General features: G+C 39.8%; 1 protein-coding gene and 1 long non-coding RNA gene across 2 annotated transcripts; one reads left to right on the top strand and one right to left on the bottom strand.

Moving 5' to 3' along the window:
- Positions 1-47,322: 47,322 nt before the first annotated feature.
- On the bottom strand, positions 47,323-47,730 carry LOC143532255 (uncharacterized). Its single transcript, XR_013135143.1, has 3 exons — positions 47,659-47,730; positions 47,459-47,566; positions 47,323-47,365 (listed from the first exon to the last, which is right to left on the bottom strand). It is a non-coding gene; the product is annotated as an uncharacterized LOC143532255 (long non-coding RNA).
- Positions 47,731-49,752: 2,022 nt separating this feature from the next.
- On the top strand, positions 49,753-57,044 carry LOC143532271 (protein LAZ1-like). The gene is made up of 8 exons (XM_077027362.1): positions 49,753-50,022; positions 50,104-50,160; positions 50,848-50,956; positions 51,056-51,240; positions 52,710-52,798; positions 52,867-53,128; positions 55,081-55,338; positions 56,501-57,044. The coding sequence occupies exons 1-8, from the start codon at positions 49,858-49,860 to the stop codon at positions 56,843-56,845; spliced, it is 1,470 nt and encodes a 489-aa protein (XP_076883477.1). The 5' UTR covers positions 49,753-49,857; the 3' UTR covers positions 56,846-57,044.
- The last annotated feature ends 15,045 nt before the right edge of the window (positions 57,045-72,089 follow it).

The raw sequence follows: 72,089 nt of genomic DNA, 5'->3' as shown, positions 1-72,089 counted from the left end.
TCAGATGTAGACGAAGTATCGGAGGGTATTTCGGGGTCGTGGCCAGGGTGTGAATCAAGAGTCGCTGATGTTTGACCCCTACCTCGCCTAGCATATGTGAAAAGCAGTGGCGGAGATTCTGTCGGTGGGTCAGAATCAGTAGAGATTGGATCGGTAGAAAGAATTGACACAGGAACGGTGGGGATGAACGGAGATGTGGGTATATCGAGGTCAGGAAATGGGTCAGAAACAGGAGTGGAACACTCAGGAAAGTAAGGACAGGACTCATTAAAAGTGACATCGGCACTAGTAAAGTATCGGTGAAGAGATGGGCTATAGCACCGATACCCTTTTTGAACCCGTGAGTAACCAACAAAGATACAACGAAGGGCTCGGGGATCAAGTTTGATTGTTTTCGGACGATGGTCATGAACATAGGCAACGCAACCAAAGACTTTAAGTGCGAGAGGAAAAGGAGTACCGGTGGGACATAGTACAGAAAACGGTGTTTTATCATGAAGAACGGGTGTGGGCATACGGTTAATCAGATATGCAGCTGTGAGAACGACATCTCCCCAAAAACGATGAGGGACACGTGATTGGATCATGAGTGTGCGAGCAACATCCAATAGGTGTCGATTTTTGCGTTCGGACACACCATTTTGTTGAGATGTATATGCACATGATGATTCATGAATAATGCCGTTGTATTTTAAGTACGAGGAAAAGTCAGTGGAAAAATATTCCTTAGCATTATCGGATCGGAAAGTTTTAATGGTGGTGTTAAATTGGTTTTGAACATAAGCATTAAATTCTTGAATATGGAAAAAACTTCACTACGAGATTTCATCAAATAAATCCAAGTAGTGCGGGAATAGTCATCAATAAAGCTAACAAAATATTCAAAACCCAAAGTAGATTTGGTAGGGCAAGGCCCCCATACATCAGAATGCAAAAGTTCAAAACAAAAACTGACTCGATTAAACATTCTAGGGGGATAGGGACACCTGGTATGTTTACCAAGTTGACACGACTCACAATGAAAATTAAAAGACGAAAGTGGTAAATCTGGACGCATTTGCCTCATAACCGCTGTAGAGGGATGACCTAACCGACAGTGGTCCTCCTTGACTGAAGCAGTTGCTGTAGAACATGTAGGACCTGACGGGAAGATTAAGCGGTAGAGGCCTCCAGATTCAAAACCTGTGCCAATCAGACGGTTCGTCCCTAGTTCCTGAAAGATACAGTGAGTAGGATAAAATTTAGCGGAGCAATTGTGTTGTTTAGTAAGTTGGCTTACCGAACAAAGGTTATCGGGAAATTTAGGAACATATAGAATAGACGAGAGATTTAAGTTGGATGAGGTGTTAATGGATCCAACCCCCAGTACAGGACAGGAAGACCCATCAGCTAGTCGAACAGGTTGGTGGGAGACTTTATTAAGGTTGGACAGAATACCCGAGTTCCCAGTCATGTGATGAGTGGCACCCGAATCAATAATCCAAGATGAAGAAAGACTAGGAAGCGTACCTGAATCGGCCGTATTGGCATATGGAACAGGAGCAGGAATCTGAGAGGCTAGAAGCTGCTGGAGACGACAATAGTCTTCTTCGCTAACTGTGTAGGTGGGAGTGGCGGTTGGATCTGAAGTCTCACCAGCGGCAGCCAAACTAGCTTTGGGACGAGGAGGTGGCTGACTTCCAGGAGGGCGGTTCGGGCAGTCCCATTTCGTATGACCTGGTTCCTTGCAATAGTGACAAACAAGACCACCGCCCCGTCCAATACCCTTTTTGTGGGTCATATGAGAACCCCGACCAGTAGATGTATACATAGCCGATGTATCAGTAGGATGTAGAGTTGCACCAGGACCATACATTTCCCGTAACAGGTGAAAGGTTAATGCAACTGAAGATGTAGCAGCGGAGTTGCTCAACAGTAGGGGTCGGGCGCTTGAATACTTAGGTGATATCCCGTCAATGAAGGTCATGACATCCATCTTGGCGTTTCGCTCCTCCTGAATCTTCAAATCAGTAGTGGGTGGAAACATAGTGCGAAGCTCATCTCGGAGTTTGCAGAATCGTGTGAAATAGTTGGTAAATGTAGAATCACCTTGCTCGGCCCGACCATAGGCTTGAACCACAGAATAAGCATGAGAGATAGACTCCTTAGCCGAAAAGGATGAAGAGAGGTGATCCCACATTTCCTTTACGGTGGAAAAGTTTTGAGCAATAGTAAGGATTTGTGTATCCATAGCATTCCATAGGGCCATTAAGATTCCGCTATCATCAATTTTGCATTCTTTGGTAATCGGGTCCGGGGGTGGTTTAGTGAGATGATCGTCTTTGTCCATACTTTCAAGCCCCTTTTGGACAAAGAGACTCCACGAACCCCAATTTTTTGAGTCAAATTTGATCGGAATGCGAAGAACAGCTGAATAATTAATAATACCTGGAGCAATCTGATTTTCTGAAGCCTTTTTATCAGCCATTGGATCTGAAAGTTTCTTATCCGAACGAATACACACGCGAACTGAGACTGAAAACTAAAAGTTCCCGAATTAAAAAACTAACAACACAGGGTGGCGCGGAAGCAAAAAATAAGTAACCTGGAAATATACGGCGGCCGGAGGATGGGGCACGCGCCGTCACGCGGCGGCGCGTGGGTGGCAGCGGCGGTCTTCAGGTGGCGCGTGGGGGCGCGTGCGGCAGTGGATCGGCGTCGGATTTTCAGGGTTTGCTAATCGGAGGGTGGTGGTGACAGTCGGAGAGGCGGTGACGGCGGAATATATCTCAAAAAAGGATTACGAGATCTGGACAGGAGGTAGACGGGTTCGGTTTCAGATCTAGGGCCGGCTGGTTCGGTTCAGATTAAGTGGCGGCTTGGGTTTGGATCGAGAGCCGTAGCTCTGATACCATGTAAAGAAATGGTTGTAGTGAAGTAATGTTTATTAATTGAAGGTGTGAGAAATACATAAACAACTACATCTATTTATACACAAATAAACCCTAGCTATCAACCCATAAAAGGTCCATGGGCTTTAGCCAACTATATGGGCTAAAACCCTAACTAAATACAACTAACAATTAAAAAATGTTTATTTTCCAATTTTATTTGGTATTAAGTTGGTGTTAATATAATCATATTATAAACAAACCAAGCAACCAAAATAGCAAATAAATAATATGTAAATCCTTATGGCCAAAAGGTGATCGGTCTCGCTAGAGCCAATTAGGGAGACCGATCGGGTCAAGGGGTTCACAACACAAAACAACCACAAGGATGGACTTCAAGGTGCATCCCGTCATTTTGTCCGAACTCCCACTAACTCCAAGAAATCCTTGAGCTCGTCCTCGGTTATTATCGCGTCTTCTTTATTACAAATTTATAAACTAACATATTATTGCCCTATTACAAATTTGAACCATCCAATATGGCCAAAAGAAAACCGAAAACTAAAAATAACCGGTTACAATGTTGAACCATCTATATGGCAAAAAAAAAAAACAAACTCAAGATCTAAACACAACCAAACAAACATAGGTCGGGGCCGGATTTATATATTCAAAAATAAATAAATTTCGGGTCGTTTTGACTTGGTCAAATAAAATAAACAAAATTTTGACCAATTCCAAAATTACCCGAAAACTAATCTAGATCTACAAACTTTAAACGATTTAAAGTTTGAGATGTAGATCCGGTTTAAACGAACCGGGATCGACTCGTACGTTATAACCGCGGCTCTGATACCACTGTTGGGTTTCAACGGTGGTTCAGAACGGAAACGGTCAAACTTTTAACCCGTTTTAGTTAATTATTTCATTTAAATAATTATTAATCAATATTAATAATTTATATATATATATATATAAACGAATTCAAAAACGCAGCGGAAAACAAATTAATAAGGCGAACCGGAAACCCGAACTCGGATCCGGTTACAACTATACGAGCACGATATAGAATTAAACCAAACCATAAATAAAGATAAAGGCTTTATACCTCGGTTATCGAAACCGGTTGAGACACCAAGATCTAACGAATCAAGCTAGAAGTTGCACGAGACCCGACACTAAATTCCGGCAACCGGTGACAGCAGGTGGCGGTGGCAGGCGGCGGTGTATGGCGAACAGTAGCGACAGAACAACGACACAAAGCAACGGCGGCTGCGGTGGTGTTCCGGCGATGGCCTGGTTCCGGTTGTGACGCGATTCCGGCGGCGGCGCTGTTCCGGCAGCAGGGTGTGGCGGCTGGTGGTTGTAGAGGTGATTAGGGTTTTAGCTTAACTCTTGATTAAGTTAATAATAACAATAAGATGTTATTATATATTATGTGGGTTAGGGTTTAACCCATAGCAAAACCCAATGGGCTTCAAGGCCTAATCACCAACCAAAAACCCAATTCAATCGTGTCTAGCCCGGTTAATAACTTAAGTGGGTTCGGTGTTCGTTAATCTCGGTGTAACTCTTACCGGGTCACATTCGGGTCGGTCCGCATTGACTTGACCCGAACCGACCATTAAATCCAACAATATTCTCATATACTTAATGGGTAATCTATTCCTAATTGGTTATGTGCACGGATGAACCGATGATCGTATAAAGATCGTCGATGATGTTTTAGACGAATCGCAAGATTGGAAGTTAGAGCGGGGTGGTACTTTGGCATATCTTTGTACACCAGAACATGTTTAATGATGCTTATATTGTGATTGGAACCAAATGGGACCTGACACGCTTTTTTTTTCACGTATATATTTAATGATACTTATATTACCTTTTTATCTTTGCGCGCCTTTTAACAATTTTTTCTTTACCCCTTTTTTACTAGTGTTTTCAAGTTTAATAAATGAAAGAAAATAAAAGAAAGGAAATTAAGGAGAAAAGAAAGGAATGATGAATGATAATATCTAACTAATATGTTTATATTTTAAAGTTGAGGATCTCTTCTCTCCAAACCTCTACAATTTGAAAGGTTGAAAATAAACATCAATTTCCCCTTCTCCTTCATTTTCTCTTATTTGCTTTCCATTTCTTTACCTTAAAAATAACCGTGGAACGTTAGTGGAAGAAAATTTTTGAAGATGAAGTGCCCTTGGTTTCAAAGTTAGTGGAAGACATCGAATGTATGGATTAAAAACAGATCTCCGTTAAAAACTAATCGAAATTGGTCGATTATTCAAATTTGTATACGTATCATCCTTGTAGTTAGGGAATGTATAGTTTGAACAATAATTGAGTTGTAAGGACCGATAGAACTCTTATTAAACAATAAGAAGCTTAACTGTACGTCTACTTTTTTTTTTCTTGTGTATTATACGTAAATTACATATACAAAAGTTACCAAAAATATAGATCAACTATTTACCCATATCTAAAGAACATTTGAAAATAACAACCAATGACTATTTGGAGGTGTCCTGAGTAACTTAATATGGTTATTTTTATGGGTAACCTATTATAAATGAAGCATCTCAAAGTTTGAATTCCTTCTTATTCTCCTAGCTATTCTCTATTTCATATATGTTACTTTAATAGTTAGTTTTATGTAAGGAGGTTAGTGGTTGTTATTGTTACACTAATGATTCATTGTTATCTGTTAATTATATTGGGGGGGGGGGTTGACTATTACTATTAGTTGGGGGTGTCTTTGGTAACTTGTATGGTTATTTATATGGGTTGCCTAATATGAATGAAGCATCACAAAATTTGAATTCCTTCTTATTCTTCTAGCTATTCTCTGTTCTATCGTTCAACTTTACAATATGGCCCGTCACAACAAGGTACACTCTTTACTCGGTCTCCTTGTCAATCATCCATTATCTGTTAATGATATATGATTTCTACAAAATTATATAATATACTAGGTTTTGAGACGGGTATGACGTCACATTAATACCGAGAAAAAGTACACATTTAATCCCATACCGTCTCTACTCCCTAGTGTGTTGGTTTTAATATGTTGTTGGGTTGGGTTCCCTTACAAATAAGGATACGGTTAGGATTAACCGTTCATCCACCAATATTTATTGAACAAGATAATATCATTCATGTTACTTTAACAAATAATCTGTCAATCAAGAACACTTATAAACCAAATAATTAGTCAATCAACAACATAAGCCAAATGAAATTCGTAACGCCATTTGAGACCATTTTCCCTCTTGACTTTTTAATTTGCACCACTTAAGCCTACCACGTGTCAACTTTTGTTCTGCTAGTTTTTTGAGCATAATATTGTTGCGTCTAGATAAATTTTTAATAGTACAATGTTTATCAAAGGAATATCATTCAACTCCAAGATTGAAAAATAATGTATGTCAATGGTATGCTAATTATACTTATTATGCTATTCGCAGTCATGAGGCAAGAGGCGATTATATGGCTACTCTTCCATCATAGTCCCTCTCGGAGAAGATAAGGATTCCCCTGGACCTGGAGGAAATAAAAGAGGCAACAAATATATTTTGTGCAGAAACCCAAATCGCGTATGGTGGGTTTGGCTATGTCTTCAATGGCCAATCCAAAAGGCATTCATGGCACAATTTCCATAAGGAGATCAATTCCAAGTCAAGGGAGGCAAAGAGAGGACGAATTAATTCGTTATGGAGATTCGTTGATTATACATTCATAAACATCACAATATTGTCTTTAAGTTTGATTTTGTATGGAGGATGATGGGGTGGTACTTGTCTAGTTGTCTAGCCTTTTGAATCTAATGGGAGTCTGGATAAACATTTAGATACTGCTCATCTTAACTGCATTCAAAGACTGTGCATCTGCATTGATGCTATGGTCTAAGATACGTGCATGATGATAATTGATAAGGTGGCAATCTAAGAGTTATCCACGCGGACATGAAGACCGCCAACATCCTTTTGGATGAGAAGTGGAAAGCCAAAATTGCTGATTTTGGGTTGTCCAAAGTAATTCCCAAAGATGGCACATTTAGGACTGTCTTATCAGGCGCTTGTGACCTGACGAGCTATATAGATCCTGAATATGGATATGTGTTATCGTTGTCTCCATAATCAGACGTCTACTCCTTTGGGATGTGCTATTTGAAGTTATGTGTGGAAAGCCAATAGATAAGCAAACGTTACAACTGAAGTCATGAAAAGAAAGTATGCAAGTGGTAGTTTAACAACCTGATACATCCGAACTTACATGCACAAATGATTTTGTGTTCCTTACTCCTTAGGACGTTATCAACCATTGCCTATCATTGCTTAAGTAGTCGCAAAGAAGCTCGGCCTACAACGAAAGATATTGTGGATCAACTACAAAAAGCCTTGGGTTATGAGCTAATTGTAAGTTGTTGCATGTGTTATAACTTTCAGCCATTTAATTACTTTTCCTTGGATTATTAATGTGTGTACATGAAATCTAAGTTTATTTTGCCAATTCTTATAAATACTCATTTATAGGTATGTACACCTGATTCCTAGATTTGCACTATTTTGACAGGGATAATCGCGTGAACGTTTGCAACATGTATTCATTGTGTTCTATTGTGAGGGAGAGGATAGAAAAAACCATGGATAACATCGTTGCTCAACTTGACAAAGAAAACGTATCTAATTATCACGATATAAACCCAAATTATGAAGAATGGAGAAAATTAAGTTGTTTCAGAAGCAAGTAAGCCAACTCGACTTGAAGTTTTCACTTCATGTGATTTCCTTTATCTTCATTCTAAAATAATTTCCAGCATTGAAATTCATTTCTCAGCTTTAAAAGTTAAAATACTTCCAGGAGTTTCAAAATTTAAAATTACAGAAAAGCCTTAATAGTATGGAGAAAATCATTTCCTTAAATTACCTACATTTATTATATTAGTTATAGCGTAACTCAATTCCTTTTGTAGCTGACCCGTGACATCATTCATTGTAGGCCAAGCTTCTTTGCGTGTACTTAGGGCATCTCCAATGGGTGTATTGGAATGCCACATGGAGTAGTTTTGAATTACAAACTTGTGAGACAAAGCATTGTATGGGTGTCAGAATGTATGCGTATTGAATTCACAAACTGATTCATCTATTTGAATATGAGCCCAACCACTAAAACAATCATGCATGTTTATATGCATGCAATAATTCAATGTAGTAATTTAATGGATCATTTTTTAGTTTTTTTTAACTTAAAGCTTATAAATTAGTAATGGATAAAACCATATAAATAAAACCCTTTTTTTTCATACATACCTTCATTCACATATATCACACAAACAAATAATCTCTAGTTTAAGGCCAATTTTAGTGACTTGCGATATCAAATGACGAAACCCGTTATAATTATTATCTTTATATATTTATGTTCGGTAGTTTGATTTACCGCACCCGTCTCGAAAAACGTGTCAAAATAAAAAACGTTCGAGTGGTCATTTTGGAACCTACATCTAGCTTCATTTTCTCTTTACCAATTTAACATTCCTTTATACAAACAAAGAGCTCAAGCGACGGTGAAACAATGCATTCTTCTCCTATGCGTGATCTTTTAGACACATACGACTTGAGTAACAAAGAAAAAACCCAGTCACCTCCTCCACCTCCACCCATAATTCCTATTTTGACTCCTTATACAAATGATAATATGTTCATGCAATGCGCCATACAATGTTTTAAGTTTAATTTTAAAGTGTTGTTTTTTCTAGTAATTGTTTTTTTTTATTTAGTGATTTAGTATATATGAAATATAAAATTATTAATTATAAAAGATATAAATTGATTTAGATTAAATAAAGAGAAAAGTAGGTGATGAGTTGGCAGTTTGAAATACAAACTAGGTAATAACCACTGGAGCAGAATTAAAGGTTTTTTGTAGATTAGTTTAAAATCTGATATGACATGCTGAGTTGGCGGTTTGAAACAGAAACTGATGTACAACATTGGAGATGCTCTTAAGCAATGTTTAATAGCAATTCTTGAAAATATCCTAAGGGAATGCAAATTCATCTGTGCAAAAGTCCGGATGTATCCGGGTGCTTAAGCTGCCACTTTTATACTTCCTTTTCGATCATGACCTTTGTTGTAAATGTTTCCTCGTGATCTACCGGCTTTCCACACATGACATCAAATAGCACAATCCCAAATGAGTGCACATTTGATTTTGGAGACAACACCACCACCTCTATATATTCAAGATCTATATAGCCCATCGCTTCACGTGCACCTGATATGACATTGCTAAATGAAGCATACTTACTTTAGACAAACCAAAATCAGTAATCTTGGCTTTCCAGTTTCTGCCCAAAAGGATGTTGACGCTTTTCACATCCCGGTGGATAACTCTTAGACTGCCCCTCATATCATCATGCACAACCATTGGCAGCAATATCCATGTAGATGCAAAGTCGTAGAATCCAAGTCAGAGGAGTATTATCTAAGTGTTCATCCAAACTCTCATTAGACTCAAATGGGTAGACAAGTATCATCTCATCTTCTTCCATGCAAAAACCAACAAGAGAGACAATGTTGTCATGTTTATGAGTGGGCAACAATTCAATCTCCATGCCGAATTCGTTCTCTCCTTCCCCTAAATTGTAGTTGGTCTCTTTACGGCGATTGTGACATGCCTTGTGGATTGGCCTTTGTAAACATAGCCAAACCCACCATACCCGATTTGTGTTTATGCAAAGAAGCTCTTTGTTGCCTCTTTAGTTTCTTCTAAGGGAATCCTTATCTTCTCCCAGAGGGACTATGATGGAAGAGTAGCCATATAATCCCGTTTATGTAGAGTGTTTTAGCAAGTCTCTAATCCTCTAAGGTGTTTTTTTTTCCATTTATATTTGATTGAAAAATTGTTTGTGGAGTTGCATGATATTATCTTATTAAATAAATATAGTCCGGTTGAACGTTTCCTTACAATGTTGTTTATTTGTAAGGGCATTAATTTTTTTGAAATGTTGTTAACAGTAATTATGATATCCAACTGATTGATTATTATTGATGAATAAAGTCTGGAGCAATCCTAACCTTATACAAACACAATTTTGATATAGATCATAACAAACTAAATACAAATATAAAACCGATCTATATCTCCTATAATATCTTGTGATATATTACTTAAAATATATTGCTAATACGCCCCCGCAGTTCGAGCTGTACGCACGCTCAAACTGGACCTAAAACTCTCAAAGAGCGGACGAGGCAGACCCTTCGTAAAGATGTCAGCGTACTGATAAGGTGCAGGAACATGTAACACACGGATATTCCCTAACCGGACTTGTTCACAAACAAAATGGATATCAATCTCCACATGTTTGGTGCGTTGATGTTGAACCGGATTACCCGACAAATAAACTGCGGAGACATTATCACAATAGACCAAGGAAGCATGGTACAAAGGCAGATGTAGCTCCATAAGTAGATTACGAAGCCATGAAAGTTCAGCAACTGCATTAGCTACCCCTCGGTATTCGGCCTCGGCACTAGAACGAGAGATGGTAGGCTGCCGTTTAGAATACCACGATATCAAATTATTACCCAAAATAACACAATATCCAGATGTGGATCTTCGTGAGTTCGGACATCCACCCCAATCGGCATCCGAATAAGCAGTGAGAGACGTAGTGGGAGATACCGATAGGTGTAAGCCATGATCTAACGTGCCACGAACGTAGCGAAGTATCCGTCGCAGAAAAGCCATATGAGGTTCCCGCGGAGTATGCATAAAGAGACAAACCTGTTGAACTGCGTATGTGAGATCAGGACGGGTGAAAGTTAAATATTGCAATGCACCGGCCAAACTGCGATACTTCGTCCCGTCAGCTAAGAGCGGACCATCGTCAGCACTCAGTTTAGAACCTGTTTCAACGGGAGTAGCACATGGTTTACAATTCGTCATATTAGCCCGCTTTAAAATGTCGGCGGCATATTGCGACTGAGATAAAAATAACGCGTCGGATGTTCGTGTTACTGTGATACCAAAAAAATGGTGAAGTGGTCCCATATCTATCATGGAAAATTCTGCGGATAACGTACAATAATGCGGTTAATAAGATCCTGAGAAGAAGCAATAAGAACTATGTCATCCACATATAACAGTAGATATGCCATGTCTTGTCCATTATGTAATACGAACAACGAGTTGACGCAAACACTACTTTTGAACCCTTTCGTTGTGATAAATGTAGAGAACCTGTTATACCAAGCGCGTGGCGCTTGTTTCAACCCATATAACGATCGGCGAAGACGACAAACGTGTCTTGGTGCTGATGGATCAATAAATCCTGCTGGTTGGTGCATATATACTGTTTCACTAAGATCACCATGTAGGAAGGCGTTTTTAACGTCTAGCTGATGAATGGGCCATCCTTTAGATAAACCAAGTGATAAAACAGTACGAATCGTGGCAGGTTTGACCACGGGGCTGAATGTTTCGGTACAGTCAATACCCACAGTTTGCGATTTTCCATTAACTACTAACCGTGCTTTATATCTTTCTAGAGTACCATCTGATTTAAACTTGTGGCGAAACAACCACATACATCATCACTGGACTGTCAGCCGGATAAGGCACCAAATCCCATGTTCCATTATCTTTTAATGCTTTAAATTCGTTGGACATGGCCTGTAACCAGTTGGGATCAGAAAAAGCTTTTTGGTATGATGAGGGGATGGGTGAGATATGAATGCTACCGACAGTATTAAGGTTATACTTTGGGTTTGGTTTGGAGATACCAGCTTTGGATCTAGTGGTCATGGAATGTGTAACAGAACATGGTTGAGCAGGTGGGGTAGTTGGGAGTTGGGTCGAAGGGGTCGGAAGGATCGTGGGGTGATCTAACAATGAGTGGGTCGTGGACTGGGTTTGCGCCGTTGAGGGTGAGGGTGACTCAAGTTCGGCTTCGGTAGGAGAAGTTTGTGGGACAGAATGGTTGGATGGAGGAAACGAAAAAATGGGTGGCGGAGTCTGATCATCAAGAAAGTGGTATTGTGTGGTGTGGATGGGTTCAGTGAACCGGAAAGTGGTTTCGTCAAATATGACGTGGCGGGAAATGTGGACTCGACCTGAGACAGGGTCGAGACATCGGTATCCTCGGAAATTAGGAGGATAACCAAGAAACACACAACGTGTAGAACGAGGTGAAAGTTTGTTTGTTTGTGTAGCGAGAGATTCGGGTAGCAAGCACAACCGAAAACTCGCAGGTGATCATAGGTTGGGTGTCGTTGACATAGTGCAAAGGTTGGTGTGAATAGGTTCAAGCTTTTGGTTGGGAGGATGTTGTGTAAATATGCAGCGGTGTGAAGGGCTTCTACCCAAAAGGCGGGGGGTAAGTGTGCCTGCATAAGGAGAGGGCGAATAATGTCATTCAACCGTCGGATCATACGCTCGGATTTTCCGTTTTGAGGAGAGGTTTGGGGGCAAGAAAAACGGAATACGAGACCATGGGTGGTAGCAAATTTATGAAACTCGTTATTATCGAACTCGCCCCCTAGGTCACATTGGAATGATTTTATTTTTGTATGAAATTGAGTTTCGATAAGTTGGTGAAATTTGTGTAAAGTTCGTGAATGTCTAGATTTATATTTTAGTGGGTATACCCAAACATATCGAGAGTAATTATCTATAAGGACCATATAATATTTATAACCTTGTTTACTTAACATAGGTGATGTCCATAGGTCACAATGAATTATGTCAAACGGTGCAATAGTAATGGAATTAGAATCGAAAAAAGGAAGCCTTTTACTATTAGAAATTTGACACGTATGACATAAACTAGAAGTAGAATCTTTATTACATGAAATAAATAAACGACGAGAAAGTAAATGTAAAACTTGTTTGCCGGGATGACCAAGACGATTGTGCCATGTATCGGTTGAAGAAGCTACTAGGCAGGTGGCAGGCGGAATGGTAGGCGGCGTGAATAAATAGAGATCCCCCATGCTATCATGTCTGGAAAGGAGACTTCCAGTTGCTAGGTCCTTTAAAGAAAAACTATAAGGGTCAAAATCAACGGATACTTGAACAGTGGAAAATTTTCTGACAGCAAGTAAATCTTTGAAAATTTGAGGTGCAAAAAGTATATTTTTAAGTTGAAACGTGCAGTTTGGAAAATGGTAGGAGGTGTTGCCAGTTCCGGTTACAGGTAATGTTTGACCGTTGCCAACGAAAATATTGCCATTAAAATTTAAAGGAAGAGGATGGTGTATCTTACCAGGGTCCGCGGTCATGTGAGACGAGGCGCCCGAGTCCATGACCCAGCTCTAGTCGGGTGCATTCAGATTGACAGCTTGTAGGTCCTGTCCAAGTTCGGTTGGGTTCATCGGATTGTAGTGTTGTTGGGCTAGAAAACCATGAGGTGCAGCTTGGGCGTTGTGGGTCGCACCTTGAGTAAACTGTTGTTGGTTGCCATATTGGGTTGGAACCATTGCTGGTCCAAAGGAATGTAGCTGTTGTGGATGGCCGAACTGGTTTGTGGTTGCAAGGGTTTGTGGTCGCCAAGGACTAGGCCAGCCACCTTGGGCTGGGTGGGGACATGGTGGTGGGCCAGCCCAGTTTGGATAGTTATTTGGGCAAGGTTGGTTTTGGTAATTTTGTGTGCGGCCTCCTCCCCTGTTTCTGTAAGCCCTGCCGCCTCGACGGCCTCCACGCCCACGACTCCTATACCCGGGTTGATAATTTTGACCCATATAACCGGATCCGTTGTAACCATTGTTGTTATTTGACCCGTTATAATTGTTGTTTCCGGACCCATTATAGCCATTGGTATTGGATTGGTCAGACCTGTTCTGGTTTGATGTTACGAGTGCAGTTTGGGCAGGGTCAGGTCTTGCATCTTGACGTTGTTTTTCAGCCTCGATCGTCGTTGTTGCGTTATCCCATGACGTTTCAGATTGGTTTATGATTGTGGCCACCGCATCAAACTCGCGCGGGAGGCCGTTCACGAGTTGTAAAACAAGGCGAGCTTCATCAACTTTGTGGTCCACGTCGTTCAACTGTTCTCCCAAGTCTTGCAATTTTTGGCAATAGTCATCGAGAGACGAGCACGATGCTAAGGTGAGGTTCGTGAACTCTCGCTCTAATTTTGCTGCACGAGCATGTTTGTTACTTAGAAAAATATGTTTTATTTTGTTCCAAACCTGTTGAGCCGTAGCGTCGGTGTCGAGAACTCGAGCGAGATAATGATCAGAGATGGTTCCGTAGATCCATTGCAAAACGATCGCGTCAATTTCTGCCCAAGTTGCATATGTTGAATCGGTCTTTTCGGGTGCAGGCGTGTCGTCTATGTGTTGCAATACTTTATATCCTCTTGCGTGGAGTTTGAACAGCTTAACCCACGCGGAGTAGGTGACTTTCGTTCCATCAAGAACGCGAATTTTGTTTTGAATATTTGTTACCGTATAAACCGGATGCAAGGACTTTGTTTCACCCGTGGATGATGACTCTGGTTTGTCACCTGCCATGTGACTTGATCGAAACCAAGATGGCTGCTATGAGATGAAGGTGATGATTTGATTATGGTTTTTCTTGGATGCTTGGCTCTGATGCCATAACAGTAATTATGATATCCAACTGATTGATTATTATTGATGAATAAAGTCTCCTTATATAGTGGAGCAATCCTAACCTTATACAAACACAATTTTGATATAGATCATAACAAACTAAATACAAATATAAAACCGATCTATATCTCCTATAATATCTTGTGATATATTACTTAATATATATTGCTAATAGTTGTTGCATTGATTAAGGACTTGTACTGTTGTTGCTAGGTTTGGTAAGGATCAGGATTCGTCTAATATGTTGTACTACTAATTTATAGATACCATGGATCATGATTCAGTCCATTCAATCAAGAAATGAACAATAGATATATGATAGAACGAGATGGGATTAGCCCTAAACGAATTGGTATTAATAGATGATTGTTGTTAATTATTTGTAAATTGTAATTAGTTTTAAGTTTACACTGTATATGTACACATAGATGGACTAAACATAAATACATTCACTAAACTAGACTCTTGACTGATTACAAAAACGACCCTAAACTTGCATTTAAACTTGATCACACGGTTAAGGCCAGCATACTTTGCTCACATGTACAAGTGTTTTGTTTTAGAGAAGACAGAAGAATCTAACTCAATCTACAAACACCTAAGACCAAAATATTAGAGTAGGTATGGCCTAAGGGTTTGAGACGTCATACTCATACCCCTCTCAAAACCTAGTATATTATATAATTTGAAAATAAATAATAATAGTATTTTAAATTTGTTAGAAGTTTGAATTTGCAAACAATGTGAAAAGGTAAATAAGGAAATGAAGAAACGTGAAATGAATCTGACCTGATCCAAGACGATGTTCCTCGGTGTTCGAGATAAAACGAACCACAGCTTCATCTTCTTCTCCGGTAGTGAAGAGGTAGGTCCCAGCAGAGCCCAGTTGGACCCGCAAGACTCACCTTGAACAAGGACGTCCGCGCGGTTGGACCCGCAAGACTCACCTTAAACAGGGACGTCTGCGCGGTTGGACCCGCAAGACTCACCTCGAAGAGAGACGTCTGCGCAGTTGAACTCGCAAGACACCTTAGAGGGACGTATGCGCAAAGACCAACTGGATCCGCAGGACCAACCTGTGACATCTGACCCGATCCGACCCGACCCAGGTACCCGTTTCTCTGACCCGAACTCTTTCTTTTATGATTTAATATTTATTTATACTTATATTTTACTTTTTAATAATAATAATATATTTTCCTTCCCGCCTCTATCTCTCTCTTTCTTTCCGCCGTCCCGTCCCTCTCCTTCTCTCTTTCCGCCTTCTTTTCCCTCTTGTCGCCGTCCCGCCCTTAAGCCTTGTTTCCCTCTTTTTCTTCTAACTCTTTTGTTCCTTCCCGCCTAAGGTTGTCTGCGCAGACCCCTTGCAAGGAAGCCTGCGTGAAGACCACCTGTTTCAGCGATACGCGAGACGAACTCTTCTCGCAGCGCGCTAAGAATTGTAATTCTTCTCGCAGCGCGCTAAGAACGGTAGTTCTTCCCGCGACGCGCTAAGGATTTGTAGTTCTTCTCGCAGCACGCTAAGAATCGTAGTTCATCCCTCGACGCGCGAAGAATTATAGTTCTTCCCGCGGCGCGCTAGGAATTTTAGTTCCTCCCGCGGCGCGCTAAGAAATGTGATTCTTCCCGCGGCGCGCTTAGAAATGAAGTTCTTTCCGCGACGCGTTAAGGTTGGTTCTGTCTGCCTTCGCGCTCGCGCTCTCTTGACCTTCTGTGTCTGCCTTCGCGCCTTAGCCTTCTCGCGCTAAACCCTTTGAGTTTTCTTCTGTTTAATCTAGCCGTTGCTTTTGTGTTGTCTTATCTTTTGAGCTGTTGACCTAATCTGCTTTATGTCTGAAAAGTTACTTTCGGCGCAGCATGCGCACCAACCCCATTGGTTGGCAGAAAAAGTGATTGACATTATCTTTTGAGATCTGCTTTTGCCATGCTTGACCAGTACCTTTATCTGACCCGCCCATGCTTTTTACTGTTCCCTGTCAGCTTTATCTTGCCTCTGCAGCTGCCATATCTTTCCATATCTTTTGCTTTTTGATATCTTTTGCTTGATCCTGTTAAAGATCTTTTCCCCTTTCCTAGGGATTATGTCTCCTAGGGTTTTCCTATAAATAATAGTAATATTTTCATAACACTACACACACAAAACACTTAATCTCTCCTGTTCTCTTGCCCCTTGCTCTCTCTGCCGTCTTCCTCTCTGCCTCCGTCTTCCTCCCTGTTCTGCCCTGCTTTTCCGGTAATATATATATATATATAATAATTTACTTATGCAAACTTATAATCAAGACTTAAAACAAATCATTAAAACAATAATCTTATTTATAGGTTAACTTGTGCTTGTTTAAAGTTGGTTCTTGCTTTATCTTACACCGCATCGTTTATCAAGTGAGTAATCTCGTACCTAATCCCTTTTTGCTTTTAATGTTTTGGGATGTTCATGTGTTCATACAAACTTAGAGTCTTAAACTTGTTTATGAACTTTAGTCGCGCAGTATCCCATGTGTTGAGGACGTAGACTTGGCTGTTTATTTGTATGTGTGGATCATTAACCGTCTTGTCGGTCTATTCCGCAGTTTTCATGGTACCATTAGATGAACACGGGAGAACTATCGTTTATGATTTTCTCTTTTGTTTACACATGCACAGTTTGTCTTGTTTGTGAGCTCAATTGTGAGCACTGGCAGTCTTATGAATCTTAGAGTTGGTCCCGATCAGATTACACCCTTGTTGAAAACCAGACATACACATGTTGCGCGCAGATTTATTGATATCTATGTATTGTATTAAACTTGATTTCTCACCAACACGCAAGTGTTTGACGTTTATTTTAACACATGTTCAGGTTTGCAGTAGCTGTTTTGGAGTTCGAGGACACATAGGAAGTTTCTTTATTTTGGACCTAGATTAAAATGTATCAAGACAAGTTATTGCTGTTCGAATATTATGATTTATAATATATTGATTTATGATGATTTATGTTATCTTGTGTTTACCCTGCGCGTGCGCGAATGAATGTATTTATTAAATATTGACACCCAATAGTGTCACGAGTAATGAAACAATATGTGGCGCCCCGATGTATAATCCGCCTTTGGTCGGGGTGTTACAGATTGGTATCAGAGCTCGTTGACTTTAGGATAGGTGGTTAGACGTAACGGCCTAGAATACCTAAGAGTCCCTTCTCGCGCATGAGAGAAATCTCATGTTCGCGCGCTTATTGTTAATTACTCGTTATTTATGAATATGCTCGCGCTTGCGCAGTATATGATTTTATGTTTTATTTCGCGATATTTCGATTTTTGTTGAATTTCGATTTTTATTGATTTTACTTACATATTCGTTTGTTGGGTTTGAAAATCCGAAAAGTCATGGTGATACATGAATAGTTGATTTTCAATTTCCATTTACGATTATGTTCTGAGGTTGGAGACTTGAAAAGTCATGGTGATACATGAATTGTCAACCTCCAATACTCATTTCCTTGTGTATTTTATATTGAAGATTGAAAAGTCATGGTGATACATGAATCGTCAATCTCCAATACTCGTTTGCTCGTATATTTTAAATTGGGAATTCGGAAAGTCATGGTGATACATGAATTGTCGATTCTTGATTCGAATTTGTTACCTTTATTAAGTCTGCATTTAGGGTCATTTATTTTACTTTAACTTTTGACTGTAACTGACTCCGTGAAACCAAGCTTTTCGAGGTTATACTTTGCGCTAAAACCAAGATATTAACTAAATTAAAACTTTTATAGAATGCCTCCGCTATCTCGCCGATTTCAGAGAAGAGAAGCCTCGCGCATGCGTAGACAGCAACGTTCCCAGGAAATGGCCGCCGCAATAGCCAAAGCTTTGAGCCAAAACAATACCAACACCTCTAGTTATAACATTAAATCCTTTAACGCGGGTAACCCTCCAAAGTTCACAGGCCTTGAAGGAGCCACCGTGATGCTCCAGTGGCTTGAGAAAATAGAAAACACTTTCCTCCACACCCAATGCCCCTCAGACAGACGAACCCTATATGCTTCCAGTGTCCTGGAATCCAGAGCGCTTACATGGTGGAATGGAGTAGCTCATGCGCGTGGCGCAGAAGCTGCTTCCAGCATGCTCTGGGAGGAATTTAAGGATCTCTTGACGCGAGAATTCTGCCCTCCCAACGAAGTTAAGCGCCTGGAGGAAGAATTTTGGAACCTGAAGCAATACAGTGGAGAAGCGCGCGAGTACGCGACGCGCTTCCATGAACTAAGCCTGCTTGTCCCTCACCTTGTTACCCCTTCCCGCCGAGCCATAGAGAAATTCCTTGGGGGTCTCCCCATGGAAATTCAAGATTCTGTATGGGCCAGAAACCCAGTAACCCTCTCTGACGCCATCGAGTTGGCCGCTGTGCTCAGCGACAACCATGTCAGAGCAGGAACCCTGTTCCTGCGGGGAACTGAGAAGACCAAACTCACCAAGACTGCCCCTGAACCAACAGAAACCAAACCAGAACCCTCAAACCGTAACAACCTCAAGCGCAGGCGCAAGGCCTATGCGCTTACCAGCCCACCCATAGTCCAGCAACCCGCATACCAACCTCCAGTTTATGCGCCTAACCCTCTGTCAGCCTACCCAACACCTCCTGTAGTCCACAACTATGCCTTAACCAATCCAGCACTCCCTGCCCCGCCAACTAAGAAACCTTACACAGGAAACCATCCCTTTTCCCCAACCTGTAGATTTCACCACCCAACCCAAACCCCGTGTCGACTTTGTACCCGATGTGGCCGCGCTGGTCACCTTGCAGAAAACTGTAGAGTCCTTCTCGCCAATCCAATTGCGCCAACACCACCAGTCTACCCACAGAACCCACAACCAACCTACCAAAACCCACGACCCATATCGTGCTTTAACTGCGGTGATCCCAGTCATTTCCGGAACGCGTGCCCGAGACTACAAGTGCAAATCACACAGGCGAATCCGGTGAACCAGATTTCGAACCAAGTGACGCGTGGACGAGCTTTTAATATAACCGCGCACCAAGCGCAAGCGAATAATGACGTAGTTAATGGTACATTTTTGCTTAACGGATTTTATGCTTCTGTACTTTTTGATACTGGCGCCGATCGAAGTTTTATCTCTCGCGCCTTCGAGCAGAAGCTTGCGCGACCGCGCAACGATTTAAAAGAAGATTTTTCAGTTGAATTGGCTAATGGCGAAACTATTTTAATAAACTCAGTGATTAAAGATTGTACGCTTAACGAAAACGATTTTCTGATTGACCTCATCCCTATGCCTCTTGGAAGCTTTGATGTTATCATTGGTATGGACTGGCTCTCGAAGAATCGCGCCGAAGTTATTTGCGCCAAGAAGTTGATTCGCATTCCTCGAGAAAATGGTGATCTTCATATTTACGGCGAAAAACCCTCCAGTGGTCTTAAACTTATGTCTTGCGCCGAAGCCCAAAGACTCATGCGGAAGAAGTGTATTGCATTCCTAGCCCATGTGGTTAAACCTGCTGAAGAAAAGAAGCTTCGCGATATCCTTGTTGCGCGTGATTTCCCTGAAGTTTTTCCTGATGATCTTCCTGGTATCCCTCCCGCTCGTGAAGTCGAGTTCCGTATTGATCTTGTCCCTGGTGCTTCCCCCGTGGCTAAATCTCCTTATCGTCTTGCACCCGCTGAGATGCAAGAATTGGCCAGCCAACTTCAAGAGTTGACTGCTAAAGGATTCATCCGCCCTAGCTCTTCGCCCTGGGGTGCTCCGGTGTTGTTCGTTAAAAAGAAAGATGGATCGTTTCGCATGTGTATTGATTACCGCGAGTTGAACAAACTCACCATTAAAAACCGGTATCCCTTACCGCGTATTGACGACCTCTTTGATCAACTCCAAGGTGCCTCTTGTTTCTCGAAGATTGATCTCCGCTCTGGCTATCACCAGTTGCGCATCCGCGATGAAGATGTTCCGAAGACTGCTTTTCGAACTCGTTATGGCCATTTTGAATTCTTGGTCATGTCCTTCGGTTTAACCAACGCACCCGCCGTTTTCATGGATCTAATGAACCGGGTGTGTAGGCCTTTCTTGGATAAATTCGTGATTGTGTTTATCGATGACGTTCTGATTTATTCTAAGACCAAGGCCGAGCATGAGCAAAATCTCCGGTTGGTGTTGCAGAAGCTTCGAACCGAGCAGCTCTATGCTAAGCTTTCCAAGTGTGAATTCTGGTCTGATTGTGACATCTGACCCGATCCGACCCGACCCAGGTACCCGTTTCTCTTATCCGATCTCTTTCTTTTGTGATTTAATATTTATTTATACTTATACTTTATTTTTAATAATAATAATATATTTTCCTTCCCGCCTCTTTCTCTCTCTTTCTTTCCGCCGTCCCGTCCCTCTCCTCTCTTTCCGCCTTCTTTTCCCTCTTGTCGCCGTCCCGCCCTTAAGCCTTGTTTCCCTCTTTTTCTTCTAACTCTTTGCTTGTCCTTTGGTTCTTCCCGCCTAAGGATGTCTGCAGCTCCACGCGCCAGACTCCTTACATGGAAGCCTGCGTGAAGACATCTTGTTCCTGCGATGCGTGAAGAGAACTCTTCTCGCAGCGCGCTAAGAATGCATGTTCTTCCCGCAATGCGCTAAGAATGTATGTTCTTCCCGCGATGCGCTTAGAATTCTAGTTCTTCACGCAGCACGCTAAGGATTTGTGATTCTTCCCGCAGTGCGCTAAGGATTGTTGTGCCAGCCTTCGCGCTCGCGCACTCAGCCTTCCCACGCTTAACCCTTGTATCTTCTGTTTATTCTAGCCGTTTGCTTTTGTAAATGTCTTTTCTTCTGAGCTGTTGACCTAACCTATCTAATGTCTGAATAGTTACTTTCGGCGCAGCATGCGTACCAACCCCATTGGTTGACAGAAAAAGTGACTGACATAATCTTTTGAGATCTGCTTTTGCCATGCTTGACCAGTAACTTTATCTGTCCTCTCCCATGCCTTTTTCTGAATCCTGTCAGCCTCTCTTTTTCCCTGCTACCATATCTTTTGATATCTTTACTTTTCAGAACTTTTTACTGTTGATATCTTTTCTTTTACTTTTGGAGATCTTTTCTAGGGTTTATGTCTCCTAGGGTTTCTCTATAAATAATAACATTATTTTTCCTAACACTACACACACAAAACACTTAATCTCTCTTATTCTCTCTTGCTCCTTGCTCTCTCTGCCGCCTCCCTCCTCTCTTTTCTCCTCTCATCTGCCCTGTTTTCCGGTAATATATTATATATAATAATTTACTTATTAATTATGCTAACTTGTAATCAAGACTTAAAACAAATCATTAAAACAATAATCTTATTTATAGGTTAACTTGTGCTTGTTTAACGTTGGTTCTTGCTTTATCTTACACCGCATCGTTTATCAAGTGAGTAATCTCGTACCTAATCCCTTTTTGCTTTTAATGTTTTGGGATGATCATGTGTTCATACAAACTTAGAGTCTTAAACTTGTTTATGAACTTTAGTCGCGCAGTATCCCATGTGTTGAGGACGTAGACTTGGCTGTTTATTTGTATGTGTGGATCATTAACCGTCTTGTCGGTCTATTCCGCAGTTTTCATGGTACCATTAGATGAACACGGGAGAACTATCGTTTATGATTTTCTCTTTTATTTACACATGCACAGTTAGTCTTGTTTGTGAGCTCAATTGTGAGCACTGGCAGTCTTATGAATCTTAGAGTTGGTCCCGATCAGATTACACCCTTGTTGAAAACCAGACATACACATGTTGCGCGCAGATTTATTGTTATATATGTATTATATTAAACTTGATTTCTCACCAACACGCAAGTGTTTGACGTTTATTTTAACACATGTTCAGGTTTGCAGTAGCTGTTTTGGAGCTTGTGGACACATAGGACGTTTTTACTTTTGGACCTAGATTAAAATGTATCAAGACAAGTTATTGCTGTTCGAATATTTTGATTTATAATATATTGATTTATGTTGATTTATATTGTGTTTGCTTTGCGCGTGCGCGAATGAATGTATTTATTAAATATTGACACCCAATAGTGTCACGAGTAATGAAACAATATGTGGCGCCCCGATGTATAATCCGCCTTTGGTCGGGGTGTTACAGATTGGTATCAGAGCTCGTTGACTTTAGGATAGGTGGTTAGACGTAACGGCCTAGAATACCTAAGAGTCCCTTCTCGCGCATGAGAGAAATCTCATGTTTGCGCTCTTATTGTTAATTACTCGTTATTTATGAATATGCTCGCGCTTGCGCAGTGTATGATTTTATGTTTTATTTCGCGATATTTCGATTTTTGTTGAATTTCGATTTTATTGATTTTACTTACATATTCGTTTGTTGGGTTTGAAAATCCGAAAAGTCATGGTGATACATGAATAGTTGATTTTTAATTTCCATTTACGATTATGTTCTGAGGTTGGAGACTTGAAAAGTCATGGTGATACATGAATTGTCAACCTCCAATACTCATTTTCTTGTATATTTTATATTAAGGATTGAAAAGTCATGGTGATACATGAATCGTCAATCTCCAATACTTGTTTGCTCGTATATTTTAAATTGGGAATTCGGAAAGTCATGGTGATACATGAATTGTCGATTTTTGATTCGAATTTGTTACCTTTATTAAGACTGCATTTAAAGTCATTTATTTTACTTTAACTTTTGATAGTATCTAACTCTGCGAAACCAAGCTTTATAAAGTTATACTTTGCGATAAAACCAAGATATTAACTAAAATTAAAACTTTTATAGAATGCCTCCGCTATCTCGCCGATTTCAGAGAAGCCTCGCGCATGCGTAGACAGCAACGTTCCCAGGAAATGGCCGCCGTGATAGCCCAAGCCTTGAGCCAAAACAATACCTCCAGTTATAACATTAAGTCCTTTAACGCGGGTAACCCTCCAAAGTTCACAGGTCTTGAAGGAGCCACCGTGATGCTCCAGTGGCTTGAGAAAATAGAAAACACTTTCCTTCACACCCAATGCCCCTCAGACAGACGAACCCTGTATGCTTCCAGTGTCCTGGAATCCAGAGCGCTTACATGGTGGAATGGAGTAGCTCATGCGCGTGGCGCAGAGGCTGCTTCTAGCATGACATGGGAGGAATTCAAGGAAATTCTTACGCGAGAATTCTGCCCTCCCAACGAAGTTAAGCGCCTGGAGGAGGAATTTTGGAATCTTAAGCAGTACAGCGGTGAAGCGCGCGAGTACGCGACGCGCTTCCATGAACTAAGTTTGCTTGTCCCTCACCTTGTTACCCCTTCCCGCCGAGCCATAGAGAAATTCCTTGGGGGTCTCCCCATGGAAATTCAAGATTCTGTATGGGCCAGAAACCCAGTAACCCTCTCTGACGCCATCGAGTTGGCCGCTGTGCTCAGCGACAACCATGTCAGAGCAGGAACCCTGTTCCTGCGGGGAACTGAGAAGACCAAACCCACCAAAACTGTCCATGAACCCGCAGAAACCAAACCTGAACCCTCAAACCATAACCAGAAACGTAGGCGCAGACAAGCTTACGCGCTTACCAACCCGCCCATAGTCCAGCAACCCGCTTACCAACCTCTAGCATACGCCCCTCAACCCCTGTCAGCCTACCCAACACCTCCTGTAGTCCACAACTATGCCTTAACCAATCCAGCACTCCCTGCCCTGCCACCTAAGAAACCTTATACAGGAAACCATCCCTTTTGCCCAACCTGTAGATTTCACCACCCAACCCAAACCCCGTGTCGACTTTGTAACCGATGTGGCCGTACTGGTCACACTGCTGAAAACTGTAGAGTCCTTCCCGCCAATCCAATTGCGCCACCGTGATGCTCCAAAGTTCACAGGCCTTGAAGGAGCCACCGTGATGCTCCAGTGGCTTGAGAAAATAGAAAACACTTTCCTCCACACCCAATGCCCCTCAGACAGACGAACCCTATATGCTTCCAGTGTCCTGGAATCCAGAGCGCTTACATGGTGGAATGGAGTAGCTCATGCGCGTGGCGCAGAAGCTGCTTCCAGCATGCTCTGGGAGGAATTTAAGGATCTCTTGACGCGAGAATTCTGCCCTCCCAACGAAGTTAAGCGCCTGGAGGAAGAATTTTGGAACCTGAAGCAATACAGTGGAGAAGCGCGCGAGTACGCGACGCGCTTCCATGAACTAAGCCTGCTTGTCCCTCACCTTGTTACCCCTTCCCGCCGAGCCATAGAGAAATTCCTTGGGGGTCTCCCCATGGAAATTCAAGATTCTGTATGGGCCAGAAACCCAGTAACCCTCTCTGACGCCATCGAGTTGGCCGCTGTGCTCAGCGACAACCATGTCAGAGCAGGAACCCTGTTCCTGCGGGGAACTGAGAAGACCAAACTCACCAAGACTGCCCCTGAACCAACAGAAACCAAACCAGAACCCTCAAACCGTAACAACCTCAAGCGCAGGCGCAAGGCCTATGCGCTTACCAGCCCACCCATAGTCCAGCAACCCGCATACCAACCTACAGTTTATGCGCCTAACCCTCTGTCAGCCTACCCAACACCTCCTGTAGTCCACAACTATGCCTTAACCAATCCAGCACTCCCTGCCCCGCCAACTAAGAAACCTTACACAGGAAACCATCCCTTTTCCCCAACCTGTAGATTTCACCACCCAACCCAAACCCCGTGTCGACTTTGTACCCGATGTGGCCGCGCTGGTCACCTTGCAGAAAACTGTAGAGTCCTTCTCGCCAATCCAATTGCGCCAACACCACCAGTCTACCCGCAGAACCCACAATCAATCTACCAAAACCCACGACCCAGATCGTGCTTTAACTGCGGTGATCCCAGTCATTTCCAGAACGCGTGCCCAAGGCTACAAGTGCAAATCACACAAGCGAATCCGGTGAACCAGATTTCAAACCAAGTAACGCGTGGACGAGCTTTTAACATAACCGCGCACCAAGCGCAAGCGAATAATGACGTAGTTAATGGTACATTTTTGCTTAACGGATTTTATGCTTCTGTACTTTTTGATACTGGCGCCGATCGAAGTTTTATTTCTCGCGCCTTCGAGCAGAAGCTTGCGCGACCGCGCGATAACTTAAAAGAAGATTTTTCAGTTGAATTGGCTAACGGTGAAACTGTTTTAATAAACTCAGTGATTAAAGATTGCAAGCTTAACCTTAACGAAAACGATTTTCTGATTGACCTCATCCCCATGCCTCTTGGAAGCTTTGATGTTATTATTGGTATGGACTGGCTCTCGCATAATCGCGCCGAAGTTATTTGCGCCAAGAAGTTGATTCGCATTCCTCGAGAAAATGGTGATCTTCACATCTACGGCGAGAAACCCTCCCGCGGTCTTAAACTTATGTCTTGCGCCGAAGCCCGAAGACTCATGCGGAAGAAGTGTATTGCATTTTTAGCACACGTGGTTAAACCTGCTGAAGAGAAGAAGCTTCGCGATATCCCTGTTGTGCGTGATTTCCCTGAAGTTTTTCCTGATGATCTTCCTGGTATCCCTCCCGGTCGTGAAGTCGAGTTCCGTATTGATCTTGTCCCTGGTGCTTCCCCCGTAGCCAAATCTCCTTACCGTCTTGCGCCCGCTGAGATGCAAGAATTGGCAAGCCAACTTCAAGAGTTGACTGCTAAAGGATTCATTCGCCCTAGCTCTTCGCCCTGGGGTGCTCCGGTGTTGTTCGTTAAAAAGAAAGATGGATCGTTTCGCATGTGTATTGATTACCGCGAGTTGAACAAACTCACCATTAAAAACCGGTATCCCTTACCGCGTATTGACGACCTCTTTGATCAACTCCAAGGTGCCTCTTGTTTCTCGAAGATTGATCTCCGCTCTGGTTATCACCAGTTGCGCATCCGCGATGAAGATGTCCCGAAGACTGCTTTTCGAACTCGTTATGGCCATTTTGAATTCTTGGTCATGTCCTTCGGTCTAACCAACGCACCCGCCGTTTTCATGGATCTAATGAACCGGGTGTGTAGGCCTTTCTTGGATAAATTCGTGATTGTGTTTATCGATGATGTTCTGGTGTATTCTAAGACCAAGGCCGAGCACGAGCAACATCTTCGGTTGGTGTTGCAAAAGCTTAGAGCTGAGCAACTCTATGCTAAGCTTTCCAAGTGTGAATTCTGGTCTGATGAAGTACAGTTTCTTGGTCATGTTGTAAACAAGATGGGTATTCATGTCGACCCATCCAAAATTGAAGCAATCAAGAACTGGATTACGCCATCCTCTCCTTCTGAGATCCGTTCCTTTCTGGGCTTAGCTGGTTATTACCGGCGCTTCATTTCGAACTTCTCAAAGATCGCTTTGCCTTTAACAGCTCTAACGCACAAAGGTAAACCATATATTTGGGGCTCGAAGCAAGAAGAAGCCTTTCTAACGCTCAAGCGTTTGTTGTGTGAAGCTCCTGTTCTTGCGCTACCTGAGGGTAATGATGATTTTGTCGTGTATTGCGATGCATCCAACCAAGGTCTCGGTTGTGTTCTTATGCAACGAGGCAAGGTTATCGCTTACGCATCAAGGCAACTTAAGGTTCATGAAAAGAATTATACAACTCACGACCTCGAACTTGGTGCAGTTGTTTTTGCCTTGAAGATCTGGAGACACTACCTTTATGGCACTAAGTGTATCCTTTACACTGACCATAAAAGCCTTCAGCATATCTTTGATCAAAAGGAACTTAACATGAGACAACGCCGATGGAACGAACTCATCAGCGATTACGATTGTGAGATCCGGTATCATCCTGGTAAGGCTAATGTGGTAGCCGATGCGCTCAGCCGAAAACCCTGCCAGCTTAACTGTATCTTGCCGCGCACCCAGCTTCACTTCGCGCCGATTCAAAGCAACCTTGAATCGCGTATTCGTGACGCGCAGCGCGCATCCATCAGTAATGGTAACCTTCGCGCCGAGTTAGCGTGTGGCGCGGAAGCGCATTTTGTGCCCAATCTGAGTGGAATTCTCTGTTATCTTAATCGCATCTGGGTTCCCTTTGATGAGAATCTTCGCGCTGATATCCTGAGTGAAGCGCACCAATCTCGATATTCCGTTCATCCTGGCGCTGATAAGATGTACAAGGATTTGCGCATAACTTATTGGTGGCCCGGTATGAAAAAGGATATTGCTGTGTTCGTAGCTAAATGTCTGACTTGTTCTAAAGTAAAAGCTGAACACCAACGCCCATCTGGTTTGCTCGAACAACCAGAAATTCCTACGTGGAAATGGGAATGTGTAGCGATGGACTTTATTACCAAGTTACCTTTGACAGCAAGCAAACATGATAGCATTTGGGTAATAGTGGATCGATTGACTAAGTCTGCTCACTTTCTGCCCATTCGTGAAAACTACCGTGTTGAGCAACTCGCGCAGCTTTATGTCAAGGAAATTGTCTGCCGCCATGGTACTCCTTTGAGCATCATATCCGATCGTGATGGCCATTTTATATCTCGCTTTTGGAAATCTCTCCAATCTGCGCTAGGAACTCGCTTGGACATGAGTACGGCATATCATCCTCAGACTGACGGTCAGTCTGAGCGAACTATTCAAACTCTTGAGGATATGCTCCGATCTTGTGTTCTTGATTTTGGAGGAAATTGGGATTCGCACCTGCCTTTGATCGAGTTCTCTTATAATAACAGCTATCATTCCAGTATTGGTATGGCCCCATTTGAAGCACTTTACGGTCGTAAGTGCCGCTCCCCGATTTGTTGGAGCGAAGTGGGTGAAACTCAAATCACAGGACCCGAACTTGTTCAAGAGACAACCGATAAAATCGCCAAGATCCGTGATCATCTGCTGACTGCCAGAAGCCGACAGAAGAGTTACGCAGATCGTAGGCGAAAGCCTCTCGAATTTCAAGTTGGTGATCTTGTTCTCCTCAAAGTGTCGCCTTGGAAAGGTGTTGTCCGCTTTGGGAAGAAGGGTAAGCTTGCTCCTCGTTATGTTGGTCCATTCAAGATTCTCGCGCGTGTGGGAAAAGTTGCCTACAGACTTGACCTGCCGCCCGCGCTCAGTAATGTGCATCCAACGTTCCATGTATCCAATCTCAAGAAGTGTTTAGCTGACGAGAACCTTCACATTCCACTTGATGAAGTTCAAGTTGATGAAACTATGCATTTCGTTGAGAAGCCTGTTGAGATTATGGATCGCGAGGTTAAGCAAACCAAGCGCAGTCGTATCCCTATCGTGAAAGTTCGCTGGGAGTCCAAGCGCGGAGCCGAGTTTACATGGGAAAGGGAAGATCAAATGAAGATCAAGTACCCGCACCTGTTCTCTGCGCAACCTACTTCGAGATAAATTTCGGGACGAAATTTCTTAAAGTAGGGGAGACTGTGACATCTGACCCGATCCGACCCGACCCAGGTACCCGTTTCTCTTATCCGATCTCTTTCTTTTGTGATTTAATATTTATTTATACTTATACTTTATTTTTAATAATAATAATATATTTTCCTTCCCGCCTCTTTCTCTCTCTTTCTTTCCGCCGTCCCGTCCCTCTCCTCTCTTTCCGCCTTCTTTTCCCTCTTGTCGCCGTCCCGCCCTTAAGCCTTGTTTCCCTCTTTTTCTTCTAACTCTTTGCTTGTCCTTTGGTTCTTCCCGCCTAAGGATGTCTGCAGCTCCACGCGCCAGACTCCTTACATGGAAGCCTGCGTGAAGACATCTTGTTCCTGCGATGCGTGAAGAGAACTCTTCTCGCAGCGCGCTAAGAATGCATGTTCTTCCCACAATGCGCTAAGAATGTATGTTCTTCCCGCGATGCGCTTAGAATTCTAGTTCTTCACGCAGCACGCTAAGGATTTGTGATTCTTCCCGCAGTGCGCTAAGGATTGTTGTGCCAGCCTTCGCGCTCGCGCACTCAGCCTTCCCACGCTTAACCCTTGTATCTTCTGTTTATTCTAGCCGTTTGCTTTTGTAAATGTCTTTTCTTCTGAGCTGTTGATCTAACCTATCTAATGTCTGAATAGTTACTTTCGGCGCAGCATGCGTACCAACCCCATTGGTTGACAGAAAAAGTGACTGACATAATCTTTTGAGATCTGCTTTTGCCATGCTTGACCAGTAACTTTATCTGTCCTCTCCCATGCCTTTTTCTGAATCCTGTCAGCCTCTCTTTTTCCCTGCTACCATATCTTTTGATATCTTTACTTTTCAGAACTTTTTACTGTTGATATCTTTTCTTTTACTTTTGGAGATCTTTTCTAGGGTTTATGTCTCCTAGGGTTTCTCTATAAATAATAACATTATTTTTCCTAACACTACACACACAAAACACTTAATCTCTCTTATTCTCTCTTGCTCCTTGCTCTCTCTGCCGCCTCCCTCCTCTCTTTTCTCCTCTCCTCTGCCCTGTTTTCCGGTAATATATTATATATAATAATTTACTTATTAATTATGCTAACTTGTAATCAAGACTTAAAACAAATCATTAAAACAATAATCTTATTTATAGGTTAACTTGTGCTTGTTTAAAGTTGGTTCTTGCTTTATCTTACACCGCATCGTTTATCAAGTGAGTAATCTCGTACCTAATCCCTTTTTGCTTTTAATGTTTTGGGATGATCATGTGTTCATACAAACTTAGAGTCTTAAACTTGTTTATGAACTTTAGTCGCGCAGTATCCCATGTGTTGAGGACGTAGACTTGGCTGTTTATTTGTATGTGTGGATCATTAACCGTCTTGTCGGTCTATTCCGCAGTTTTCATGGTACCATTAGATGAACACGGGAGAACTATCGTTTATGATTTTCTCTTTTATTTACACATGCACAGTTAGTCTTGTTTGTGAGCTCAATTGTGAGCACTGGCAGTCTTATGAATCTTAGAGTTGGTCCCGATCAGATTACACCCTTGTTGAAAACCAGACATACACATGTTGCGCGCAGATTTATTGTTATATATGTATTATATTAAACTTGATTTCTCACCAACACGCAAGTGTTTGACGTTTATTTTAACACATGTTCAGGTTTGCAGTAGCTGTTTTGGAGCTTGTGGACACATAGGACGTTTTTACTTTTGGACCTAGATTAAAATGTATCAAGACAAGTTATTGCTGTTCGAATATTTTGATTTATAATATATTAATTTATGTTGATTTATATTGTGTTTGCTTTGCGCGTGCGCGAATGAATGTATTTATTAAATATTGACACCCAATAGTGTCACGAGTAATGAAACAATATGTGGCGCCCCGATGTATAATCCGCCTTTGGTCGGGGTGTTACACTGATGAAGTACAGTTTCTTGGCCATGTTGTCAACAAGATGGGTATTCATGTCGACCCATCCAAAATTGAAGCAATCAAGAACTGGTTTACGCCATCCTCTCCTTCTGAGATCCGTTCCTTTCTGGGCTTAGCTGGTTACTACCGGCGATTCATTTCGAACTTCTCGAAGATCGCTTTGCCTTTAACAGCTCTAACGCACAAAGGTAAACCGTATATTTGGGGCTCGAAGCAAGAAGAAGCCTTTCTAACGCTCAAGCGTTTGTTGTGTGAAGCTCCTGTTCTTGCGCTACCTGAGGGTAATGATAATTTTGTCGTGTATTGCGATGCATCCAACCAAGGTCTCGGTTGTGTTCTTATGCAACGAGGCAAGGTTATCGCTTACGCATCAAGGCAACTCAAGGTTCATGAAAAGAATTATACAACTCACGATCTCGAACTAGGTGCAGTTGTTTTTGCCTTGAAGATCTGGAGACACTACCTTTATGGTACTAAGTGTATCCTTTACACCGACCATAAAAGCCTTCAGCATATCTTTGATCAAAAGGAACTTAACATGAGGCAACGCCGATGGAACGAACTCATCAGCGATTACGATTGTGAGATCCGGTATCATCCTGGTAAGGCTAATGTGGTAGCCGATGCGCTCAGCCGAAAACCCTGCCAGCTTAACTGTATTTTGCCGCGCACACAGCTTCACTTCGCGCCGATTCAAAGCAACCTTGAATCGCGTATTCTTGACGCGCAGCGCGCATCCATCAGTAATGGTAACCTTCGCGCCGAGTTAGCGTGTGGCGCGGAAGCGCATTTTGTGCCTAATCTGAGTGGAATTCTCTGCTATCTCAATCGCATCTGGATTCCCTTTGATGAGAATCTTCGCGCTGATATCCTGAGTGAAGCACACAAATCTCGGTATTCTATTCATCCTGGCGCTGATAAGATGTACAAGGATTTGCGCATTACTTATTGGTGGCCCGGTATGAAGAAGGATATTGCTGTGTTCGTAGCTAGATGCCTGACTTGTTCTAAAGTAAAAGCTGAACACCAACGCCCATCTGGTTTGCTCGAACAACCAGAAATTCCTACGTGGAAATGGGAATGTGTAGCGATGGACTTTATTACCAAGTTACCTTTGACAGCAAGCAAACATGATAGCATTTGGGTAATAGTGGATCGATTGACTAAGTCTGCTCACTTCCTGCCCATTCGTGAAAACTACTGTGTTGAGCAACTCGCGCAGCTTTATGTCAAGGAAATTGTCTGCCGCCATGGTACTCCTTTGAGCATCATATCCGATCGCGATGGCCGTTTTATATCTCGCTTTTGGAAATCTCTCCAATCTGCGCTAGGAACTCGCTTGGACATGAGTACGGCATATCATCCCCAGACTGACGGTCAGTCTGAGCGAACTATTCAAACTCTTGAGGATATGCTCCGATCTTGTGTTCTTGATTTTGGAGGTAATTGGGATTCGCACCTGCCTTTGATCGAGTTCTCTTATAATAACAGCTATCATTCCAGTATTGGTATGGCCCCATTTGAAGCACTTTACGGTCGTAAGTGCCGCTCCCCGATTTGTTGGAGCGAAGTGGGTGAAACTCAAATCACAGGACCCGAACTTGTTCAAGAGACAACCGATAAAATCGCCAAGATCCGTGATCATCTGCTGACTGCCAGAAGCCGACAGAAGAGTTACGCAGATCGTAGGCGAAAGCCTCTCGAATTTCAAGTTGGTGATCTTGTTCTCCTCAAAGTGTCGCCTTGGAAAGGTGTTGTCCGCTTTGGGAAGAAGGTTAAGCTTGCTCCTCGTTATGTTGGTCCATTCAAGATTCTCGCGCGTGTGGGAAAAGTTGCCTACAGACTTGACCTGCCGCCCGCGCTCAGTAATGTGCATCCAACGTTCCATGTATCCAATCTCAAGAAGTGTTTAGCTGACGAGAACCTTCACATTCCGCTTGATGAAGTTCAAGTTGATGAATCTATGCATTTCGTTGAGAAGCCTGTTGAGATTATGGATCGCGAGGTTAAGCAAACCAAGCGCAGTCGTATCCCTATCGTGAAAGTTCGCTGGGAGTCCAAGCGCGGAGCCGAGTTTACATGGGAAAGGGAAGATCAAATGAAGATCAAGTACCCGCACCTGTTCTCTGCGCAACCTACTTCGAGATAAATTTCGGGACGAAATTTCTTAAAGTAGGGGAGACTGTGACATCTGACCCGATCCGACCCGACCCAGGTACCCGTTTCTCTGACCCGAACTCTTTCTTTTATGATTTAATATTTATTTATACTTATATTTTACTTTTTAATAATAATAATATATTTTCCTTCCCGCCTCTATCTCTCTCTTTCTTTCCGCCGTCCCGTCCCTCTCCTTCTCTCTTTCCGCCTTCTTTTCCCTCTTGTCGCCGTCCCGCCCTTAAGCCTTGTTTCCCTCTTTTTCTTCTAACTCTTTTGTTCCTTCCCGCCTAAGGTTGTCTGCGCAGACCCCTTGCAAGGAAGCCTGCGTGAAGACCACCTGTTTCAGCGATACGCGAGACGAACTCTTCTCGCAGCGCGCTAAGAATTGTAATTCTTCTCGCAGCGCGCTAAGAACGGTAGTTCTTCCCGCGACGCGCTAAGGATTTGTAGTTCTTCTCGCAGCACGCTAAGAATCGTAGTTCATCCCTCGACGCGCGAAGAATTATAGTTCTTCCCGCGGCGCGCTAGGAATTTTAGTTCCTCCCGCGGCGCGCTAAGAAATGTGATTCTTCCCGCGGCGCGCTTAGAAATGAAGTTCTTTCCGCGACGCGTTAAGGTTGGTTCTGTCTGCCTTCGCGCTCGCGCTCTCTTGACCTTCTGTGTCTGCCTTCGCGCCTTAGCCTTCTCGCGCTAAACCCTTTGAGTTTTCTTCTGTTTAATCTAGCCGTTGCTTTTGTGTTGTCTTATCTTTTGAGCTGTTGACCTAATCTGCTTTATGTCTGAAAAGTTACTTTCGGCGCAGCATGCGCACCAACCCCATTGGTTGGCAGAAAAAGTGATTGACATTATCTTTTGAGATCTGCTTTTGCCATGCTTGACCAGTACCTTTATCTGACCCGCCCATGCTTTTTACTGTTCCCTGTCAGCTTTATCTTGCCTCTGCAGCTGCCATATCTTTCCATATCTTTTGCTTTTTGATATCTTTTGCTTGATCCTGTTAAAGATCTTTTCCCCTTTCCTAGGGATTATGTCTCCTAGGGTTTTCCTATAAATAATAGTAATATTTTCATAACACTACACACACAAAACACTTAATCTCTCCTGTTCTCTTGCCCCTTGCTCTCTCTGCCGTCTTCCTCTCTGCCTCCGTCTTCCTCCCTGTTCTGCCCTGCTTTTCCGGTAATATATATATATATATAATAATTTACTTATGCAAACTTATAATCAAGACTTAAAACAAATCATTAAAACAATAATCTTATTTATAGGTTAACTTGTGCTTGTTTAAAGTTGGTTCTTGCTTTATCTTACACCGCATCGTTTATCAAGTGAGTAATCTCGTACCTAATCCCTTTTTGCTTTTAATGTTTTGGGATGTTCATGTGTTCATACAAACTTAGAGTCTTAAACTTGTTTATGAACTTTAGTCGCGCAGTATCCCATGTGTTGAGGACGTAGACTTGGCTGTTTATTTGTATGTGTGGATCATTAACCGTCTTGTCGGTCTATTCCGCAGTTTTCATGGTACCATTAGATGAACACGGGAGAACTATCGTTTATGATTTTCTCTTTTGTTTACACATGCACAGTTTGTCTTGTTTGTGAGCTCAATTGTGAGCACTGGCAGTCTTATGAATCTTAGAGTTGGTCCCGATCAGATTACACCCTTGTTGAAAACCAGACATACACATGTTGCGCGCAGATTTATTGATATCTATGTATTGTATTAAACTTGATTTCTCACCAACACGCAAGTGTTTGACGTTTATTTTAACACATGTTCAGGTTTGCAGTAGCTGTTTTGGAGTTCGAGGACACATAGGAAGTTTCTTTATTTTGGACCTAGATTAAAATGTATCAAGACAAGTTATTGCTGTTCGAATATTATGATTTATAATATATTGATTTATGATGATTTATGTTATCTTGTGTTTACCCTGCGCGTGCGCGAATGAATGTATTTATTAAATATTGACACCCAATAGTGTCACGAGTAATGAAACAATATGTGGCGCCCCGATGTATAATCCGCCTTTGGTCGGGGTGTTACACAACCATGCTCAGAGACGCGACGTCCTTATGCGCAGTACGCAAGCTGTTCCCGCAGGAAAAGCCTCCCAATGGTGACGTACTCCGCCTGTTCCCGCAGCTACGGATACTAGCCATCAGGGAAGGCTACCCGCACAGCAAGGCTACACGCACAAGGCACTAACTCTCAAATAATTCAGTAATGTCACCTGAAGAGGGAATGAGCAAGCCGGGAACACCCCCGCCCAAAGCCGGGAACACTCCCGCCCAAAGCCGGGAATACTCCCGCCCAAATGAGCCAGTCCGTACGATACTGGAGGATCTTTTGTACTGTACCTGCCAAGGTATGGACAAAAGATCTGACCAAAGCTGCGACAGCTCACTGACAACAGTACGACGGGCAGCACGCTCTAGTACTTAAAGTCACTATTAGCCGCTGCCTACTCACCAACCCCTGTCGGGGCACGTCCATAGCCTGCAGTTGGTGGAAAAGGAATAGTACACAGCCGGCCTGGTCACTATCAGCCGCTGCCTACCCACCAACCATCAGCATGGCACGTGCGTAGCCCACAGTTGGTAGAACAGGAATGCTATTCAGCCGGCTGTACCTGCTTGGAAACCTACCTTCGGCTATAAATACTCCAACACCTTGGAACGGTATCATTATCTTATATCTGAACACATTATCTTATGATCTTATATCTTCATATATTATCTGATATCTGCTCTAGTCATTTCTCTTAATATACACTTATATTCAAGAGCAATCTAGTCTGATTCTCACGCCGGAGGGTGGTCACAAGGAGGTACCCCCCTTCTTAGTGACGAGCTCACGGTGTCTGTTTTGCAGGTCATCAGAAGAATAACCATCTTGCCGGACCTAACCCTCGTGGGAAACATCTATTTAACCCCTAGATTATGCGTAATCTGCCCGGGTTCGATCAGTGTTTCTTCAGGTAGCTTGAGATCTGCAATGGCTTTTTTGGGGATGTGGAGGTGACTACTAAGAAATCTCGAGGATCTCTTGTTTACAGACACAAAAATGGTTATGGTGGTGGCTCTTATTGAAAACAACAACAACAACAACCCTTAATAAGGAGGTGGAGACCTCCTTATATAGGGAGCCTCATGGCCACCATCATGGTACCCTAATGGGCCTAGCCCAGTTAGGGTTACCTCCACAAAACCCCCTCAGCCCAATAATATTGTATTAGTCCATATAATAAAATAAGCCAAACATAATAAATTAAGGTCGTAAGCCGGGTTTAGTACCATACCCCTACAGGAAACAATATACCATCAGTCACATGCTTCGAAGATGTTTTACACTTCTACATTCATACCTTATACCTGGAGTTGAATACAATACTCCTAGAATTGTTTTTGAACCAATCAATCCGCAGGAATCAATAAAAGTGGGTAAAAAATAAATATCAAATGGTCTTTAATAAGTGATCAAATTTATTCGGCTATTGCGTTTTTGGACAGTGGGCTATGCCTTTAGGTGTTGGATGGGAATACATGACTTGGCCCATATCTATACTATATATAATAAAGTAAATAAGTGTAAATTAAGACAACCATTTTTAAGTAATTTACAACACTTAAAGCATGAGGTACATATGTTAGTAAGGGTAAACATGTCTTTTAAACACAATCCATTCAACTTACAAGTTTGGTCCCTCATCTTTAACCATATTATGTTTCTAATTTAACTTGTAAACTAACTTTCCACCCATGATTTTTAAACGACTATAGCCTTTTCATATGTTAATATTTTTATAAACAAATTGCACAATAAAAACGAGCATTTTTATTCTCTTTAATTTGAATATGATATTGTTGTAATTTTTTTTTCATATTAAATAAATTAATATGTTACGTAGGGGTGTTCACTGTCGATTTTGATGGTTTTTAAGTTAAACTTGTGACTGTCAATGCTGATTTTTTGTCGTCCAAAACCAAACTCAACCATTGAAAGTTGAAACCGAATCGTTACTAGTGTCCTGGTTCCACTTTGGTTTCACAGTTTAAACTTTAATAATAAATTTAGTTTAAAATAATTAGTAATTTAAATATACCATCAATTTTAACTAAAAACCAACATAATATGATACTTGAGATGATCATAAATAAAAAATGATAATTTTAACCACATAAATGGTAAATATTAATGGAAGATCTAGGACGTGAAATAATAACAACAAAGATTACAAAAGGAATCATATTGCAATTAGGTTAATTTACCGTCTTTTCTGGTTTCATATGGCCGGTTGCCGATATAAACCACGAACTGACCGTTCACTACGGTTTGAAAATGTTGAAACCGACCAACAAACCGAAAGTAAAAGAGAAAAAGAAAAAAGAAGTCAAACCAATGACCGATTTAAACGATTTCAAGGTTTTAACCGAACCATAAACATTTATATTTGTACGTGATTAACAGGTTCAGACACCCACTGCATCGCGCGCACACCCGTCTAGTTTAATTAGAATTTAGATGTGAAATTCGGCAGACCAGTTTCAAAACCATGTAAACAATACTTGCCACATTGCGACTACGTAGTGAGGCGAATTCAATGAGTATCAGCTAAGTTCTTTATGACAATGATACTAAATTCAAATAACTAATTTGTAAACAGCCAATATAGTATTTGCACACATATAGACTATGAGTAAAGCTGACATGAATTCGGTTGGTATCGGTTAGGTTCATTCTGGTTATTTAAATATATATGAAATATAAAAAAAATGTGTTATTAAAGCTATTTTAGATTAAATTAATTGTAAGGGTAGGTGACGACATGGTATTGTGAAAGTTTGTGGAAAAAAAATATTTTTTAAAAAAAGTTTGTAATCTGATATGACGTTGATGTAGACTGATGTGACGGTTTAGCATTGTTGAAGCTCTTAGGCTAAGGGTAGTGGGGCGCGGACCACGGGGCGCGGACGACGTGTCAGCCGCGTACACCACCACCACCCTTGCGTGAACGAGGGCGCGGACGGCTGGGGCGCGCGGTCCACAGGGCTTCAAAGTGCCGTTGGGCATGGGGTGGATCAAAAACTTGGGGGTGGATCAGTCAAGCTCTAATACACCCTCTGGGGCTTGATCTAGAGGTATGATCATGTGTCACGATAGCGCCTACATGTCGTAAATATATTGGATCACTTGGAGGTAGATCAACCCCCACACCTTTAGCCTTAGTTTTAGTGTGTGGGATAGATAAGATATATGAAAGAGAAAAAAGAAAACGAAGAAAGAAAATATGATGGATAAATTGATAAAATTGAGTTAATCGTTATGATTAAATATATTGTTGAATAACTTTTATTTATGGGTGCCACAGTTTTAAATGAATCAGAATTGCTTAAAACAAGTATTTCACAGTTTTTAACGAATCATAATTGCTTAAAACAAGCTAGGAAAAATCATTAATGTAAACATTTTGAAAATAAAAATTCATCATTGTAAAACATGCCTTACTACATTGAAATATCATGTTTAGCGATTTTCCAACTTTTGCAAAGTAAAAAAAAAACAAAACAAAACAAAACGACATACATAGATAAAACATGTAACAAGAAACATGCATAGGTTGTTGGTTCTCTATCTTTGTGGATAAAAATATTTACATCCATGCTTTCTACAACTTCCAAGAGATTACACCCATCGTCCCCATTTCAACACCTCTCTAAATCGTTCCTTTCCAACTCACACCACCAACCCGAGTCAACTCGTGTATTCTATATCCTTCTAGTGATCGATCACCTTCAAACTCGGTTGTTTAACTCGGTCCCCAGCAGTTCAAGTACATGACTTGCCGGATCGAATCATCCGACTGCTTCCTCCTCTCGTCCTTAATTAAGACGCCACGGAGATCCGGGTGGACGTCAACGGCAGAGACCGTTAATGACTTGAGTTTGTGGGCTTGATCTGTGTGGCCGTTAATGACGGCGACACCGGCAGTCATCCACACTCGGTTCATGTAACTCATATTTTTTTTATGGTTTCACACTTCTTCCGGTTTAATGTGTATGTGTTTGGTGTCGCGGTTCGATGAGATGGGAATATGGGTGTATTTATAGTAAGGAGGTAATAATAATATTAATAATAATAAACCGGAAGGGATAAGGCCGGTCTCGATCTAGAAATAATATGTAGCGTAGAGATTGAGGCTTTTGGATGCATATGCTGAGAATTCTCTAATCTACTCATCTCGTAAAATATCGTGTTGCATTATTTATTTTTTATATTTTTTGTTAGATCATAATTAGCAACAGACGTTTGTGCATGTGACGGATGCAGAGAATATTATGTCCCCCGCGGGGGAGGAGAAAAGATGTTACATCACAAAAAACACACGATATATAGGAGGACAATTACAAGATATTTAAAATAAACCATGACCTCCATCATCTCTATACTAATTACTCGTACGTACTAAGGCAACTAACCGAACAATAACTAATCATAATTAAAAACGTGCATGGTGTACTCTAAAAATAAACTACCGGAGAACGTGGGTATTAGATCAAGTTGTAAATACTAACTATAGGAGGTAGTTTTAGGTAAGTATAGGTTGTCCTATATAACCCCGTTTGTAGACCTAAATTATAAATACATTCAAAAATTACACACGCTTAAGGTTTTACTATGACTTGAGAGATCGTAATCGAGGTTGTATGCATATCTGTAGTTAATTAAACTGAAGTCATCAATAACATAAAATATACATTGATCCAAAATTATGTTTTTATTGTAAGTGTTGTAGACATATCAAGTACAATAGAGGGAATTAACTTTTAAGTTTTAACTGTTAATGCAAGTGCGTGTAATCCGTTAAAATGAGTATTATTATAATAATTGTACGTGTGATCCGCTCTTACAAAGTAGTTTCTTGCGTCGACGTATTATATTGACTTGAATGGTAGGATGGCAAGATCACTTAGATCCGATCGTGCAAATGATTAATTTAAAGTATCTGAATTAAAATTCAACTTTTGCATCCTTAATCTTTGTTTGAACCTGTGAATGATGTATGGAATTGTTGAAACTAACCTACGCATCTTATCCTCTTTAAAGTCGCTTGTCGTTTGGCTTGTTTTCTAGGTTCAACTCCACGACAAAAAGATATATATGTTGGAGCTAAAATGTCGAGAATACTATTGTTGAATTTTTCACGATATTATGGATATGGAGTTAAAGTTGCCCCACAATTGTGGGGAGAGACACGTGTAGATCGTATCATCTCATACAAAGATGACTCATGACATGAATAGTACTACTTCTATGATTCTATTGCTTCGGCCCCATTTGTTTCAACTTGCCTTATATTTGTAGGTATACTAAAGTATTAAAAGTGGTTTATATATTTAAAGAGATCATACTTTTCTATATATATTGTGTTTAATTCATTGTTTTTTCTTTTAAATTTTGTATTACTTAATTGTACATTCTGCTTGAGTGTTTATATATATATAGGTTTAAGTTCAAGAAAGAAATCAAATTATTGCAAGAAATGAGAGAAATAAATATGAGTTACTAGTTTTATTTTATGTTTTAAATATTCAAAATAAATAAAAAAAGATGTAAATGTAACAATAAATGCATGCTCTCTTTCCAATTAATACAACTAATATAATCATAATGAATCTCTCTCTAATCAATATATTTAACTAAATTAACTATAATAATTAAAAAGATAAAAAACTACTTTATTTTTATTTTTTATTTACACATTCTTCATTTTATTCAACATAAATACAATTTATTCATATGATACTATTCTTTATATTAAAAAAATAATTTCACCCAATTTATTAGCATGTTTATTAACACTAAATATCAAAACATAATATATATATATATATATTCAATTGGTATGCCTATAAAAATTATTGTCATAAATAATAATAAAAAATATCATACAAATGTGTCTATTAAATATAAACAATAAACATACAACCTACACAAAGTTATATAACCTACACTTATTTTGAGCGATAAAAACGTACAACATACAAAAAGTATACAACTTACATATGGAATTCGACATCAACAATTATATAAACTACACAAAGATACACGTATCCTACACATGCGTAGGTTATATGTTTTCCGTATATAGGTTATATGTTTTTTTTTTCATTGACATTTTGTGTAGGTTATATGTGTAAGATAGTTTTTCGTATTATTCATCACAATATAACTACGTGTTGATGGATATATGTTGAGTTTGAAGAAATTGGTTTTGAATAAAAAGAAATTAATGTATGAATAAATTGTATTTGTGTAAGATAAAATTTTCGTGTGTAAGTTATATGTTTTTTTGTGTGTATGTTAAATGTTTTCGTGTGCGTGTTTATTTTATTGATGATGAATTTTGTGTGTAGGTTAAATGTTTTTCGTGTGTAGGTTATATGTTGTCTCACTCTTAGAACAAGTGTAGATTATACGTTTTTGTGTAGGTTGTATGTTTTTTGTTCATATCTAATGCAAATACATGTAAAATAGTTTTTTTGGTATTATTCATCATAATGTAAATATGTGTTGATGGATATTAAAATATTGAGTTGGAAGAAATTAGTTTTGGATAGAAAGAAATTTTAATATATGAATAAATTATACTTGTGTAGGATAAAAATTTAAGAAACAAAATGTAAGCTATAAAAATAAATGAGTGCTTAATATTTTCTAATTATAATAATTTAATTAGTTATACTAATTAAATAGATAAGTATTATGGTTTATTAGTTATATTAATTGAAGAAAGAGCATAATTAATATTTTCTTTATTTAGCTTTAAGCATTTAAAACTTAAAATAAAACTAGTGGTTCATATTCATTTCTTACATTTCTTACATTTCTTACAATAATATCATTTCTCTCTTAAACCGTCCCATATATATATATATATATATATATATATATATATATATATATATATATATATGTCACTATGTGGTTCACCTTCAAGCTTCCACGTATAAGTTTTTAACTTTATATGTGTTTTCACCATCCTTTTATCTTACCATTTTCATCACCCTAATTATGTAAGTAATAAAGTAGCATAATATTTGCCCTAATTAACCAAATCGATAAAGATAACATCAGATTTCATTGTTTTGTGTTCAAATTGAAAGGGTATTTGCAAGTGCACAAAAGTGAAACATGCCTATTTGTTCAATTTACAATCCATTCGAAAAATAACTCAATTCTATGCAAATGAGTAAAAGTAAAAAATATTATGCTTTTCAAGTCAATTTCTTGATTCTTGAGTAGATTGGTGGTGTTTGATTGAAGTAGTATAGGTTGTAAATTTGATTTTTTATTAAAGTTCATTTGGATAGTGTTTTATGTAAGTGTGCTTTGAAATGGACTCTGGTAGGTTGTTTGGATGGGGTTTTGAATATCTTGAATGTTTGGTATATGCAAATATTTACTTGATTGAACTTATTTACATATTTACTTGAAGGTTTGATTGTTTTGGTGATGCTGTTTGGTTTTAATTTACATATTTACTTGCATATCGATCATCTATTCTCAAAAGTTCCACACTACAACAATGTAAAGTTTACATTTATCAACATTTTATTAATACTTCTAAGAAAAATGTATATTATCGTCTAAATACTTTGTTATGCCCCGGATTGTAAAGTATACAAGTGGATTTCTGGAAAAAAAAAAAAAAAGACTTGTCGGTCAAAAACTCAACTTTCCTTGGAATATTAATAAAATTGCCAGGCGGGTTGGGTTAAATATAGTTACAAAACTTATATATGTTATAACATTAATTCAGATTTTGAAAATATAAATTTGATTCTTTGACATTTAGTGAAAATCATAACTCAAATGCTCACGTTATGCAAAAGTTATAAGTGAAATGGTTGAAAATCGAATAATATGTAGGATTGATGAAACTTATATAAATTAACTTTTTTATGTTTAGAAAGATGAAGACAGATTGTTGGAATAGTTATCCAATTGGGCGACTTTCTTAGGTCCTCAAGCATGAGTCGACTCAATGTATTGGCCGCCTAAGAAGCGAGTTAGGCGATATTTGGGCTACATTTTGAGAGGGATTGGTATTGTCGATTTGTGATTATGTGTAAGTGAATAAGTGCAACAAGATATCTATGAAATGTTGATGAATGATTGTTTTCAGGTGTTGAGTGTGGAATTGGATAATTTGTTATGGGCACGTATAGCATTTCAAAACCGTCTCTTTAGCATCATCGTGCTCTATCTGTTTATTACTGAATGATTTAGGTTTCGTGTATGTTATTAGCGAGTCAAAATTCCCGATAACAAGTAATAATTTTGTCTAAGCTTGAGGATCGGTACATGCTTGTGTATGGAAAAGACAAAGCTTACTAGTAATTGTATTGGTATTCATATCTTTGTAAATTTGTTTAAATCTTTTATATGATTGTCATAATCTTACTAAAATTCATGTCGTTTGTCCCAACACTCGCGAGTGTAAATACTAGTTATAGCTTAATACAATTTTACAAAAACTATTCTTGACAATAATTATTAGAAACGCTGACTGCAAAATCGTAAACAGTTTCAAGCGGAACACTATCATGTTGTGATTGACCGTAATTTTCCAGTAAAAAACGTACATTTTAGTTTCTTTACGGTGCACAAACAAATGCTAGCTACTTAATAAATAAGTATCATGATGGTTTGCTCCATCAGTGATTCGTCGTTGCTACTCATCATCGACATTTTTTTGTCGGTGAAAGTCTGCCGGTTATACTTATATTAGCTTAGGTAATTAATTCACATGGGTACCTTGTGAAAAAACAAATTCGATCGGTTTATGTGAAAATATATTTTGACAGTGAATAGTAATCACCTATTGGCTTCATGTCACTTAAATTATGGTTTGAGCAACATGATAAGTGTTATAATTATACCACAATAAATTAGTTGGTATTCATAAGTCTTTTCTGTTAATTTTACAACCGTGATAAGTTTTTCCTTTTCATAATACTTTGCATGTAATTTCATGCATTTAAGCATTTAGTTCTTCAACCAATACAAGTATATGACGGTTTCCAAATCCAAAACTTTTTTTTAAAACGGGCAGGTGCAACTGGTTGCGGGGACTCCAAAACGCTTACCACTCACATACAACCCGCCTTATCCAAGTTCTAATCCTTCTTACACTGCATTGTATTTTGATATTTTTGCTTATTAACGTCCTTATCTGCTAATAATAATTAATAACAATAAAAATTGATGGTTCCAAGCATGATAATCATTGTTTCAAAGTTGCATACTATGAGACCGTCCAGTTATGGTAACAAAGATTTTATCTACTTAGTTATCATTGGTTGGGTCGCCATTTTTGTCCCTGTTTTCGCTATTTATAGGCTGTTATTTTTCAAAACTAAAATCATCCCATTTTCCGCCATCGGTAAAGCATTAGAAGAAGCTAAAGATTTAAAAAAATGGCCAACATGAAATCCTCCATTGTTTTCAGCTTCATTCTCTTGCTTTCATTTGCTCTTCTCATCTCTATGGGAGAAAGTAGGATCACCTTTGGCAGTAGTGAGTTCCCATACCTTTTATTTTAATTTTTAAATATTGATGTCCATTAATTGTTGGAATAATATGTGTCGAACCAAATAATCACCGGTCTGTCAGTGATAAAAGTTTTCAGAGATCCATCAATGAAGTCATGGTTTTTGTCAGTAATCTGTCGGTGAAATATTTACCCAGGTCATAATTGCACGGGTTATCATTGACAGACTCCAGTTGGACCGAGGATCACTAATAGATACATTTGTCGTTAAAAGTCCTTTGATTTTGGTGTGTTTTATAATTATGTCATGATTTATAACAGGGGTTCCATCGAAACCAGCAACATTGACATGTAACCAGATCTACGGGACACAAGCCGGGGACACATGCTTCAGTATCACACAGGCCTTCCAACTCACAACAGCTGCCTTCAACGCCTTCAATCCTAATTTGAACTGTGACAAGGTCTTTGTTGGGGAATGGTTGTGTATCAATGCCATTTGAATGTTGGCTTATCGTTCCGGTTGTTAAACTTTGTCATCGTTTCTCATTCACGAATAATGTTTGTTACGCTTGTAACGTTTAGCATATTTCATGAAAGCATTTTGTATTGCCAATTCATTGGCATCTCCTAGTTCTTAATCAAACATGCAGGTTTGTTGAGTTATAAAGTTTTCTTCAGAATCATCTTTTTCATATGAACTATTTAGCCTGTTATATTGTTATGGCAATGGAGGATAAAAGATATTTAGCAACATAAATGTTCAGTTTATAAATTTATTTAAAAAATCAAATCAACAAGACATGAAGAAAACTTAAAAGCAATCTGATACATAATTTCCAAGCGCCTTCAAAACACAACAAAACACAAAACACAAAACACTGATAAATCCTTGATAACAAAAACTATAAAACTCAAGTTCAAAATTTTACAAACCATATAAACGGAACAAACTAAGCTCCAATCTGCTGCGATTTGTTAAGAATAACACCCTTGTATTTCACTTGAAACCATTTCATCGCATCCTCCTTTGTCACCCGATGTTGGATCCCAACACGTGCCTTGCATCGACGACGCCTTCCAACACGATAACCAGGCCGTTCAAGAACCACAAAGAAATCCATACCATAAATACCTGTAGAAGGATCATACCTACAAACATGACATTTAAAAACGATGAGTTATATGAACTAATGACTAGATTCAATAACAATTTTGAATTTCTATTTGAACTGACTTACTTGATACCAAGATCGATGTGTTCTTGAATACGAACCCAAAGCAGCCTGTGTCACTAAAATTGCGTCTCAACAATTCGTATTCTTTCACCTTCAAACCGCTCTCTAAAAGCGCGTCTCAACAAATGTAAAACACTACTTTTAACATTAAAAAAAATATATTTTACAAGGTATTATACAGAATACTAAATCTCTGGTTTCTCAGTGCAAAACCTCAGGTTATCCATCAGGTTTAAACTTGATACAGTCAGATTTGGTTTGGTCAAGACTCGGGGTAAAGACCAAAATATGAGCCATATCAGCATGAAAACTCATATATGGTCCTGACCCACAGGAAGTAAATAAGACAAGGCCCTCGTGAGACACTCGAGATTGGCTCGTTAAGAACTCAAACTGAGCCAAGCTTAAACAAGCCCCAACCTCACATATCAAGCAAACTCACGAGCCAAAACAAGAATTTTATTTCTACGTTTTATTTAACATACTTATATAACGATTATTATATATTTATATACAAAAGTATGATCAATGTAATCAAATAATACATATCAAGCAGGCTCAGTTTGAGTTCTTAACGAGCCAAAACAAGAATTTTATTTCTACGTTTTATTTAACATACTTATATAACGATTATTATATATTTATATACAAAAGTATGATCAATGTAATCAAATAATACATATCCAATATTATTTTATACATAAATGACAGTTATAAATTTAATTAGTTGCAAATTTATATAAAAGATCATTGAATAAGTAATGAATTATATACAAGCCAAGCTTGAGCTTGAAAATTACTAGCTGGCCAAGCCGAGCTCAAGCTCTCTTAAAATAAAACGAGCCAAGCTAGAGCCTTAACAAGCTTCAGCTCAACTTGTTTACACCCTTAATAGCCCAAACAGAAATAACAAAGACCGACACACCCCGTATTGGTCAAGTCTACGGTTTAATTTAACAGAAAATCAAGATCCAGTTTAGAGAACTTAATCATATTGGTTAACAGTGTGCTTTTTCGTAAATTTCTTGTTAAGTTTCATTACTATATATAAATCTAACAATTTAAGATAAACTACACTATTATCTTAAAATCATATACCACTCATTCAAATATCATGATGTTTATATAACGTTTTAGAATTCAGTTGAATTGTGCAAACAGAAGCAAATTTGGTCGATGCAGCTGGTTTGAGAACTATATGTGTGCGATCAACGGTATACAGTTTGAAAAACAAAGTCATTCATTTAGTGACAGTCTGCAACCCAAACCACGCGGTGTAAAATAAATTGACAGTTTTTAACCTTTAATGTTAGATATAAAAAACATATTAAAAATTAATAACTACCATGTTTCAAGATCCAAAGTTTCACCAAATCAATAAACCCAGTTTTCAAAAAGCATAGCGTGGACAGCACCTATTAAAACTCAAATCAGCTGAACCAGCCAATATGACTCGTTTGGACATATCAACAAGTTCAAAAGTAATTATTAACACCACTAAATTTAGAATACTAAAACTCAAAACGAGACTTAATAAAAAATTATTATTATTTATTATCCAGTATAATCAACTTCTCCAAACAAATACTTAAAAGAATATATAACTTAATTAGTCAGTTTTAATTTAGTGTAAGCATGCATCTTACCCTTTGAGAAGACAGGAGATTGGCCACTCAACTGCTCCAAAACCTAAATATGATTCAACAAACACAAACTATCAAATTCGCATCTTATAGACAACAAAAGCTAAACTCATTTTAAAATGAATTACAAAGCAAATACCTTAGCAGCACGAGTGAGCCGATCGCCACTTTCTCCAACTGAGATGTTGAGAACGAGCTTCTGAACCTTGATTTCCCTCATCGGATTCGCCTGTTTCCTCTCTGAAGCCTGCATTTGAGTACCAAACAATAATAATCAAAAAACCGAATCGGATTACTGAACAGTATACAAGTATTTGAATCAGTAAGTTGAAGATTTACCATTGTTGGATGAGCAGATTGGGGAAACGGTGTGCAGATTTATTGTTGGTAGTTGCTAGGGTTTTGTTTTTGAGAAAATGGAGGCCCAAGTAGTGGCCCGTCAAAATAGCCCAGGCCCAATTAGTGGAAGAATCTTGTTCCAACGAGTCTTCAAAATTTTGTGATGGAAAAATAAAGTTTAAGCAAGTCGAGTCGAGGCTTGACTAGGCTTGAGTTCGGCTTGTTTTGACTTACTAGAGCTCATAATTTCTTTTTTTCAAGATCAGGCTCATTTAGTATTTATATATTAATTAAGGTATATGTGTTTTAAATTAATTTTATGTATTTTAAAAAAACCTTAAACGAGCCAAAGTTTGACTCGAGCTCAGCTGCACAATGTGTAATTCCAAATACATTAAGATCGGTGATTTAATTGATGAGTTGCTTTGTTCCTTTACTTTTATACTTTTTTTTGGGATTCGCATTTGGAATTATATTTCCATTTAACTATCAATTTTATTTATTTATTTTTATATATTTCAATACCCCTTTAGGGTCATAAATAATGTTATTAACCTGTTTACATTTTTTTCCCTTCATAATTTGTTTATTGACTCCATCATATTAATATCTTTGGTCACCTGAAGCGTTATGGTTGGTGTTTTTTTACGTTTGTTGTAACAAATCGAGCTAACATCTTGTTATAACTAACTTGTCACATTAATGTGTAACAACAATATTTTAGTATGACATGTTACAACAAACATAAGAAAATGATGGCGAGAACGAAGACAGTGAAGTTTAATAATATCACGAGGGGAACAAAACTGATAAGGATGGAAATATGAAATCCAAAGGTATAGTGGATAAAATTATGAAAATGTATAAATAAAATAAATCATCAAATAAAGTTATCTACTTCAAGAACCCGAGAAGGAGTTCTTTTTAACAACAATAGTGAACCACTACAACCTTGGTTCTTATTGGGTTGATCACCAAAGCCTTCACGACCTTGTTTCTTTGCTTGTCTGATTGCACACCATGATCTTCTTTCTCTTTGTCGTCTCTAAACCTTAATCTCTTTATAGATCTTACTCTCTATACGGTTCTTGTTGGGCGAAACAACGATGATATGCTATCGATAGGTTATATCTCCCATGTGATCAAGGTGGTTACAAACTTCATCATCAAGCCAAAACTCCCTGCTAAAGTAAAAAATCCAAATTTGCTTTCACTAAAGATGTGATAATGCACCTCAATGTGTTCACTTAGAGTTTGGTATCAATTTTCTTGAAAATGCCATGTATACAAGCTACCGTTGGGTATGGGAAAAACAATAACTAAATCTTTAACCAAAAATTGGTTATCGTTTTTTTGTACCTCCGGTTAACCGAATCAAATCAATAACAATTTTCATATATTTCTAGTTTTTAAACATTCATTTCATGTTTAGTACCGCAATTTCATTAATTTATACATTCGTTTCATGTATTATACCTCTAACTAACGGTTTCTTTTTTAAACAAAAATTTTAGCCAAAGTTTGATTTTTGGTTATTAACTAAACCAAAAACCAACAAACTAACTAAATAAACCGAACTTATTATCCGAAAACCAAAAACCGATTGATTAATAAAATAGATTGAACGATGACTTCACTTTCGATTTCGATTAATAACCGAATCATGCACGACCCTACCTTTGGAATTGCCACATCTGACATCTCTAACGTGTATAGCAAATCTTCTTCAGAACTTGGTTAACAAGTTAATATCTAATTTTGCTAACTTCCCACAAATCTTATCCCCACAAATAAAGATTGTACTAGTTTAGTAGTTTGGTTGTTGATTGTTGAATACTTAATCCACACCCACGAACTTCCGATGTAGATGAAATAGACGGGTGGGGTCTTTATTCAACTTACTAATTTTCATTTATTTTAACAAAAATAATAAAATATTATGATTTTAATTTTAAACTACTTCCGACACTCGTTATCATCATTTAGAAAATACCAATTAATTACCAAACAGTGACCAGAAATAGAAAGTTAAAAGTTAATTTCCTCATCACAGTTGACAATACCATCTTCCCGGAGTTACATATATATGTTATAATTTGATCCAATTGACCAGAGTTTTTCAATTTCTAGGGTTTATAATTATAATTGTAATCCCCCAATCAATCAATCAGTCCTGGCTTATTATCTCTGATTCTGCTGATGAACAAGTTGGTTGCAGACGAATATTTTACTAGCTTCATCGCTTCTCTCAGGTCCTCTGCGCCTATATGGCCAACCTTAGTAGCCGGTGTATTTGTGTTCATCAGTGTAGCTCTTTCAGTTTACCTGCTGTTCGAGCACCTCTCTGCTTACAAAAATCCAGAGGTATCTTCATCAATTTCATAACACCTGTATATAGATTTTGTTGTGTAATTGATACCATATTGATGTTTGATTGGTCAACAGGAGCAGAAGTTTTTGTTTGGAATTATACTCATGGCTCCTTGTTATGCCGTTGAATCGGTAAGTAGTTTTTAATTACTGAATTTGGATTCTAGTATCTGTGTTTTAGGTGTTTGTGTATTTAGAAATATGGATTTGTGTAACTCATTTTAGTGAAATGTTATGGTATTGCGTACTATTTATGAATAGATACAAAATTGATTATAATATAGGCAATACAAAGGATTTGGTAATGCATAGAAGAAGCAAATAGTTAAATACCGTCTTTTTATGGGAATTGAATGGAATTTGGTCACCCGTGTTTATATGTTATTATCTTATTTTATGCTATGTTGTCAAAAGCCCTTCCGGCACGCGCCTAGGCTCTCAGGTGAGGCGCAGGAAAAGCGCTTTGCTTCCATCCAGGCCCGCCGGCGAGATTCTGGCCAGATTACGGATAGATTCTGGCCAAATCCGGAAAGTTCTGGTAAATTTTTGCTAATTCTGGGCAGACTGGTTTGGAACATACAAAATTGGCTTGGAACCAGCTTAATCTTACCCCAAAGGCCCAAAACAAGCATAACATAAAATATGTCTAAAACCCCCAAAAGATGTATGTTTATGCTATGCGCCTTGCTTATCTCAGACCCTCACTTTTGAAGTGCATTGCTCCTTGAGTGAGCCTTTCGCTTTTGACAACTATGATTGTATATTAAGATACAAGTTTTATATATTATACACACTTTAATTATAACTTTGTTCTTGCAGTTTGTGTCACTTTTGAATCCATCAATTAGTGTTGATATCGGTATTCTAAGAGATTGTTATGAAGCTTTTGCAATGTATTGCTTTGGGAGATATCTTGTTGCATGTTTGGGTATGTTTCTTTTAACTTCCTTAAACAAACATAACATGTTTGTTAAATTTAGCTAAACATTTCTTAAAAAACATAACATTTTCTTCTTTCTTTTTTAAGGAGGTGAGAATAGGACTATTGAGTTTCTTGAACGGGAAGGGCGCGTGGGACCCAAAACCGCTTTATTAGAGCCAAGTTCTGAACATGGAACCGTGAAACACATATTTCCAATGAATTTGTTCTTGAAACCATGGCGATTGGGTCAGAGGGTTTACCTAATCATCAAAATTGGAATTGTACAGTATGTAAGTTTTCACATTAGAGATGTAATCATTCTTATTATTTTCACCAAGTTTTCTAGGCCTTTAGACGAACCGAACGTTTAATTAAACGCTTGGCGGAAAGTTCGTTTAATTAGTAAATGAACACGCACAAACAAATATTCATGTACATTTAGTTAAACGAATGAACATGAACACATGTCTCATTCGTTCATTTATGTTTGTGAACATTCATTTGATTAATAAACAAACGGACATGAACAAATTTCTATGTCTATTTAGTAAAACAAATGAATATGAATAATTTTCTATGTCTATTTAGTATAACGAATGAACATATCATTTATTTTTGTGAACCTTTGTTCGTTTATGTCCATTTATGTTTGTTACGCTACATTTGTTTAAATATTCATCGAATTTCTTAGGCTTGTAAACGAACCCATTCAGTGAATCGTTCGTGAACTGTTTGGTGGGAAGTTCGTTTATGTTTGTTTAATTAATAAACAAGCGAACATGAAATTTTTTTTGTCTGTTTAGTTGCAAACAAACGTGAACATATATCTCGTTTGTTCATTTATGTTCGTGGATGTTTGTTTAAGTGATAAGCGAACAAACATGAAATTTTTTTATGTTCATTAAGTTAGATGAATGAACATGAACACATGTCTCGTTCATTAATTTATTTATGTTTGCAAATGTTTGTTTGTCTTCGTTCATTTATGTTCGTTAAAATATATTTAATTAAGTTTGTTTGTTTACATATTCATCTAAATTTTTTGCAATTTAGTCTAGTAAATTCAGTTTTTACTTTTTAGGCCAACATATGTATCCTCATTTTTACTTTTAATTGGTGTTCGCCCAGCTGTGTCTTTGATTATACTATTAATCATCATCATCGTACTCAGTATATCCCACCAATAGCAAAGCTATGGTAGGGTCTGAGGAGGGTAAGATGTAGGCAGCCTTACCTCTACCCCATAGGGATAGAGAGGCTGCTTCCGGTGAGACCCCCGGCTCGATAGTAGTTTTGCATCAAGCCTTGGACATAAGGCACATAGCACTCAATCATCGGGACACCGGCTGATCGGTGCATGTACCCTTATCTTTCAGCTATCAACGCCACTACATGATGCCTGATTAACCGTCCGTCACTTTTAACGTTATTTTCACGAGATTAGTAAAATAACGTCAAAATTAGTGCAATTTCACTTTTGCCCACCCGAGGGTTCACACATATATACATCATATGTGCGCACCGCAAGCAGGGCTATTTGATTATACTATTAACTAATGAACAAATACAAACACACTCATTTTCTTAACGAACGGACACAAACAAGAAAACACTGTTCATGTAATCCTTCGTGTTTCATCGTTTGTTCAGTTAAAGTAAAACAAACGAACATGAACAAGTCGTGTTCGTGTTCATTTGGTTCGTTCACAAGCCTTATGTAGTTTTCACGTTGTTGATAAAAAAAATCCCTTTATAACAGATGATAATAAAGGCTGTTACAGCTGTTCTAGTAGTAATTCTTGAAGCATTTGATGTATATTGTGAAGGAGACTTCAAATTGGGCTGTGGGTAAGATTGTCTAATTACTTCACCTCACATGAGTTCGTTTACTAACATTCGTTTTGTTGAATGTCTAGGTATCCTTACATGGCTGTTGTTTTAAATTTCAGTCAATCGTGGGCTCTGTATTGTTTAGTTTTGTTTTATGAAATTACAGCTGATGAGCTGGCACATATTCACCCACTGGCGAAGTTTTTAACATTCAAGTCGATTGTGTTTTTGACATGGTGGCAAGGTGTGGCTATTGCTTTTCTTTATTCTTTAGGGTTAGTTAGAAGCCCAATAGCTCAAGCTTTACAGTTTAAAACAAGTATTCAGGATTTCATCATTTGCATTGAGGTAATTTTCTTCAGTTATATCTTGTTTCTTGTGTTCGTTTGTTTAACTAAACCGTACAAATGATCAGCGCGGACAATTAAACGGATGAACGGACATAACTGAGCGAACCAAGGGCGAAGCTTCATTGAGGCCCGGGGTCCCCCCCCCCCCCCCCCCGTTTTTTTGCGCAGTAGTGTAATTTTACCCGTTTTCGGCTGAAAATTTTTATACGTAGTGTAAGTTTAGCCTTTTTCGACCGAAAAATTGAGTCCGGCCCCCCCTCGTTTGTGTTTTTTTTTTTGTATATATATTGAGCTCGGCCCCCCCGGTGCCTCAGCCCAAGCTTCGCCATTGGAGCGAACACCTATTAAAAGTAAATGTGAGCATCAATTTGTTGGGCTTAGAAAAATCTTAAAACTAGACAAAATTGTAATTGGTGATATTTTAATTTAATAAAACTAGACTGTATTGTAATTGGGGATATTTTGATTTTTTAAACTGGATTAATTTGTAACGGGCCTATAAAGCTAAGATGAATATACAAACGAACGAACTTAAACAAATGTAAACCAAAAGGCGTAAATGAACAGACTTAAACAAGCGTAAATGAACAAACATATTTGAACATTCACGAACATAACTGAACGAACAAGACTTGTGTTCTGTGTTCACGTTTAGGCTTTTTCGACCGGAAAATTGAGTCCGGCCCCCCCTCGTTTGTGATTTTTTTTTTGTATATATATTGAGCTCGGCCCCCCGGTGCCTCAGCCCAAGCTTCGCCACTGGAGCGAACACCTATTAAAAGTAAATGTGAGCATCAATTTGTTGGGCTTAGAAAAATCTTAAAACTAGACAAAATTGTAATTGGTGATATTTTAATTTAATAAAACTAGACTGTATTGTAATTGGGGATATTTTGATTTTTTAAACTGGATTAATTTGTAACGGGCCTATAAAGCTAAGATGAATATACAAACGAACGAACTTAAACAAATGTAAACCAAAAGGCGTAAATGAACAGACTTAAACAAGCGTAAATGAACAAACATATTTGAACATTCACGAACATAACTGAACGAACAAGACTTGTGTTCTGTGTTCATGTTCGTTCGGTTAATTAAATATTTAGTTAAACGAACGGACATGAACACAGTACACAAAATATAGACATATAATAACTAAAAACCAACAAGCTAAACTAGAGTGTAAATTTAGGGGTGTTTTAATGGGTCGTGTTTGCAGGGTTGCAGGTCCAACCCCACACAAACTGGAAATTTGACATGAACCCAAACACAACCTGAACCTGAATACCTTGTTAGACATTTGCACTCGACACTCATATTCACGGGTTGACCCGAACACGACCCGTTTGACTCACAAAGTTTTTTACTTTTATTGTTTTCGCATATTAATACCTTAAATTTACAATTTTACAACAAACATACATATTCATTAAAAAAAATACATTTTATTTATAAAATCTTATGTCAATTTCCTTTTTAGTTTTAATTTTGGCATAAGATACCCAACCAATTTATTTTTTTATATAAAACACATTAAAAAGATAAAATAAAATGTAAATGGGTTAAATGGGTCAACCTGCAAACGTGCTAGGTTGACCCGAAACGACCCGTTTATCTAAACAGGTTCGCAGGTGACCTGAACCTGACCGAATTCGTTTATACTAAACCCAAACCCGCAGATTTTGTGTTAGGTTCGTGCCGTGTCAGAAATTCAATTACCCTAAGTGGAGTATAAGAAATCCTCCAAACTATTTGTAAAAGCTTATATTATGTTCTCAATTTGTTTTGGTTTCAGTAAAACTTTAAATTAGTATATACTTATGAAATATAGTACCGATAAAACATATCAAGTAATATCAGTAGGGGAATAAAACACCTTATAGATTGCTTGATTATGTGAATTGTTATATTATTATATGTTAACTGATGTTTTGTTTGAATCCAGAACAGATGGGCATTGCTTCTGTGGTTCACTTATACGTGTTCCCCTCAAAGCCATATGAGTTAATGGGAGATCTTTTTAAAGGAAACATGGCAGTTCTTGGAGACTATGCATCTCCAGACTGCCCAGTAGATCCTGATGAGATACGGGATAGTGAGCGCCCTACAAAATTACGGCTCCCCCAACCTGATGATGATAATAATGTCAAGACTAAAACCGCCATTAGAGAGAGTGTTCGTGATGTTTTTGTTGGTGGTGGTGAATACGTAAGTTTTCTAATTTTTATCTACTAATTTCATATAAGTTGTTTATGCTATATGGGATATATTGTATGTTTGTTTTAATGTTTCACTTAGTTAATAGTATCTTTTTTAAATGCTGTTTAAGCATACCACCAAGGCTCAACTTATTTATAAGTGTGCACTAATATAGCCATGGGTATGACTGGTTGTCTGGTACAACATATTGTTGTTGCTAGCTGCCATTCATTAGTTGGCTTTTATTTATTTTGCCGTTTAGTCGGAACACTATTCATAGTTTCTCTGGTGCAACTTCTTGGCTAGTAGTCACGGTAGGCTTTGCTGTTAGGTGCTATAAGTGTGTGCTAAAAGGTTGACTGTTGCTGGGTGCCTTTGTATCTCGTGAGTACATAGGATTTGATGGATTGTGCCTTCGCTTTAATAAATCCCAAATGGATATAGGTGTGAGAAGGTTTATAGTTTGATTTAGGTAGTCAAAGTTTTAATGCGCAGAGGGCTCGCTTGTTGCTTATGAAAGGCCAAAAAGAAAGTGCATGCTTGAGACAAAAAAGGGCATTAATACGCATATCTAATTATCTATGTGTGTGCAATAGTAATAGGAAAAAATAGCTAACAGTCTTAACAGCGTAAATAATAACAGATTAAGATTTGGCCTAACACCAATCTTCTCACTGATCTGTTATTGAGGGTGTGAAGATTGCTTTTATTCAGGTTTCAGGTAGTTTGAAGTAGTTATATCATAGCTTGATTTGTCAGCCTCCACTTGGATGTGGATCCATTTAACACTTTTATTTTATATTTTTTTTAGAAATTGCGTTGTGTCGCAACTTTTAACTCGATAGTGTATTTTGTGCCAAAGTTTTAAACATTATTGTTGTAGTACACATTTGTATTTTTGGTTGTAATATCCATAGAAATAAAATAAAATATTATCCCGATTAAACAGGCTGTCTTCGTGTGTGCCAGCGAATATGTGTTTCTTGTAAGATATTAACACTCAACACTTAGAAACAAGGTGAAAACTGAAAATAAAATATGCTTTGGGTTCACTACCAACATTATCAGTATGCTTTTTTTTTTCTATTCCCAGTTTTCATATAACATTGACTTTTAATTTAAAATCATTTGTACATTTTTAGCTGATGTTCTCTTGGTCTTCGATACACAGATTGTAAATGATTTAAAGTTTACTATGACCCAAGCCGTAGAACCTGTAGAGAAGGGGTTATCAAGGTTTAACCAAAAACTTCATAAAATATCGCAAAACATCAACAGGAGAACAAAAGACGACAGTTTCATTAACGAGACTTCACCAACGACAAGAGTAATACGAGGAATTGATGATCCTCTTTTGAACGGAAGTTATAGCGACAGTGGAACGACCAAGAAAAAAAAGCATCGAAAGAAGTCGGCTGGTGGAGGGTATACGAGTGCAGAAAGTGGTGGTGAAAGCAGCAGCAGTGATCATATGTTGTATCATGTTCGTGGTCGTAGGTGGGTTACAAAAGATTAGCTCTATAATTTTGTGCAATATATAATATGAATTTGGATATAGTAATTTGAATTGTCAGTGTATTTTTTATGTATGTATTGTTGTGGTTTATGTTCTATTTCCAAAATATAGTTTTGTGATAATCTGGTGAGTCAAATTAACTAGAAACGGAAATATATCTTAGACCATATCTGATGGGTGTATTTAGGAGATGCAGTGATGCGCTGAGATAATGAGAAATATTTTTAAAGGATTGTATTGGAGAAGGTTGGCATTTAGAGGTGAGGCATGCGGGTGCATACACTGCACAAGTTACCGTGAGAGGAAAGTGATTCGTTTGTGAGACTATGTTTGGTTTTGAGAAAAGTTATGCTCCTTGGTTGATTGTAGTTACTTTTAGATTGATAGATTGATACTATTTAATCTAGTGCTTGAAACCTTAACGAGTAATAGACACATTGGTAATATAATTGGTTAATCGGGTGTATTGCTTAAGAAATAGGCCTGAATAAAAGAATATATGAACTTGTTATAGCTTTTTTCTTCACATAATGGGTGCAGTAAATGCTAGGGCGCTTTTTTATTTGGGTGTAAAATAAGGTTCCATGTCATAAGTAGGTCCTTATCAGAGTGTGTTTAATAGTTTTGGAGTGGTAATGTGTTTGTATAGCATTAGTCTTTTCTTGTGTGACTACAAGCACTTAAGCTGTTGTGGATTCTTCATTGTGGTAAGATTTAGGGTAACCAAGCAACGGGACCCAATGCCTTCGGTCCTATTCGACTAAGTTGCATCCTTAGACTATGTGGTATACATACATGTTGGGTCATTGAGATGTTGCTGTGAGTGATGGGGTGCAAATAACCACCCTCACGCGAGTCATTTGCGCCTTCATCCAATCAGATTTTTTGTCCCCCCCCCTTTATTTTGCTATTAAATAATACAAATAAAAGGAATGGTTGAGAATGTTGTATAATATAAGTTGAATGATGGAGTTAAATGATAGAAAAAAAAACTTAAGTGGTGCTAATGTGACGAATGATGGAAAATGAGAGGATCAGCGTATAACACATAGCCTTAGCAGGAGATTGGTCCATTTAGAGAACAATCCTCATAAGTATAGTCAATCTAGTCTAAGAGTATTCGACACCTGATAGCTTTCTCCATCTGATTATACTAGTTTGTTTATTTGGTTACCTTTACTGATTGTTCTAGTTATTTATACTAGTTTTAGTTATTGATCCCATCCGCTTAACTGTTAGACTAGATAGTGATAGGGACCTAATATTAGGTACACTAATTACCTATTGTGTTTAAATAGTTTTTGATAGATGCCTTCTAAAAGTAAATTGTGAACACTTCTAAAATTAATTTTATGTAATAGATTTCACACATCAGGTCTACATGTAACACATCAGTGTATAAATACCAAAATTACCCTTTGATGAACTGGTACATTCTATTTCTGCGGTGCACCTTGGGATAGTATGGATCGTTGGCAATGGGTTTGTAATGAGTTGGTAGGGTTCTCAGTTAAAGATATGAGATTATTGGTAGAGGGACACTTTCTACCAACCAGTGTTTTTCCAACTATTTGGTATAAACACATTCCGAGAAAGATCAATATTTGTGCTTGGAGGATTTTGATGGATCGTCTCCCCACCCGATGTAATTTAGTGGACAGAAATATAGATATTCCCTCTGTTTTGTGTCCGTTTTGTAACCTTTGGCCGGAGTCGGCTAGTCATATTTTTGGTGATTGTCCTTCTGTCTCTCAGATTTGAAGCAAAATTGCCTCTTGGTTGGATATTCGGTTTCCGGTGGATCGATCTCCTTCTCCTCTCATGAATTGGCTTAGTTCGACTCACTTAGTGGAAAAGAAGAAAGAGTTAGTGGGTTCGATTATCTTTATCACTTGGTAGAATATTTGGAGGCTGAGAAACGACATCATCTTCAAATTAAAAGGAAGTAAGGAGCGTCTTTTTGATGACATCGTTCAATTATCTTTTTTTGGTATAGCGGTCGGTCTAGCAAGTGTCATGTTTCTTGGACAGAGTGGTTGTTAAACCCTCTGATATATATGTAACGCTTTCCTTGTTCCCCGTCTAGTTTCTTGCTAGTCGTGGTTTTGTTTTTTAATATATTTATGACGCCTTTCAAAAAAAAAGTACCAAAATTACCCAAACCCATAATCACACTCCATGCCTAACTCCAACCACAAACTAGGACTCTCATCTACATGAACCGAGTCACATAAAAGCTATAGCATGCAAGTTTTATTTTCATCCAACTCATTCACATAGACTCCTAAGACAAACATACGTGTATAACTTCATTTACACAACCAAGGGCCGGCCTTGAGTCATGGCAGGGTAGTCGATGGTCACAGGCCCGACACCCCGTTAGGCCCGAATTTTTTTTTCATAAAAAATTACATGTATTTTTATCAAAAAAGTTATTATAATCAATGTTTCAACACAATTACATAACCACTAGCTTGGTCTAGTGGTAAAAGGGTATGTCATCTAACCAAAAGGTTGTAGGTTCTAGTCTTATTTTAGACAATTTTAAGCTTATTTTTATACAAAAGTTTATTACACAACTCAAATCATAATCAAGTAAGGCTATTTAAAATTAAATTGTTTAAACCCAATAAAATGTTTCTTTTGCTTAAGGCCCAAAAAAAATTTCGCCTTTTGTCTAAAAAAATTTCCGTCTTCTCGGAGCCGGCCCTAAACCAAGCCCATGCAAGCGTATCAAAAGTTGAAACACACCTACATACAATATGTAGGCATACAATCACGTAAACACGCATAACGCACACATGTTTCCAAGTTACATAATCCACATCATGTCCTATAATCCATGCCTATGAAAGGAATATGAACTCAGTTCTTAACATGGTAGGGAAAACCCTCAATATATACTGATACAAGTAAGAATCCTAGAGAGTTAATACTTGTGCCCATGGGCCATAAACTAACAAACACTAAATACACAAAGAAGCATGATCACTGTTGTTGTAAAACTAGTGATGAATAAAAAAAGAAAAAAGACCAACTACGCATAGTTGGTAAACACCCCAGTCTTCACGAAATAAGTCGGTCAATGGTTCGAGCTTGGGAACAACTCTTTTTCTTTTTTCTTTTACTTTTAACTTTTTGTTTATTCCCCCCCTTTTTCTTTTCTCTTCTTATGCCGCCTATTTCTTATACAGTTTTTTTAGGTTAAATGTTTATACCATTTCAAATCTTTGAATTTTGTATTTCCTTATTTATTTTCTTTGCTTTTAAATCCTGACATAGCCTTGCGACTAGGGATGAGATCGGTATCATACCTGTACTTGTATCTGTACCCGAAAGTACTCATACCGAAACTCAGTAAAATTGGGTACCCATACCTGTACCGAATTTTATATACATGTATGGGTATGAGTATGGGTACTTTAGGTACGGTACTCGCTTTGGTATCATATTTTTCTTTTTTAAAAATTTCCACTAATTAAACTTGATATCGATACCAGTACGGCACCGACAATGAATTATCTAATACCAAAACAAAAACCACAATACCATAAGGGTGAGGGTAGTGGGGCGCTGACGTTGGCCGCCGCGCACACCACTACTCCTCCGCCGTGGACGTGGGTGCGGACGGCCGAGGCGAGCCGTACCACGGGGCTTGATCGAGCTATTAGGCATGGGGTGGATCAAAAACTTGGGGGTGGATCAATCAAGACACCCTATGAGGCTTGATCACGTGCCACGTCAGCGCCTACGTGTCGTAAATATATTGGATCACTTGGCCGGGGGTGGATCAAGCCCCACTACCCTTAGCCTAAGGGCAAGGGTAGTGGGGGGTGGACAAGGGCGTGATCCAAGTGGCTGCCTAGGTGGCTCGCGCACACCACTACACCACACAAGTGAACCGGGGCATGGACGGCCCAAGTGGTCCGGACCACGGGGCTTGAACAAGCCTTTGAGCATGGGGTGGATTAAAAACTTGGGGGTGGATCAATCAAGCCCCACTACACCCTATGGGGCTTGATCCAGAGGCTTGATCCAGGGTCATATCATCGCCTACGTGTCGGGTTTTGATTGGATCACTTGGGGCTCAACCAAGCCTCATTACCCTTAGCCTAACCAAAACATAATACTAAAACTAAAAATGAAATAAATCAACCATAATATAAAATTCATTCATGATGGTTGTTACTAGTTATTGATTGGAAGAATAAAAAAAGAAAAGAACAAGGGTTTGATTGGTTTGATTAGAACTGTTGGTAGTTAATACTTTGATTATCAATAGTTTTGAAAAGCCCGCTTGAAGCGTTGAGAATATCCAAATAAAAACACAGTTAGAGTTATTAGTTTTAGATATCCTAATAAAATCCCTACATATTCCAAACATGTACCGAATACCCGTAATTCCTGTACATGTACCTGTACCTATACACGAAAGTACATGTACCTAAAATCAGTAAATCTTGGTATCCAATACCCATACCGAATAAACGGTTATAGATACAAGTACGGGTACGGATGCGAGTACTAAACATGTACGAATGCGGGTATTCGTGAAAAAAACTTCATCCCTACCTACTTGCGACTTGTTTATTCAAGACCGATTCTTCGCAACGCAGTTTCCATAAATTATTTACTAGTTAAAAATAAACTCTACATTATTTCCTTCATGGGAAAAATGAAAATCCCGGATGATAACCAATTCTTTTAATGATCTTTAAAGTTTAAACGGTAAATATACATCAGACTTTTTTTTACTTTTCCAAACCAAACACATTATTGGTAAACTTGACTAGTCATTTCTGTAATTGCTTATGATACCCATCATATAAGTTAATAGTTGACCATAAAAACTCATCATCCATGATCACATCATGGAAATTTATATGAACAAGATCGAAACTTGAAGAAGCTTCATTTGCTTCCGTGCTATCAACGTCTGTTAAAAACGGATCGGTCCAAAAACTCCCTGCATTTTCAAAACCAAACGCTGACGACGACGATGACAGTGACGATGAAGATAGTGATTCAGTAGATGAAGTTGGCAAAACATTTTTAACTTCCACTGCCTCTTCAGTATTTTGATTTCCAATCAAATTATGTTTAGCTCTTCTTTTTAAATTTGTGTTCCAATAGTTTTTTATTTCATTATCACTTCTTCCAGGTAATTTAGCAGCAATAGTTGACCATCTGTAGGTAAGCAAATTAATCTCTCATCAAAAACAAAAAAATAAACAACACCTGGTTAGTTGTATCCAAATATTAGTTAATGAAAACTTACTTGTTTCCAAACTTTCCATGCAATTTAATAATTAAATCTTCTTCTTCTTTTGTAATATTCCCGCGCTTCATGTTAGGATGAAGATAATTCATTCATCGTAACCTACAACTCTTTCCACATCTAGACACACCTAGACAAAAAAAACCCGGTAATAATTAGCACATGCATGCGCAATAATCCTCAAACATGAAAAAGGTGTAATATTTAGCACGTATGCATTAATTACCGGCATATTTAGGGATTTCACTCCAATTCCAATGGCCGTATCGTTCAACATACGCGATCAACTTATTATCTTCTTCTTCGCTCCATGTGCCTTTTTTATTCCCATTTTTATCGACATACGGTGTTCTTGTCATTTCCCTCGATCTCCCTAAATATTTTTGTATGGAAATATGTTGTTCAATTTTTGGGCTTTTTCAGTCACAATTTTATAGGAATAACGTACACAATAGGTTCATGTCACATTGTCACGTGACCCACACAAGTTGGCCAACCAGGAAACTACTCAGTGGTTGTTATACAGATTACCAGCCATATATTATCCCTATATATCACCAAGTTTGACTGGTTAAATGTTTGTCTGATATTAATGTTCGATGCTTGTTTGACTGCATAGAATTTTTTTTTTCCAAACGTTGGCTATACGTCTCACGATCTATATGTATTGACTCTTTAAACAAACTTTCATGATTGCAGTAAACTCATTTACTTCTAAAACAACGATTTTAATCATCATACTTTTTAATTATATTCTGTATGAGGTCTAATAGTTTATTAATCTTTAATGCTAAAGATAGTTTGGTTATTTGAAAACACACACTTAACTAGAAAAGGTTAACATTCGTCGATGCCAAGAACCATCCATGTTATTGGTATGCGTAAATTTGACTAAGTTTATGATTACTACCCCCCCCCCCCCTCCAAACACACATACTTTTTTTCCTCACTAGTGTATATATTTACGCACTTTCGTTCGAAAATTATTATATGTAGTGTAAATTTACCAGTTTTCATCCAAAATTTTCAACCGCCCCCCGGCCCCCTGTTTTGGGTCTAAATGTTGGGATTTAAGATGTTGCAACACATGTGCGGTTTAATGTTTTTACGTATATTTTTATGGTTTAAAGGCCCCATCGCAGTGCATAGGTCCTAAGTGATCAACTTATCTTTTATTTTTTTTATGTATTACGATTTGGTCTAAATTTGCGAGCTATCACGCTGCAATGCACATGTTTGTTTCAACATTTTTCTCTCTTTTTTTTGTTTAGTTTAACGATCCCGACACAAAACACAACCCCAAATACTAATATTTATTACAAAAGTTGGAATAAAATCAGTCACCAATGTTTTTATTCACAAAAATGACCATTAAAAGTAAGACTAATGATTTTTTTACTACAATTTCCCATGTTTCTAAAATCATTCACCATTTTTCTATACGAGAAAGGTGGGTCGAAAGTAGTGCTTACGAAAGCAGGGTGGCCTGGACCTGGGTTTCATTACGTTGTGAATTAATATGATTACTTATGTCATTTGTTTTATAATAATAATAATAATAACAATAATAATAATGATAATAATAATAATATAAGTTTAGTTATACAGTTATACTCTTATTCATTTACTTTCTTTATATTAGTATTATCTTTTGTTAACGACCCGGCCACCCATGTACACTTACTGGCGAAAGGCCACCCACATACAATAGATCATACGATATTTGTAGCATATTTTTTTGCAAGTGTTGTAATTGATCGACTTTTTTTTGTACAAATTCATTAATTTTAAACACTGATTACTTTATTCAGTATGGATTTAAATTATTTGTAGTCTAGTGTTGAAACTTCAACTATTGAAGTAGAATCTGAATGTGGCATTAAAACTTAATATTAGTACGTTATTTTTGAAAGATGTTTCAACAATCAGATATTTATACATGGTATACAATTCAATTAAGAATTTAAGATTTGTATGGTATATTTTAAGTATTCTTTCAACCAGTCACATATAAGCTTCACCTTCCCACTTTGTTATGGCATTAATATTAATATATATATATTAAAAGGTGGATTTTAGTTGTGAGAGACATTTTACAATTCAATTTACTGTAGAACTTTCATATTACTTTTACATCTTCATGTATTATTTCTTGCGGCCTAGTGGGTCAAGTTAGTAGTGATCTTTCTATATTACACGTAGGATTCACATTTTGGAATTTGGAACTCTTTTTTACCTTTTCTTTTTCTACTAGTCCTTTTTAGACTATGTATAGTCATAAAGTTCTACTATCAGACATTATGCGTCACGTGGTACCCAGTTAGAGTTATGGTTTTTACAAAAACAGGCTGTAATCATAACTCTCCACCCCCAGGCATTATGCGCCACGTGGCGCCCAGTCACTTTTACACTTTTTGTTTTTTTTTAATAAGAATAATTACTACAAAATGTTAAAATTAAATAAGAAATAAGCATAATAATCAGATTCAAAATCTGGAATTTACAAAAATAAACATAAATAATAGAAACAATTAGAAGAAACTTACAGCCCCAAAACCTTCCAGCAGCTTATACTTCCCCCTTGCAAAGCAAATAAATTACCGACAACATAAACTCAAAACCCTATACCATATTAACAGAAAATAAACAGAACCCAGGTCAAATTAACACAAAATAAACAAAACCCAGGTCAAATTAACACAAAATAAACAAAACCCACTGAAGAAACACTAATTGACCCCGGGCAGATTACGGATAATCTGGGGGTTAAATAGATGTTTCCCACGAGGGGTTAGATCCGGCAAAGATGGTTCTTCTGATGATCTGCAAAACAGACACCGTGAGCTCGTCACTGAGAAGGGGGGGGGGGTACCTCCTTGTGACCACCCTCCGGCGTGAGAATCAGACTAGATTGCTCTTGAATATAAGTGTATATTAAGAGAAATGACTAGAGCAGATATGATGGTATGAGATGAGATGATAATACCGTTCCAAGGTGTTGGAGTATTTATAGCCGAAGGTAGGTTTCCAAGCAGGTACAGCCGGCTGAATAGTATTCCTATTCTGCCAACTGTGGGCTACGCACGTGCCCTGCTGGTGGTTGGTGGGTAGGCAGCGGCTGATAGTGACCAGGCCGGCTGTGTACTATTCCTGTTCCACCAACTGCAGGCTATGCACGTCCTCCGACAGGTTGGTGAGTAGGCAGCGGCTGATAGTGACATACAGTACAAGAGCGTGCTGCTCGTCATACTGTTGTCAGTGAGCTGTCGTATCTTTGGTCAGATCTTTTGTCCATACCTCGTCAGGTACAGTACAAAAGATCCTCCAGTATCGTACGGACTGGCTCATTTGTGCGGGAGTGTTCCCGGCTTTGTGCGGGAGTGTTCACGGCTTGCTCACTCCTTCTTCAGGTGACATTACTGAATTATTTAAGAGTTAAGTGTCTTGTGCGTGTAGCCTTGCTGCGCAGGTAGCCTTCCCTGATGGCTTGTATCCGCAGCTGCGGGAACAGGCGGGGTACTTCACCATTGGGAGGCTTTTCCTGCGGGAATAGCTTGCGTACTGCGCGTAAGGACGTCACGTCTCTGAGCATGGTGGGTCCTGCGGATCCAGTTGGTTTCTGCGCAGACGTCCCTCTTCAAGGTGAGTCTTGCGAGTTTAGCCTTTGCGCAGACGTCCCTGTTGAAGGTGAGTCTTGCGGGTTCAACTGCGCAGACGTCCCTCTTTGAGGTGAGTCTTGCGGGTCCAACTGGGCTCTGCTGGGACCTACCTCTTTAAGTCCCCCCAGTCCAATGTTCTTCTCATGAATTGTTAATAAGTGAGGTGAACTTTTGGACTTAAGCAAAGGGTTTTGAAAAGGGTTTAGTTTTAAGGTTTTCCATAGGGATTCTTCCCGCGGAAGTCCTAATGTCACGTGCAGAAATTCCCGACTTTTCTGCTTGATCTTTGGGTATGATGCGGGTAGGTCTGTAACCTCCTCGCAAGTCAGGAGCGTTGAGTTCCACTTGTATAGATTCTCCATGAGGTTTTGATAGTTTTGAACATAGTGATCAATTATGTTAAAACAACCAATTCCATCTTGGAGCTTCAAACAATCTAGTTCTCGACGTTCCAGCTATGCGGAGATGTTATTCCCGTTTCCGCAAGCATGGCTCAGAAGATCCTTCTTGGTTTCAATTCCCTGCGTAGTGCTAGGTATGTGAAGGGTTTCGCCTTGACACTGTAACCGCACTCGTCTTATAGTTACTTTACTTCCAAGGTATTCCTGGCTTCAATTCCCTGCGGGTGCTAAGTATGTGAAGGGTTTTGCCTTGACACTGTACCCGCACCCGTCTTATAGTTACTTGGTCGCCGAGGTATTCTTGGCTTCAATTCCTTGCAGGTGCTAAGTATGTGAAGGGTTTTGCCTTAACACTGTACTTGCACCTGTCTTATAGTTACTTGGTTGCCAAGGTAAGGGGTATAGTCCCGCTTACTTTTGAATCTTTTTGAAATTCGAAGAGTTGGTGAAAGGATAAGAACAGTCCAAACTGTTGAAACGTCGTCCGACGGTTTCTTCTGACAGTGTCAGGACGTGCAGGAAGTTATGACGACGTGACAGTATATGGTCATTCCAGACGCTTTTTCAGGCGCGTGGGCGCGAGTTTTCGGGCGCGTGGCCGCGAAGTTTACGGCACGCGTCCTGTCAACAGCTGTTGCCAGCTTGCTTTTTCCACGTGTCATAGTTTCATTGCACCAGCGTTTTCCTCTCTCTTCCGCATTAAATTCATCGCATTCATTGCGATGAGTATATAAAGGGAGGAGAGGTTACATCTCAACTCACAGTTTCACCTCTCTTCTTCTTCTAAACGATTTCCGGTGAATACTCTAATTTTTCTGTCGAGCATTCTCCTGAAATCGTTCTTGTTTACATCCCAAACATGTCTTCTCATGATCCTGAGGTTACTGTCGAGGAGTCCGATGTATACCTCGAGAATCCGTCGTCCACGTCGGACAAGGGTGACAAGAGTACTGCTGGCGAGTGCCAGTGTGCTCTTCCGGTCGACCTCTATCAGTACGTCGTCAGGAAGTTCATGCTCGAGCCTTTCGAGCCTGAGTTTCCTGCACCTCATCAGACGGTGTACAATGCCCCCAAGGGCAAGATAGGGGTGTACGCTGCATTCTTCGTCTATGGGAATCTCAGGTTCCCATTGACGAAGTTTGTATACCGTGTTCTGGAGAGACACGGTGTGCATCTGACTGAGGTACACCCAATAGCGATCGCCAAGATCCGCCATTTCGAGTGGGTGTGTCTCATTCTGGGTGTGGAGCCCCATGTTGACCGCCTGATGACCTTCTATTCCTGGAGGTGCATCCAGGGGTGGTATACCTTGGTCAATCGGATCAAGGGTTTGAAGATCTGCGCTACCGAGCGCAGTCTTCGATCTTGGAAGCGAGAGTTCTTCTATATCTCCGCTCGCGTCGTCCCCATAGCGATGACGTTCAAGAACGGGAGAGCTCTCCCGAACCTTCACGCCTCCAACTACCAGGAGGCGGAATGGTTCTCCAAGGTTTCCCGGATCTAGTCTCCGGTTTACCGCTTTGCGGAGTCCGGGATGGTGATGCTCGGGATGAGCCGGGTGTGGAAGGAGGCGTCACAGATTCCCATAGTCCTCGAATACGGTTTGAACTCTGTCCCTTACGGTATGCTTCATATTATCCGTTAATTTAGGGTTTTTGTTCTAACCGTTTTTTCTTTTTGTTTTCAGAGGGAAACGACTTGCAGTCTCTCCTGCACCCGCGGGAGAGTGATGGTCCCGCTCGGATGGGTACTCGTGCTCTAGATGAGAACGAGTTGCCCATCCTTGAGCAAACGGCGGATCGGTTCGTGGAGGTCTACCCGCCAGGCCACGAGATCCTGAGCGCCAGGCGGCCAGGTAAAGAACTTTTTGACCCTCGCCCTCTCAATGCTCAAACCTCTGCGGGAATTCCTCTAATTTTGTCATCTTCTGATGAGGAATCCGCAGATGGTCCTTTCTTGGCGAGGAAGAAGGCTGCCGGCGGGAAGGGCAAGGCGAAGGTTGCCTCCACTGCCGATCAGGGGAATCGGTCAGAGTCGGAGACCGAGAGTGAAGGGGTGGCGGGGAACCCTGGTGGTGATGAGACCAATGTTCCGGAGGTTGAGACAGCTGTCACCTCCGGGCAGCCTAGTACAACGACGGTGACCGGCGTGAAGAGGCCGGCTCCATCGGGTTCGTCCCCGCCTATTCGCACCTTCAAGCTCAAAAGGACCCGTAAGTATACTTCCTTTATCTTAACTGCATAACTTTCCGCCATTATACTTATATATCTTCTTTGTGCAGGCGTGGATGCTACCGCATTCCAGGGTGGAGCGGGGAGGAGCACCTCAGGACCCATGACGGTAGGTTTGGTCAACCTACCTGAGGCGATGACCCAGGCGACTGCGCCTGCTTCAAGTGTTGGTTCAGTTGCTCACTCGGTTGAGGCAACTATTCCAACTGTGACGTCGTCTCCGCCGGCTGTCAGTGCCATATTCACTGATTCCTTCACTGAGCCGGCGGTGAATTTTTCTGCGGGCTCTTCCGCAGCGGCGACCACGGTTGTGAGTTCACCTCCGGTGAGTTCACCTCCGTTGGTTCCTACGACGGCGGCTTCAACCGCGCCTCCGGCACCGGCGACCACCTCGCCCCCGGCCGGTTCAGCAGGTATGTTTGGGGTTGGGGCGTCTAGCCAATCTCTGCCTCCTTCCCATCTGCCTGACCTCTTGGATGGATATCCGTTAGGTTCGGGTGATGGGTTTGGCGGCTACAGGCCTGTCGTCGACCCTACAGGTGCGTAGGGTTATTTTGGCCTGTTATGTATTTTTTTTATCATCTTTTCCTAACTGCCTTTTGTTTTTGCAGTGTCGGATTCGAATGAGGTGTTTGTTCCGCGGTGGAACATCCGCTGGGGAACCACCCTTCGGACGGCTGTGGACTGCGTCGAGTGGGCGCGCCACGCCGCCCCCAGTGGTGCACTGGGAGAAGCTATGTCAAGCTACCAGGAGGGTAGGCTGACAAACGAGCTTCGAATTCTCCTTGCCCGGATGCAGCCGCGCGTCGAGATGCTTTGTCGTGAAAACGACAAGTTAAAAGCAGCTCGTATCCAAGAAGTAGCTCAGGCGCGGGCTGTCCGGGAGGAGAACAGGAGGCTCTCCGCCGTTGCTGCGGAGAAGGAGAAGGCCTTCAAGGCCCTTGAGGTTGAAGTTCAGGCCCGTCTCGAGGCCCGTTCCAAGGTTGCCCAAGCTGTTAACGAACAGCTTCGGTTAGCTAAGGAAACCGCTCGGAACGCAACTGAGAGGGCCACCAGGGCTGAAGCTGTTGCTGAGCCTCTACGCACCGAGAATGAGGAGCTCAAAGCCAAATTAGAGAGGCTCCAGCAGGCTCATGACGCCTTGGCCATGGAAGACGCCAAGAAGCTTCAAGAAATCTTGGACCAGAGGGGTATGCTTGACCATACTGAGCGTAAGCTAAAGGGCGTTGAAGAGGCTGCTGCTAAGGAAGTGTTGCTTGCCAACCTTAACAAAAGTGAAGCCGAACGCGCCCGTAACCAAGCTCAAGCTGCCCTCCAGGAGGCTCTGGTTACCAAGGAATGGCTTCTACGAGAAGCGTTGTCGCAGGTAAGCTTAGCTTCATAATGTCTTCACGCTTTTCTTTGTACTTAGAAATGTTTTGATACTTGTATTTTTGTTTTGTAGGTTGTGCATCGGGTCTTCACGGACACATCATATGACGATGCCATGAGCGCAGCCCTCAACGCTTCTCATGAGGATGGGGAAAAGGCTGGCTTCCTGCTTGGTCTAGGGTTCGTTGAGAAGGGCATCCCGCCTTCCAACTTCCCTTTATATGATGTGGATACTGAAGCTGCTTATGACCAAGCAGTGAACCAGTATGCTGCCTTCCCGCATCCAGTGGTGGAGAAGGTGAACGAAGTTGCTGCTGCTGATGATGGGTTAACCATTCTCAATACCTTCCTTGAACCGCCACAGCCAAGTGATGGTGCGGGTACAAGTGGGTTTGGAGGGAGTGGTCCTGAAGCTGAACCTTTATATCCCTTTCCACTGTTAGGATAGGTTTATGTTTTTGTATAGATTTACACTCTTGTAGGCGGGTAGATACCCGGCCATTCTTGTAATACTTGAATTTTTATGGAATGTAAATCCTTTGTGCGGGTAGGACCGTCACTCTTGCTTTATAAACGTTATACGACTTGCTCATGCCTATTATAGTTTAATTTGGCACTTGTTTTGCCGCATAAACAATATATGATTCGCTTGTGCATACTTTAGTTTAACTTAGCAATTTCTTAAGTACTTTGAATAAGTTAACCTATTCAACGTGGCAGATAATAGGTTAAAGTTTTGCTTCCTCTTTCGTGATTGTGCGGGTAAGACCGTCACTTGCACTTAGTAGGATGGCTAAACTTTACCTATATCTGACCTGCGTGGAGGTTTTCCTCATTTTTTCCTTGAAGATATTTTCTAAGTGTTCTGAATAAGGTAACCGTTCGACGCGCGGTTGTCAATAGGTTAAAGTTCAGTTTCCTCTATCATGATTTGTGCGGTTAGGCCCGGCACTTTCATTTAGTGGGATGACCGAACTTCACCTATGACTGACCTGCGTGAAGGTTTGCCGTTTTTTGTGTTTATGCGGGTTTTGCCGCTTTCCACACGCAACGATTTCTTCACACTTATTTACGCGGTGAAAACCGGCATATCAGTGTTTTGAATAAATTAACCGTTCGACGCGCGGTTGTCAATAGGTTAGTTCGGTTTCCTCTATCATGATTTGTGCGGGTAGGACCGGCACTTTTATTTAGTAGGATGATCAAACTTTACCTATAACTGACATGCGTGAAGGCTTTCCTTATATTTTCTTTAGAAATTTGTCGTTCTGTGTTTATGCGGGTTTTGCCGCCTTCCACATGCAACGACTTGTTTTCCCACTTATGTATGCGGTGAAGACCGGCATATCAGTGTGGAAAGTTCATCAAGTATAAATGTAAGACCATCAACGTCAATGTGATAAGGAGAATCATTTCCATTAGAAGTGGCTCTGGGCCTTTTCTTTTACAAGTATGGAATTGATCTACATGCAGACTGTGTAATTGAGCTCCCTTCCATGTTCTTGGGAGATTCATCGAGCCTTTCGAGCCGATATGCACTTGGTTCGGAATCTCGTTGTTTACGCAGTATGTAGTCTCCGACATTGAAGCTGCAGTTTTATTCGTGTTTTCCCCAACTGGGGTTCTACACGCATTAGCCTGCTCAGCGTTCATTACGCCACGAGGTTCGTGAGCGTCCCATCTCTGACAAATGCTTCGACGATGTCCTTCAAGTCTACGCATTCCTCGGTGTTGTGGCCTCTTGTCCTGTGGAAGTCACATAATTTGCTCTGATCAGCGTTGTGACGCTCTCAGATTATTGGAGCCGTTGGCCATGGGAGTTTCTCGGTGTCGAATATCTCGGTGACGCTTTTGGTGAGTGGCATCCATCTGGAGTTCCGGTTTGACGACGGCATGTTATCCTTTCCGCCTAACCGAGGGTGCGAGCCGGATGAGGTGTCAAAGTTTACCCTTGACTGCCAAATGCCTAGCTTCCGCTTTTTGTTTAATCGGGCGGTAAGGACATTGTTTTCTCTTGTTTTCTGGGTGTAGAGGTTTGTGCTCTGGGGAAGATCTCTACCCAGTTGCTTTTCCGTTTCCGCGAAGCGTTTAGCTGCTGTCATGATGGCATCCCATGTGGATGGCATGCCATCTTTACCCGTTAAGGTGCGGATGAGCTCTGGTTCTTTTGTGCCCTGGATGAAAGCAGCGCGAACAAGATCTTCGCTAATATTACCCAGACTTAGCTTCTTTGAGTTGAAGCGAGTGATGAAGTATAGCAAAGATTCATCTTCCTCTCGAATGCAATTGAGGATTGTCCATTGC

The sequence above is a fragment of the Bidens hawaiensis genome, unplaced genomic scaffold, assembly GCF_021521415.1.
Source record: "Bidens hawaiensis isolate Kalapana, Puna unplaced genomic scaffold, B.hawaiensis_p1.1 tig00009425_1, whole genome shotgun sequence".
NCBI lineage: Eukaryota > Viridiplantae > Streptophyta > Magnoliopsida > Asterales > Asteraceae > Bidens > Bidens hawaiensis.
This window is presented reverse-complemented; position numbering and strand designations above follow the sequence as displayed.

Excerpts from the sequence above, each read along its gene's own strand:
- LOC143532271 (XM_077027362.1), top strand. The coding sequence starts at position 49,858 with ATGAACAAGTTGGTTGCAGACGAATATTTTACTAGCTTCATCGCTTCT. Across the intron at positions 50,023-50,103 it reads CTGCTTACAAAAATCCAGAG|GAGCAGAAGTTTTTGTTTGG; the intron begins GTATCTTCATCA and ends ATTGGTCAACAG. Across the intron at positions 53,129-55,080 it reads ATTTCATCATTTGCATTGAG|ATGGGCATTGCTTCTGTGGT; the intron begins GTAATTTTCTTC and ends AATCCAGAACAG.